General features: G+C 41.9%; 1 long non-coding RNA gene across 1 annotated transcript; it reads left to right on the top strand.

Annotated features, from left to right (window-relative positions):
- The first annotated feature begins 36,177 nt into the window (after positions 1 to 36,177).
- Positions 36,178 to 36,787, top strand: LOC133647921 (uncharacterized). The gene is made up of 3 exons (XR_009825805.1): positions 36,178 to 36,301; positions 36,395 to 36,619; positions 36,720 to 36,787. It is a non-coding gene; the product is annotated as an uncharacterized LOC133647921 (long non-coding RNA).
- Positions 36,788 to 72,089: the final 35,302 nt, after the last annotated feature.

Here is a 72,089-nt window from a genome sequence, read left to right as displayed (position 1 = left end):
GATTGTCAATCAACATATTCTTGTCTCAAGGTTGCCACACATTGGAATAATATAAAATAATTTCCATCCATCCATTTTCTACCGCTTATTAAAAAAGATATTTGGCTTTCTGCACACAGCTTTTTTCTACATCATGCTTTTAAACTGAAGAAATAACCACAAACAATTGTACAGTACTTATAATAAAATGTAATCATACTATATAATAAAAATGTGTGTAAACATTTAACACGATAAAAACTTTTATTTCTCAATAGTGTAGAATTTTTAACCATTGTCCTGTAATTGGAAGGTAAATAATGTTGTTATCCTAAGTAAATAAACAAGCAACAAGTGAAATGGAGTAATTTCTGGAAGGAATAATTTAACTTTATTAAATATGGAACATCTTAAAGTGCCTTTTTTTCCTCAGTTGGAAAAAGTAGTATGGACGTTGTTGCCATATCGTGATCACGCTTGTTCGTCCGTGTCTATGTGCAGTTACATTATCGCATTAATTAAGGCCTCGATGTAACGTAACCCAAAACACAAATAATATCAAGATAATACTTTATTGGGATATACTAAACATTAAAAGTATATCAAACAAACGTTTTACAAAGTGATCACTGGAAACTTGTGCGTTCTTCGACTCTGCTCCGTTGAACTAGAGTGCTATATTCAAGAGCCACTTTTTTCGTCGTCGTTTGGTCAAATCTTCTTGATTCCCTCTTGAGGAACTCTGATGAAACTTTTATCCTTTTCACGATGTGAACGAACTGCATAAAACAACGCAAGCAGAGGTAGAGATATGAATTGATAACTGTTAAGAATTCTCCATGTTATCTACGTTTCAGATACTTTATTTTGAAGCATTTCTTGACAGTGTCACTTCCGCTTCCTTCCTGTACGTGTCACTTCCGCTTCCCTTTTGACGTGTGTTAATGTGTGGTAACTTGTTTCTCTGCTACGTTTAATCGGTGCTCTAGTCTTTGACGATGTGAGTATGTTGATGATTATATAAGACTCATTTAGTTTGTTAATAGACATCACTGTGTTTGTGTAACATTTAGTGGTGTTTTAATAATATTATTGGTGCTGTGTTGTCAGAATGCTACGAGCTAACATCTCCCTGTTAAGGATGGCAGAGGTGTGGACTCGAGTCACATGACTTGGACTCGAGTCAGACTCGAGTCATGAATTTGATGACTTTAGACTCGACTTGACAAAATGTAAAGAGACTTGCAACTCGACTTAGACTTTAACATCAATGACTTGTGACTTCACTTGGACTTGAGCCTTTTGACTTGACATGACTTGCTACTTTCCCCAAAACCCAAAGCTTAAAAAGTTATTTGGGAGCGCTCCGTATCTTTCATTTTATACGTGTCTGTCTGTCTATCAGCGTGTGTGCTGCCTGTCAGCTGGTGTGCTGTCAGTACAACAGCCAATCAAATTAGTTATACGTTGTTTTCATCACACAGCATTCATCCAATCAAATTGCAGGACAACCACCGAACAAGAGTTGTCAAACAATGCGGCAGAGAGAAACAATTATGCCAAAGTTGGTTCCGTTCGGGTATAAAAACTACGACTTGGTCAACAAAAAACGAATTGCGTACGCAAATCACGCGGTTCGAATATTACAGACGGAGACGCAACAACTTCCAACTTCGTTCGACATTTGAAGTTGCCCAAAGAAGGGTAAGTTTTGAATGTAAGATAACGTTTATTGGCTAAGTAACATGACTTTTACTTGCTGTGTAGTTAAATCAGTGAGGCTGTAAACTCACTGCTAACGTTATAACCATAGACATGTTTTAAGGGTACGCAGCATTGAGCGCTACTGCCTACTGGCGCAGACGAGACGCGGGGCCGCCATCTTGGAGTGGTGATCCGCTCCACTCAGTGCAATTCATTTGTCAGGAGCAATGAACTGTCAGCGCATTTAATTCATTTTACCTCACTGAATACCACTGATTTTCACGCGCTTTTTTGTCATACGTGTAGCTATGATAACGGACACATGTTTTGGCAAGTTTTATTATTCATAGTTTGCTTAACAGTAATATAATATTCTTATACGCTATAAGTGACCAGACGTCCGAGATCAAAACTGGGAATATAATCCCAGAGAAGGGGGAAAAAACGGTAAGCTATTTTTAAATTGAAGAAACAATATGATTAGGTTATATATACATGCGTATATCCTACATAAACAATGTATGAATACATTAGATATCTATATATCCTAGGGACCTATAGACTGTATCTCTGTTGCTGCAGCAGCAGAGAGTTTATTCGGTCTTGACACTTTGTATTGATATTTTGTATTACATTCTTCCCTTAAATGATAATGTTTACAGTGATTGTTATGTATGTATTTTTTATGTATGTCGCTTTGGATAAAAGCGTCTGCCAAATACTTAAACATATATAAACACCTGAAAGTCTTTATATCAGCTAAAACCACCAATTTGTTTCACTACATTCAGAATAAAACCAAATGCTGTTTTACCCAACAATGTTAGTATTTGAATATTGTTACTTGAAGACTTATTCCTGGTTACAATTATACTGTTAAGAAAGTATTGTCTTATATTTTGCCTAAAATGAGAATGCATCATAATCAGTGGCGGCTGGTGAATTTTGTTTTAGGTGGGGCTGAAAGTTTGTAAACCAAACCCCTGTAGGGGCGTCATCCTCCCCCAGAAGATTTATTTGTGATTTTCACATACAAATATTGAAGATCTTTGCTCCTTCTCAACTAATATTATTTTCATAAAATACAACCAATAGTATGTTAATGTTTGTTTTTGCAAATGTGTTTATTCTGTAAAGGAATGAGTTAAATGTTTAAAATTGTTTAAACTATTTAAATTACTGTTAATAGTGCTGTTATGAATTGCAATGTCAGCACTATTTTTTTTCTTGCAATTTCAAATGCACTTGTTTTAATAAATAAATACAGTGTTTTAAAAGCATACACAATCTGTGTAAAAATATTAGTCCGTGGTTAAAAGGACTTGAAAGGACTCGAAACTCAAAATGCAGGACTTGTGACTTGACTTGAGACTTTCCAGTCTTGACTTTGGACTTGACTGTCTTGACTCGGGACTTGACTCGAGACTTGAGGGCAAAGACTTGAGACTTACTTGTGACTTGCAAAGCAATGACTTGGTCCCACCTCTGAAGGATGGCATTGCTGCTGCTAATGTGGCTAGCTCACATGTCATTGTGAAAATGCAATATAAATTATGTCTCTAGTACTTTACTTTGAGCATACCTATAAGCATAATATATATATTGTTGTTTAGTTAAATGACATAAATGTTAATGGGTGTTTGCTTGTGGTTTACAGATACTAAATGAACCTAATCTAAACCATCATGCACCATTAAAGTTGGAAGAGTCCAAATGATGACTGGGTGTTGTCTGACTGGAACCCCAACGTGGTCAATATCCGAAAAAAACAGTTGTAGAGTTTAATACTCAACAATACAAAAATTCTGGTTCTAATTGTACTTTCAATTCTACTTAACGATTCGATCCCTTATTGGTTCTCTTATCAATTCTTAGTTGAAAAAAAAGAAAACAAAATGGTGGATTAGCATCAATTCTCTTCTAGTTTAGAGGTAACATCACAGGGCGACTTGTCCAGGGTGTACCCCACCTTCCGCCCGAATGCAGCTGAGATAGACTCCAGCACCCTCTGCGACCCCAAAAGGGACAAGCGGTAGAAAATGGATGGATGGATGACCTTACATGACAGGCGAACGTCCCAAAGATCAACTGGTAGATATCTATCGGGGGTTTAGCGACCCCTGGCTTCGTGCTTATGAATTAAAAATCTCAGAAATAGGGTTTCAAAAACAGTAAGCCATAATCATCAAATGTATAATACATAAAGGATTGTATATCAGTTTCACATTTTACACGATATCACATTTTGTTTTTAGTTTCACATGTATAATGGGAAGGACTGAGTAAAAATCTGTTTTCAGGAAAGCATGCAACTTTTTTCTCTGACTACAATTGAACATTCACCTACCGAAAAAGGCAGCATCTACTGTAGCAAACCTGTGCAAGCTTTTGACCACAAACTTCACTGCTCTGTGACATTCATCTAGCAACCGATGTGACCTAGAGCGAGTACTTACAGGAGTGCCCACCTCGGAGCAAGCCAACATCTGTCTCTTGTAAAGCTCATCTAAATGAGAAGGCATTAATTTCAATTTAACAGGTGATAGCGCTTACATTATAGAAAGTATTAGTTAGTACCTGTTGTATTTACGCTGGATGACGTGCGAGCATTACTGCTGGACATGAATAATTTCTTGTAAAATGTATCCAAACTTTGAAGTGCTTTTGCAACCTGGGTGCAATGTTGCTTTTTGACGTCACTATGCAGGTTACCTAATGACGTCATTCCAACCTGCGGGAAATCGTTTGAAAAAATGGCAAGGGATTCCAAGGAATTGAAAACACTGAGAACAAGTTCTAAACAAGAACGGGTTTTCGATTCCCATCCTAAATCATATGGCATTTTTCTTTGATGAAAAGCAAAATGGTGCCCAGAACGCTTTGACATCAGACGTTCGCTTGACCACCAATTCGAGTCTTGCATTATTAATGAGCTGGATGTGACTTCGGGTGAATGCAAATAATACATGTCACGTCATACCCCGACTTTGAAAGAAGCAGTATAGCACAGAACCTTGGCATTATCTTAATTTAAGATTCAAGATTCAAGATTGTTTATTGCCATATGCACAGTTAAAACAGACAGTTTGCCGTACAATGAAAATCTTACTTTGCTAGTCCACCCTTCATCAAGTCTTAATATTCCATTCCATTCCGCTCCTCAGTACTACATGTACCTCATCCTATTTGTTCAGGTATTTGCTTTAGTCTCAAATACTACATTTTGTCCAAGGAGAAAGTAACCATGCAATATCTGAAAACAAAATCAAAACACAGAAAGAGAGAGAAAATTAAAGACCACAGGGTGACAGAGGCAATGTGAGAGCAATGGGGTGATGCAAATCATCACTGCAGAAAGCAAGCAAAGCAGTTTAATGAAGCTGAAAATCTCCACAAAATGTAAATGATGGCAAGGGGAAGGTGCTTCCCCTGGAGTCTGGCAGAGGATATTTCCATGCAGTTGATAGGCCGCAAGGGTATTAACAGTATTGCAGGGAACAATTTGAATAGTGTTTCCAAAAAGCCTAATTTATGTGCACACTTGCACACACTAGCATAATTGACAGTACCATAATTCACACATACGTCACATTATTCAATGCAGTTGTGTTACCCTCCTGGCAAAAGTGCACATCTTATTAGAATTATTTTTTCAGTCGGAAACTCGCAATGAGTTTTACATTAGCCAGAACTGGGAATGGTTGAAATAATTTAATGGAAAATAATTTTACACAACCCCCAACTCCTAAATGATTGCTCCTCCTTGAGGATTGTGATGGATGTGTTTCTTGCACCACTAGGATATCAAAGTCCAACCTGCCTCTCTGTTCTACAGGAAGGAGGCACCCAACCCTGATACCATTGTATCTCTTTTGTTGGATTCAATAAATTATTGGCTGCAGGTTCTGGATTGTATACTATTTCTCAAGAGGAGGGAATGTTTAGGCACCTCATGGTTCAATTATGATTCAGGTGCCACTTTTGTATTATAACTCAATTATTTATGCATCTTTAATTATTAACATTAATATGTTGTACATCATTGGTTAATATTATTTGTTTATTATATCTAATTAATAATATGCCATAATATAAGGAGGAGAATTCAAGAGGGACAGCTCGGTCTATCCAAACGGCACCATGGCAAACCTGTTTGCTGGCACTGGAGCGCAAGGAAACATAAAGGTAGTGCGAACTAAGGTGATGAGAGTATTTCCTACTAAATTCGCACTTGACCTTGATGTAGTGACACTGTCCAACTATGTCAGAGATAAACTTGGCCGCTATGTGACTTGAGATCGAATTGACACTGCGTGCAACAGATTCAGCTCACTCAAAGTGAGCGCTGAATGCAATGAAGTTGCAGAAATGTACAATCCTGGTATATGGCCGGAGGGCTCTGTGGTAAGGCTATGTTATGACCCACAGAAGGCGTCGGCACAGGGACAAACACTGGGAGTAAGATGCTGACAGGGGTGGCAGCCGTCTGAGCCGTTTAATTATGCGGTTGGTCTCATACAGCTGCCGTGGCGTGCACCTTGGCAACAACTTGTTGCAAAAATGTGACATTTTATGCTCACAACAGATGTTTTTACCTAAACAGGAGTTGGTTAAATTGAATTCTTTTCATGACAACTATGGAGTCCATGACTGACCGACTATGAGAATAGTTAGAGGAAGGATTGCAGGTGGTGTGACTATATTTTGGCATAAAAAGTTGAACTCCTTCATGAATGTCATCAGGACAAAAGTAGACTGGTGTATTGCTCGGCAGGTTGATAGTAACAACAAATGTTTTATTATCTTGAATGTGTGCATGCCATATGAATTACCAACAAAATGAGAATGAATATTTGAATGAATTACCTTTCATAAATTATTTTGTTAGTGACCACCATTCTACCTGTGTCTATGTGGTTGGTGACTTGAACGCTGACCTCAGAGATAGGTGTGCTAGGTTTTTCAAAAACATTTGACAATTTTGTGATGATAACAATCTTGTACTATCCAGCAAATTGCTTTTACCTTGTAGAAGTTACTCCTATATAAGTAAGGGCTGGCATTCTACATCGTGGCTAGGCCACTGCATTAGCACTGCTAATGCTCATGCCACTGTGCAATCAATGGAGATAATGTATTCAGTATGTCACTGTCAGATCAGGTACCTTTTATTATGACTCTTGATGTGGACCATCTCCCTGAGATGGCTAATAAAAGAGCAGGCACTCGCAAGGCTAAACTGGAGTGGCATGAACTTAGAAATGAGGACATTGTTATATATTATGGGAGAACAGATTTCCTTTCAGCTGATGTACACTATGTGTTAAGATGTAAACTGCAATGAAGTCTCTCAACGTAAAGACCTGTGTGGTATGTATGTTTGTATTGTGGCAGCTGTACTGGAGGCCAGTAGACCATACTACACATACACTCATTAGGCAAGCAATATTATGCCAGGCTGGAATAGGTATGTTGCTGCACATCAGGCGGAGGCTAATAAAACCGAGGTTCTGGCAGATCGTCCCAGGCAGGGGCCTGTCCTGGATTTTAAAAAAATGAACCAATGCTTAGTATAAATATGGTATTCGTTCTGCCTGTAAAAACTATCAATCAATCAATCAAAGATTATTTATATAGCCCTTAGTTAGTTAATAATGTAAGAGTCCAGACCATAGTGAGGCCAGCAGGGGATCCTCTTGCATGTAGACCAGTCAGCTGCGCAGAAACATCACCAACTGATGCACAGAGGAGTGGTGCAGACTTGGAACAGCTAGCGCATCCTCCGTTGAAACTGATCCGTGGCCACCTACAAACCTTTCCACGTAGGACAGGGGAACCGAGCGGAAAAGAGAGAGGGCAGAACAACTGGTCTAAAAAGGGGTCTATTTAAAGGCTAGAGTATACAAATTAGTTTTAAGATGGGACCTAAATGCTTCTACTGAGGTAGCATCTCTAACTGTTACCAGTAGGGCATTCCAGAGTACTGGAGCCTGAATAGAAAACGCCCTAAAACCTGCAGACTTTTTTTGGGTTTTGGGAATCACTAATAAGCAGGAGTTCTTTGAACGCAGATTTCTTGCCGGGACATATGGTACAATACAATCAGCAAGATAGGATGGAGATAGACCATTTAGTATTTTATACATAAGTAGTAAAACCTAAAAGTCGCATCTTAAGTGCACAGGAAGCCAGTGCAGGTGAGCCAGTATAGGCGTAATATGAACTTTCTTGTTCTTGTCAAAAGTCTAGCAGCCGCATTTTGTACTAACTGTAATCTTCTAATGCTAGACATAGGGGAACCTGAAAATAATACGTTACAGTAATCGAGACGAGACGTAACAAACGCATGAATAATGATCTCAGCATCGGTGGTGGACAAAATGGGACAAATATTAGCGATATTATGGAGATGAAAGAAGGCCGTTTTAGTAACACTCTTAATGTGTGACTCAAACGAGAGAGTTGGGTCAAAAATAATACCCGGATTCTTTCTCTCTAATAACTAAAGTTCCATGGATGAATTATGTAAACCCACTACACTGGTAGTTTTTAGCGCTTCCATAGCGAGCTATAAATTGGAACTTTACACTACTTTATATTAGAAATGGCAACAGCAGAGGGTGAATGCTCTATAACCAGAAGATAGTGAAAAAGAAGAAGCTTATCAACTACGGAATCGGCACGGACTACAATGGCGGACATGCGCAAATTTTCAGGACTTATGCAGATCTCAAATACACATCAGTAGGTACCAGAAGGTAAGAAAAGTTGGTTTTGCATAATATTGTGAAACGAAACGCTAGATAATATTTTGCGGTCCTTATACACACACCATAGTAATACTTGTATCTCTGTCTACGCTAGCCGTAATGGGCTGATAATTCATCAAGCGGTGCGGCTTCAAAGTCATATTAAAACATTTTGACAGATTTTTGAGTACCGTCCATCCATCCATTTTCTACCACTTATTCCCTTCGGGGTCGCGGGGGGCACTGGAGCCTATCTCAGCTACAATCGGGCGGAAGGCGGGGTACACCCTGGACAAGTCGCCACCTCATCGCAGGGCCGTATGCAATGTTATTTATTTTCAATGGAACATTTAAAGTTTTGGTGTTGTCTACTGGCGTCATATTGCAGTCTACACGTATCTCTTATGTGTGACTACCATCTACTGGTCACACTTATCATTACACCATGTACCAAATAAAAAAATTTCGAGGTCGGTAAGCACAACCAGAATTATTCCGTACATTAGGCGCACAGGGTTATATTTAACTCCCTACCAACTCAATGTTTCATTAAGTAACTTGCTTTATTAATTATTTATTTATTTTATCTTATTTATTATTTATTAACTTATTTCGGTAGCAATCCCAGAAATGGGGCATCAAATTAGATGTGTTCGACCCTTTAGCTGCAACATTTTTTGGCAGGCTTTGCGGACAGATGAGCTGCCAAATCTGACATTTCTGACAAGTTGTGCCATTGTAAAGCTAATGTTGCATGTCTCTTGATAGGTACATTGAAGCGGGTGCAATAATGGTGTACCCTCGTTTTCGTGCAGATTGCATTAAAATTAACGTTGCAGCATAATGTCCATTTTAGCGAGTGAAGACTGGAATACTAAGCCTTTGCGATTAAGTAACAGTGACAGTTTAAATTGCGTTTATTAGTAAAACTGGTGCATCCCTACTGTAGGGCCAAACTCCATACTCCGAACCCATTGAAGTAGGTATGTGGTTTTATAATATAAAATAAAATACATAATTTTAGTTTTGTGTAACTTTGTATTTTTTCTTATATATTTTATAACTTATATGAAATAAGGATTATTGTAGATTTCTGATGTGGTATGTGAGCCACGCCGACCACAACCTTATCTAGCTAAAAGAAGAGCCGGTCCTCAGATTCTCTTCCCATGTCTTGATGAATCCGTTCTGATAAGCCGTATCGGGCAAATTGGTTGAAGTTTTTATCCGCCTCTGTTATTGCATATTTGTTTTTTTGTCACACATGCCTGGACGAAGCATGCAAAATGAATCATTAACACTTAAACATACTCATATCCTTTCTTGCAGATCTCAAGAGGTAAAAAGTCGACACAAGCCTGAAGGGATATGTGGTTATGATGAAGGTTAAGGAGGCTCTGGTGATTTTGCTTGGCTGTTTCCTCTTCAGACATGTATGATAAAACGTTGAACATCAATTTCCCTTTGAATCCCAGGGTTCTTTCTGCTTCCAAATGTCCCATTCCTTTGTTCACAGAATAATGATGTTTATTGGTGAGGAGGAGCTGTTCTCTGCCACTTGACCTTTTGAAGAGGACTCCATCATCATTGACATGCAGTCCATCCCACTGTCTCAGTAGGATGTTTACACCAGCTGGTTCAGGTTTTAGAGTGCAGTCTTTTGGAAGGTGGTTTCTGATTTTATACTCAAGGACACGACGAAGTAGATCATATTTCTCCCGTTTCACTGTGATGTCATCTAGTGAGAGACTTTCCTGCAGACTATAATGTGGTATCTTGTTCTAAATCGAGTGCATTGTGGCAGATTACAGTTGTCACCACCCCATCACGCCGTAGGCCACCAAACCACAGCCTACGGAGCCAGGAAGGCAATGAAGAACCCGCCAGGTCTCCTCCACCCCAACCCACCTGTCCATGTGATGTGGGAGTGTTTGGGCCCCCAGAGTGTCTACCGTGTAGTTAAAATTTGGAGGTCAGCCATCACAAAGTACTTAAAGTAAGTATTATTTGCAGACAACACGACAGTGCTTTGTTCAGGAGAGAACATACAGAAGCTAAAATAAAAAATAACGGATGAAATGAACAAATAGAAGAGATGGTTTGACAAAAACAGACGATCTTTGAATTTCAGTGAAATTAAAATAATGCAGAAGAAAAAGTCAAACACAAATACAAATAGACGACGTAAATATTGACAGGGTGAAAAAAATCTAATTTTTGAGTTTAATAATAGAGGACAAAATGAACTGAAAATCTCATATAAAAAATACAACAAAGTGGCAAGAAATATTTCTATAATGAACAAAGTAAAACATGTTCTAGACCAAAAATCACTTCATATTCTCTACTGCTTGCGAGTGTTACCATATCTGAGTTATTGTGCAGAAATATGGGGAAACACACTACAAATGTGCGGTTCATTCACTAACTGTATTGCAAAAAAGATCAATTAGAAATATTCATAATGTTGGATATAGAGAACATACAAACACTTAATTTATTGGATCACAAATATTGAAATTCAACGATTTGGTGCTTTTGCAAACAGCTACAATTATGTACAAAGCAAATTATAACCTGCTACCAAAGAATGCACAACAATTCTTCTCAACAAAATAGGAGAAATATAAACGCAGAGAAAAATCGAATCTAAAACATTTGTATGCACGTACAACACTTAAAACCTTTAGCATACCAGTATGTGAAATTAAATTATCGAATGGATTAAGCAAAGAAATAAAACAATATACTAATATGATCCGTTTTTATGAGGCTATTCCCTCGGCTATTCTATATAAATGATTCCCGGGCTCGGCCACCGCTGCTGCTCACTGCTCCCTTCACCTTCCAGGGGGTGAACACAGGGATGGGTCAAATGCAGAGGACACATTTCACCACATCTAGTGTGTGTGTGACAATAATTGGTACTTTAACTTTAACTATTCAAACAACAAGTGTTTGCAAAGTACAAGGTAGAATAATTACGATAAATGTTTTGAGCGTATTGAATATCATATATTGTTCATCTCATTGAGTGAATCATAACTGACCTAACTATGAAGAGAACTGTTATATTTTTAAATAGTTGATGTAAATTGTGCAACAAATTGACAACAAGAAGTAAACATATATGTTAGTAATTTCTATCAAGTGTAGATTGTGGATGGATGGATGAAAAAGGGGTTGGATGTAATAAGCTTTGCCCCTTTCTACTTTATGTAAGGAATATTGGAAAGAGAAATTAAAAATAAGTGATTTCCATCCATCTTCAACCGCTTATCCGGAATCGGGTCGTGGGGACAACAGCTCCAGCAGAGACCCCCAGACTTCCCTCTCCAGAGCAACATTAGCAACTTCCTTCTGGGGGACCACGAAGCGTTCCCAGGCCAGAGAGGAGATGTTATCCCCCCATCTGGTCCTTGGCCTGCCCCGGGGTCTCCTCACAATGGGACTTGCAACGAGGAACTCCCTAGGGAGACGCTTGTGAGGCATCCGCACGAGATGCCCGAACCACCTAAGCTGGCTCCTTTCCAAGCGAAGGAGCAGCGGCTCTACTCTGAGTCTCTCTTGGGTGACTGAACTTCTTACCCTATCTCTAAGGGAGATGCTAGCCACCCTTCTAAGGAAACTCATTTCGGCCGCTTGTAACCGCAATCTTATTCTTTCGGTCATGACCCACACTTCATGACCATAGGTGAGAGTAGGAATGTAGATAGCTCGGTAGACCGAGAGCTTTGCCTTCTGGCTCAGCTCTTGTTTCGTCACAACAGTGCGGCAGAGAGACTGCAATACTGCCCCAGTTGCTCCGTTTCTCCAGCTGATTTTCTTCTCTACCTTTCCCTCACTCGTGAGCAAGACCCCGAGATACTTAAACTCCTCCACCTGGAACAGAGTTTCGTTCTCTACCTGCACTGTACAAACCGTCGGTTTCCTGCCTTGAACCATGGCCTTAGATTTGGAGAAGCTGATCCTCATTCCAGCCGCTGAACACTCCGCTGCAAACCGATCCAGTGACAGCTGAAGGTCATGAACCGATGGTGGCATCAGGACCACATCATCTGCAAACAGCAGTGACGCAACCTTTAGCCCCCCGAGACGTATGCCCTCTCCACCATGGTCACGATTCCGTCTAGAAATCCGTCCATGAAAATCACAAACAGGATAGGTGACAGAGCGCAGCCCTGGCGGAGACCAACCCCCACTGGAAAGAGATTCGACCTACATCCAAGCACCCGGACACAACTCTCGCTTTGGTTGTACAGAGATTGGATGGCCCTCAGCAGGGTCCCCCTCACCCTGTACTCCCTCAGCACCTCCCACAGGATCTCTCGGGGGACCAATTCATACGCCTTCTCCAAATCCACAAAGCACATGTAGACTGGATAGGCATACTCCCAGGCCTTCTCCAGGATTCCCGCAAAAGTAAAGAGCTGGTCAGTTGTTCCTCGACCAGGACGGAATCCACATTGCTCCTCTTGAATCTGAGGTTCGACTATCGTCCGGACCATCTTTTCCAGTACCTTGACGTAAACTTTCCCAGGGAGGCTGAGTAGTGTGATACCCCTGTAATTAGCACACACCCTTTGGTCCCCCTTTTTGAATAGGGGAACCACCACTCCAGTCTGCCACTCCCTCTGCACTGTCCCAGACTTCCACGCAATGTTGAAAAGGCGTATCAACCAAGACAGCCCATCAACACTCAAAGCCTTCAGCATTTCTGGACGAATCTCGTCAACCCTCGGAGCCTTGCCACTGTGTAGTTGCCTAACTACCTCAGTGACTTCACTCCGAGAGATCGACGCCCATCCCCCATCATCCTCAGGCTCCACTCCTCAGCAGAGACCAATCCTTGCTGTACACAGCTTGGATGGTTTCCTGCTTCCCCCTCCTGAGGTGCCGTATGGTCTTCCAGACCAGCTTTGGTGCCGCCCGATAGTCCTTCTCCATGGATTCCCCAACTGCTCCCACACCCTCTGCTTAGCCTCGTCCACAACCACGGCCGCTGCCCTTCGGGCCTGTCGGTACCTTGCAACTGCCTCCGGAGTCCCCTGGTATAACATACCCCGGTAGGACTCCTTCTTCAGTCGGACGGCTTCCCTGACCACCGCTGTCCCCCAGGGTGTTCGAGGGTTGCCGCTCCTTGAGGCACCTAAGACCTTCTGGCCACAGCTCGCAGCTGCAGCTTTAGAAATAGAGGCTTTGAACATTGCCCATTCCTGTTCAATGTCCCCAACCTCTACGGGGATGGCAGAGAAGTCCTGCCGGAGGTGGTCCTTTGTCCCTCAGGACAAAGGACTCCTCCAAACGTTCCCAGTTCACACGCACTACACGTTTGGGTTTGCCAGGTTTGTCCAGAGGTTTCCCCCGCCATCTGACTCAACTCACCACCAGATGGTGATCAGTTGACAGTTCAGCCCCACTCTTCACCCGAGTGTCCAAAACATTCGGCCTCGGATCAGCTGATACGATTACAAAATCAATCATTGATCTTTGGCCTAGGGTGCTCTGGTACCAGGTACACCTATGAACATCCTTATGCTTGAACATGGTGTTTGTTATTGCAAGTCCATGACTAGCACAGAAGTCCAATAACAATCCACCACTCAGGTTCAGATCAGGGAGACCGTTCCTCCCAATCACGCCAGTCCAGGTATCCCTGTCATTGCCCACGTGCGTGTTGAAGTCCCCCAGCAAGACTATGGAATCCCCTGCCGGCGGCCCATACAGGACCCCATGCAAGGTATCCAAGAAGGCCGAATACTCTGAACTCTTGTTTGGTACGTACGCACAAACAACAGTCAAGAGTTTTACCCCTTCTAACCCTAAGGTGAAGGGAGGCGACCCTCTAGTCCACTGGGGTGAACTCCAACGTACAGGCACTTGTCCAGGAGTGTGGTTTCAGAGCCCTTGCTATGCGTAGAGGTAAGCCCCACCAGATCCAACCGGTAGAGCTCCACCCCCCGCACCAGCTCAGGCTCCTTTCCCACCAGCGTAGAGATGTTCCACGTCCCAAAAGTCAGTCTCTGCTGCCCCGAATTGGTCTGTCTGGAGCCTCTGCTTTCACTGCCATCCAATTGGCAGCGCACCCGACCCCACTGGTTCCGACCATGGGTGGTGGGCCCAGGTGGCAGAGAAGATGTTGTGTATACGTAGCTTCTTCGGGCTGTGCCCGGCCGGGCTCCGTGGCTCGCTGACGAGCCCTGCCTCTGGGCCTAGCTCCGGAGGAGGGCCCCGGGCTTCCTCCGGGCCGGGTAATGCATCCTCTTCTAGTTTGGTTCATTGGGGTATCGTAACCCTGGTGGGGGTGGTGGTGGGGGGGGGAATTCGGGTGCTACACCTTGCCCAAGGGTGACTCGGAACTATGTAAGGCAGGGGCGTTCAACTCCCTGAGGCTTTATACAAGCCCACATACCACCAATAACTGACTTATCATGTTAAAATTGTTTACATGATCGAAAAAAAACTTTCTTAAGCAAAGGAATAAACCAACCAACCACTCCAGATGCCTGCCAGTTCAGCTGATTACTGCACACTCATCTGCTGCCACGGCTCGTCTAATACTTTGAGTAACATAGTGTTTAGATACATTAAATGTGCAATTTAAACTGCTATTAAAACAATTAAGTCTTGATCGTCTGACTTTTATGTTACACGTCCCTTCAAGGACGAGCTTCATATTATGTTACGTTGCCGGTAGCCATTGTTTAAAGGAAAGGGACGCGTAACATAAACGACATATGCACTGGACTTACTTGTTCAATTAACAATTACATTAATTAATTTATTTTGCAACCTATATATATTGTAATCAACATTCCCTCTAAGCTGCGTGCCTGCGCAATTGCGCACCGCTCAAGCGTCCTCAGCGCACTGCAAATTAATGCCGCGCAGGAAATCAAAAATCCCATCTGAACTTTAAACAAAATAAACACATTACAATTTATTCTGTATGATTTCGCAATGCAACTCTGTGAGTGACAGGTGACAACAAGAGTGGCCCCAATGAATAAAACAATCTTTGTCAACACAGTTCAATTATCGTCTGTCGAGACACTTTACGGACAGGAATTCCATCAATCACTTTATTGAGCAAAACTGTTTGTAACCACACTAAAAACTGGTAATTTTCTGCCATACAAACCAACGTTGTCATCCATCGTTTCAACAGAAGCCGCTCGCTCGCTCACCTGCACCAACACACGCACTCATGGCACTTAGCCAGTGTTGCGTTTATGGCCACAAAAAAAGTCGGACAACCACAACACCACACAATGTGTAAATGCCAGGTTGTAATACTGACTCCACAATCAGGTGTGTGCTTATTTTACTGCCATTTATTAAGAATGTTAATCTAAGGATATTATTCATGAAATATTGTCACTAGATTTCACAAATGCTAATAAAAAGATGTATTTTACAGACAGAAAGTTACAAGGACTAAATGTAATCTCTGAAAGGGGTAACATTTCTTTTAAAGGCAGGACCCGCAGCCAGACATTACAATACTAGCACATAGGTCATGAAAAACATGTTTTTTTGTTATTGTCATTGTAAGGGGGCAAAATCACTTATATCAGAAAATTATTTTAATAAAACATTTAAATTCTTATGATGTCAGGTTTGGGACAGGTGTGACACTGGTGTGGCCACAGTGTGCATGTCTGATGTTGCTCACATGTGCTCCACTGAATGCTCAGGGAGTTTGTGCGTTTGCTCACACACATGAAAAATTAGAGGGAACATTGATTGTAATCAATATGTTTTTGACAGTATTAGCGAGGAGTGAGAGAGCGAGCGCTTTCGGCTACACCTCTAGGGTTTTAACTAATGGGCTCTGCTCGGCTGTCCAACTGGAATCTACAAAAAATTGACATAATCAACAAATGACAACACGGGCTGGGCAAAACATGCAGTAAACATAACACTTTGGTAAAGTAATGTCAATATTGGATATGCCGTTTGATGTTCAAAAGAATATTAAGACGAACTGCTCTCATAAGAGGAAAATTCACATTAGTACAGTAGAAATCCAGCTAATGAACTTAAAACGGGTTTTAATACGATTTACTGTACACCGTTGAAATCCTGGGAAACATTAATATTATCACTGTGGATTTGGAGTTGCATGAGAAAGCAAAAGAATGAGCCAAGCCAGAGCTGTGCCAGTGTTCAAAGGCTGCATCACCAGCGATGTTCTTTCTGTGTCATAATTGTCCCTGCAGTTGCTACTGGAGATGAGTGTCTGCTGGTCGCAGCCCACAGATTCTAATTATTGGTCTCTCTGGTGATGAATGCAGCGGCACAATGTGAGGCTCAGTGTCAAGACTCTGAACCTTGTAAGAGTACTGATGACATTACACTGTAATCAAGCATTTATTGTTTATTTACATTTTATTTGTCATACTCCACACATGTAATAATACCCTTTGCCTTAATATAGGGAAAATGTTGCCCGGCGTACAATAATAATGTGTTTTTTTACTTAATGGGTATCAATTATAATCGCAATCTTTTAATGAATGATTGCAAAGAGTGCACTGGTATATTTGAAATACAAAAAGTAGAAAAAAATGTAATAAAAATACCCACATGGAATAAAACAAAGGAAACAATGCCAGGACAACATTAAATCACAGTTGAAAACCTAGCTGCCAAAAATGGAAAAAGAATATGTTGAATATAGAAACACTTTTCAGAAAAATGTACTAATATTGCATTCATAAAAACATCCTGCGATTACCTGTTCATGACTGCCATTGCTCATTACTTTCACATAATTTAATGTACCATTTTATTTGGTTTCATGTGATATTGTGTCAAGTTGTTTTTGACAAGAGTGGGCAATACTGAGTCACTACATGCCTCATCTTGTCGAAATGTCATGAATCATGATTATTGAACAATTTTGTGAATTTCGTTATTGTTAGTTGAATACAATTATGAGAACACAAGAAAAATATTTCGTGCACATACATGTGTTTATAGGTACCTACGGCAATATAAAACAATGTGATATAACGCAAAACCCTTTTTACTTTTACTCATAATTGCCAACCCTCCCGGATTTTCCGGGAGACTCCCGGAATTCAGCGCCTCTCCTGAAAACCTCCCGGAAGAAATGTTCTCCCGAAATTCAGCCGCAGCTGGAGGCCACGCCCTCTCCAGCTCCATGCGGACCTGAGTGGGGACAGCGGCGACAGTCTGTTTTCACGTCCGCTTGCCCATGATATAAACAGCGTGCCTGCCCAATCACGTTATAACTGTAGAATGATCGAGGGCGAATTCTTGGTTTCTTATGTGGGTTTATTATTAGGCAGTTTCATTAACGTCCTCCCAGCGCGGTAACAACACACAAGAACAGCAGTCACGTTTTCGTCTACTGTAAAGCAGTTTGTCTGCCGTAAACAGCAATGTGGTGACACTCTTAAACAGGACAATACTGCCATCCACTGAAATTCAAGTATTTATTTTACTTATATGTATAATAAAATAAATAAGTATATATATATATATATATATAATATATGAAGTACTCGAGTTGGTGAATTCTAGCTGTAAATATACTCCTCCCCTCTTGACCACGCCCCCGACCACGCCCCCGACCACGCCCCACTTCACACCCCGGAATCGGAGGTCTCAAGGTTGGCAAGTATGCTTTTACTTGGGCAATTTTGTGAAGAAAAACACTACTTCTACTCTGTTACTTTGAGTTTTTTCCAATAGCTACATTCATTTACATAATTATATTTATTTATAATCGATTCATTATTGCTTGCAGAGTTTGCTTCATTTGGCATGTTGGAGTGAGTTCTAGCAGGCAATGTCACATGACTCCATTTTGCCAATCAATTGCACTGCGGATGTATAGTATAACTTTTTTTTAATATATTGAAGTGAAGCTGAATTTTAACTTGGTTAGGGTTTATTTCAATTTATTCATATAGATGTGTTATTGTGTTTACTTACGTTAACATTTTCAGTTAAAACATTGTCAGGCTATTAGCTCGGGAACCAAAAGCAGTTTAAATATGAGGCCAAAAAATCGAATCAAGTCACAAGTGCAGAAATGCTGAGTGGGAAATCCCTAAGTACTATTATATAATATTATCATTAACAACAAAAACATTAAAATTGCAATTAAACATTTTAAAACTTAACACTTGCTGCAGTTCCACTTGAAAAAGGGATTTTTAAGAGCCTTATGTGCAAAGCCCAACGTAGTACGTCATCTTTTGAATAAGTTGTTCTCTGCAACAGAAAACAAAGGTAAACATGGAAGAACTGGCAACATAAGCTGGCCTCCAAACTCCCTCTGTGATAACATAATGAGGTCGGCAGTCGTTGATCTAAGCTCCGGCCATCATGAAAGGAAAACCATCGGAAAAAAAAGGAAAAAAAGCCCCGTGACGCCTCAAGCCAGAACAGATCTTATGTCTGGCACATAGATCACGTACTGCAGCGTATCCTATAATGAGGTTGACTGAATAATTGAACTGAGCAGTAAAAAAGAAAGAAAACACAAAACATTAAAGATAGAAAATCCTAATGAAATATGTAGGAAGCATCTGGATGTTTTTTGGAGGGTAACGGCTGTTATCTTACTTGCTGTTATCCATCACCACCATGTCACCATGTTCCCAGAGATCTGATCTGACATCAGGTTAAGAGTGACACAGCAGCATAAAACTTTTTGGTTGTGCTTAGTAATCTTACTGACTTTCATCTGGTTTTACTTTGCTGCCTGCTCTTCGCTTTTGTTATTATTTTTTGCTCCATTTAAACTTTAGTGGTTTGTCGCTGATTTATGTTCCTCTACTTTCTACTGCTTACATCATTAGCCTTTAATGCAGATACGTCTTTCTCTGAAAGTAAGCTTCTTGTGGCAGCCCCATAGGTCTTACAGTTCCTTAACCTCCTAAACCCTGGTACATTTATCTGAAAAAACTGTATGTGTATATATATATATATATATATATATATATATATATATATATATATATATATATATATATAAATAAATAAATGATAAATGGGTTGTACTTGTATAGCGCTTTTCTACCTTCAAGGTACTCAAAGCGCTTTGACAGTATTTCCACATTTACCCATTCACACACACATTCACACACTGATGGCGGGAGCTGCCATGCAAGGCGCTAACCAGCAGCCATCAGAGGCAAAGGGTGAAGTGTCTTGCCCAAGGACACAACGAACGTGACTAGGATGGTAGAAGGTGGGAATTGAACCCCAGTAACCAGCAACACTCCGATTGCTGGCACAGCCACTCTACCAACTTCGCCACATATATATATATATATATATACACAGTATATATATACAGTATATATATATAGGCAGCACGGTGGAGAGAGGGGTTAGTGCATCTGCCTCACAATACGAAGGTCTTGAGTAGTCCTGAGTTCAATCCCGGGCTAGGGATCTTTCTGTGTAAAGTTTGCATGTTCTCGCCGTGACTGTGTGGGTTCCCTCCGGGTACTCCGGCTTCCTCCCACCTCCAAAAACATGCACCTGGGGATAGGTTGATTGGCAACACTAAATTGGCCCTAGTGTGTGAATGTGAGTGTGAATGCTGTCTGTCTATCTGTGTTGGCCAGGTGATGAGGTGGCGACTTGTCCAGGGTGTACCCCGCCATCCGCCCGAATGCAGCTGAGATAGGCTCCAGTGACCCCAAAAGGGACAAGCAGTAGAAAATGGATGGATGGATATATATATATATATATATATATATATATATATATATATATATATATATATATATATATATATATATATATATATATATATATATATATATATATATATATATATACATATATATATATATATATATATATATATATGTATATATACATATATGGTAACACTTTAGTATGGGGAACATATTCACCATTAATTAGTTGCTTATTAACATGCAAATTAGTAACATATTGGCTCTTAATTAGTCATTATTAAGTACTTATTAATGCCTTATTCTGCAAGCAACCCTAACCCTCTAACCCTAACCCTAACCAAATAACTCTAAATTAAGACGTTGTTACTTACAATATGTTCCCCTAGTGTCCAAATAACTCTTAATTAAGTATTTGTTACTTAGAATATGTTCCCCATACTAAAGTGTTACCATACATGGATGGGTTTGGGCTTTGTCCACGTGAGAACATTTATTAAAACATATCCACATGTGTCATATCAATAAATGAAAGCCCAGATGGGAATGGATCACTTGGGTGAAAACGATGTAATGGAACAAATAGCACCTCTTTTTGATTTGTATCAGGAGTTTTATCACCTGGAGACATGTGAAAGAGCGCATGTGTGTGTGAAAGAAAGTGTTTGCACACGTGGAAGTGAAAAAATCTAACTTGACCAATTAAACCATGCAAACATTTCCTGTGGCACCAAGTGACAGAGACACTGAAAAGATGCACCTTGGAAATGTGTGCAATAGAACGTGCCTTGACAGAGGACCTTTTACTCTTATGCAAAACAAGCTGAGTATCATTGACACAAGATTGAGAGGGGACACACTCCAAACATGACCTTTGACATTGACATCTCATTAAAAGTTGGATGGAAAAGTTTTGTGTAAGGAATTATTTGTTGTCTTGGTGGGGATAATTATCCCTACATCAGCATGCTTTTGCCTGAGATTCCTGCTATACATAATGTTTGAGAACAGATTCATTTTAGTGATTTTTATAGAGGTTTCCAGCATGCTAAAGTTTAAGTAATTACAGTATAAGACAGGATAATTAAAGGCCTACTGAAATGAATTTTTTTTATTTAAACGGGGATAGCAGATCTATTCTATGTGTCATACTTGATCATTTCGCGATATTGCCATATTTTTGCTGAAAGGATTTAGTATAGAACAACGACGATAAAGATCGCAACTTTTGGTATCTGATAAAAAAAGGCTTGCCCCTACCGGAAGTAGCGTGACGTAGTCAGTTGAACATATACGCAAAGTTCCCTATTGTTTACAATGATGGCCGCATGAAGTGAGAGAGATTCGGACCGAGAAAGCGACGATTTCCCCATTAATTTGAGCGAGGATGAAATATTTTTAAATGAGGAAAGTGCAAGTGAAGGACTAGTGGGGAGTGGAAGATGCTGTGAGAGCCGGGGGTGACCTGATATTCAGCTGAAAATGACTACAACAGTAAATAAACACAAGACATATATATACTCTATTAGCCACAACACAACCAGGCTTATATTTAATATGCCACAAATTAATCCCGCATAAAAACACCTAGGTGTTTGTTATGCTAGATCCCGTATATATAACCCGCCAATACAATTCAAACACCTGCATAACACACACACTCACTCAGCCCAAACAACCGTTCACCTAACCCAAAGTTCATAAAGCTTATATATTTAATCAAAGTTACGTACATGACACGCACGTACGGGCAAGCAATCAAATGTTTGGAAGCGCGCGGGTGGGACCTGATATTCAGCTGGGAATGACTACAACAATAAATAAACACAAGACATATATATACTCTATTAGCCACAACACAACCAGGCTTATATTTAATATGCCACAAATTAATCCTAATGCTAGCTCCTAGCTCCTAGCTACTAGCTCGAGCTAGTTATAGCAAGCGATCAAATGTTTGGAAGCGCAGCTGTGTACTCACGTTATCGCAACTGTGTATCCAAATCAAAGTCCTCCTGGTAAGAGTCTTTGTTGTCCGAGTTCTTCCATCTTGACTGCATCTTTCGGGAATGTAAACAAAGAAGCGCCGGCTGTGTACGTGTTGTTGCTGACTTCCCTCGCAAAATAGACACTTCGCACCGACAACTTTCTTCTTTGCTTGCTCAGCTTCTTTCTCCATAATGCAATGAACAAATTGCAACAGATTCACAAACACAGATGTCCAGAATACTGTGGAATAATGAGATGAAAACAGAGCTATTTCGTATTGACTTCAATGGTGTCCGAATACTTCCGTTTCAATGATTGACGTCACGCTCATACGTCAACCCTCAGAGGCGTTTCGAACCGGAAGTTTAGCGGGAAATTTAAAATTGCACTTTATAAGTTAACCCGGCCGTATTGGCATGTGTTGCAATGTTAAGATTTCATCATTGATATATAAACTATCAGACTGCGTGGTCGGTAGTAGTGGCTTTCAGTAGGCCTTTAACTTATAATGTTGTAAGTAAATAGACCAGTAGATACTGCAGATGGACTGATTATTAGATGAATCTGAATCTTGTTTTATCTACATTTATGTCTTAATTGCCAGCTTTAGAGAATGTGTTGAAAAACACAGAACTTAACCTATGTCAATTTTTGTGTTTGTGTGTGTGTTTCGACGTGTGTCTTAGTGTGTGTGTGTTTTGATGATTGACTTGTCAACAAGCGAGTGGCACATTCTTGCCCCGGATTTCCACTGGTTGCAGACTTTTTCAGTTTTTAGTCAAGTCAATGTGTTAGTCTGCGATGAGGTGGCGACTTGTCCAGGGTGTACCCCGCCTTCCGCCCGATTGTAGCTGAGATAGGCTCCAGCGCCCTCGTGACCCCGAAGGGAATAAGCGGTAGAAATGGATGGATGGATGGCAATGTGTTAGTTTTTACCGCCTGGGGAACAGTGCCATTCCGCATCCCTGCGCTAAATGTACGCATAGCTTCTTATTTAGTTCAATTTAGCTTAAATATGCTTGTGTTGGACAGGAAGTCATGCACAAAAACAAAAACAAAAATAATTATCCAGGTGTACTTTTAGAATGAAATACTATGATTTTTTTTTAAGGCAGATCATATTTTACACTTTGAAAAATCCTAAAGGGCGGGGACGGATAAGAAGTCAACTTGTCAAAGGACAAATGAATGAGGCCATGGCGATTCTGGAGGTACACAATTAAATAATCATATCCAGATATAACCAGGCATCTATATGGGGATAATGTGGCCTGTGTAAAATACCAGCTAATACTTGGGGCGGGTAAGCAAGTGAGTGGTTTGTATATACCTGTACAGTACAGGCCAAAAGTTTGGACACATCTTCTTTTTTTTCACACCTTCTCATTCAATGTGTTTTCTTTATTTTCATGACTATTTACATTGTAGATTGTCACTGAAGGCATCAAAACTATGAATAAACACATGTGGAGTTATGTACTTAACAAAAAAAAGGTGAAATAACTGAAACCATATTTTATATTTGCCATCCATCTTCTTCCGCTTATCCGAGGTCGGGTCGCGGGGGCAGCAGCCTAAGCAGGGAAGCCCAGACTTCCCTCTCCCCAGCCACTTCGTCTAGCTCTTCCCGGGGGATCCCGAGGCGTTCCCAGGCGTTTCTTCAAAATAGCCACCCTTTGCTCTGATTACTGCTTTGCACACTCTTGGCATTCTCTCGATGAGCTTCAAGAGGACCTTACATGGTTTTCACTTCACAGGTGTGCTTGAAGCTCATCAAGAGAATACCAAGAGTGTGCAAAGCAGTAATCAGAGCAAAGGGTGGCTATTTTAAAGAAACTAGAATATGAAACATGTTTTCATTTTTTTGTTAATGACATAACTCCACATGTGTTCATTCATAGTTTTGATTCCTTCAGTGACAATCTACAATGTAAATAGTCATGAAAATAAAGAAAACACATTGAATGAGGAGAAGGCGTGTCCAAACCTTTGGCCTGTACTGTATACGCTAGTCAGGGATGATTTTACTGTTGTGTTGTTGCTTGCTAGAAAAAAAAATATTCAAGCAGCACTAAGTAACTTTTTATCCTTCATAAAGTATTTTCATGCCTTTTGAGATGACACCTCTGTCATGGCCTGAGGGGGTCTGTGTCGCTTTCACTAGCACTAAACAACTTTAAGGAGGGTGGCACACAAAAAAGTACAAATGTGCTGACTTGCTTTCCGGTGTTCTGGCGAGTAATGCTCCCCATTGGAATTCACAATCCCCCTGTATATGTGCATGCGTATGAATCCAATGAATGCGGAAGCGAGCCCTGCTTACAACGTGCATCGACCGGACCTTTTACGTGAGTACAATCTACACTATACACGATCAAATGTACAATTTATTATATCCCAGTTTCATGCAAAAATGTCGAAAATGTACTCCTATGTTGTTAGTTAGATGCATAGCATGTCAAACTTTAATCGAAGATTAACGTGAAAATTTCGCAAAACTACCTTTGTAGCGTTAGTTACCTAAATCCATTATTTTGTAGCATGGGGAGCATTCATGTAAAGATGTCGAAAATGTACCTAATATAACTTGAGTTAGATGCATGTCGAACATCTATTTATATTGCGTTATCTACTTAAACATTGTTAGATAGCTGCATGGCAAAGTGAAATCCACTCTGTAATAATTTTGCTTGTAAGCTTGCACTATATTGGTACTGTATGCGTATTTAAAAACATAAGTGCGTTATACACAAATATATTTTTCCCATCTTCACTGCAGTTTTTGTGTGTAACTTTATGAAAGTCACAAAACAATCCTGTTATTTAGATAGTATTTTAATGACTACATCAAAATGTATTTAAGCTACATATGCTTTATTTCTTTCTAGCGCCAGATTGCCTTGTACTTTGTGACAAGCTCTCCAGCAATTACTTCAAACTCCACCTTTCCTTGACCATCGCCCACCTGTGACCCGCAAACCTTCCGTTTTTTATTTGTTTCCCTTCAACGGTAAAGAATCTGGGTATTATCTTCGACCCAACTCTCTCGTTTGAGTCACACATTAAGAGTGTTACTAAAACGGCCTTCTTTCATCTCCGTAACATCGCTAAAATTCGTTCCATTTTGTCCACTAGCGACGCTGAGATCATTATTCATGCGTTTGTTACGTCTTGTCTCGATTACTGTAACATATTCTTTTTGGGTCCCCCTATGTCTAGCATTAAAAGATTACAGTTGGTACAAAAGGCGGCTGCTAGACTTTTGACAAGAACAAGAAAGTTAGATCATATTACGCCTATACTGGCTCACCTGCACTGGCTTCCTGTGCACTTAAGATGTGACTTTAAGGTTTTACTACTTAGGTATAAAATAATACACGGTCTAGCTCCAGCCTATCTTGCCGATTGTATTGTACCATATGTCCCGACAAGAAATCTGCGTTCAAAGAACTCCTGCTTATTAGTGATTCCCAGCGCCCAAAAAAAGTCTGCGGGCTATAGAGCGTTTTCTATTCGAGCTCCAGTACTATGGAATGCCCTCCCGGTAACAGTTAGAGATGCCACCTCAGTAGAAGCATTTAAGTCCATCTTAAAACTCATTTGTATACTCTAGCCTTTAAATAGACCCCCTTTTTAGACCAGTTGATCTGCCGTTTCTTTTCTTTTCTCCTCTGCTCCCCTCTCCCTTGTGGAGGGGGAGTTGCACAGGTCCGGTGGCCATGGATGAAGTACTGGCTGTCCAGAGTCGGGACCCGGGGTGGACCGCTAGCCTGTGCATCGGTTGGTTCCCGCTCGGGACGGTTTCCTGCTGGCCCCACTATGGACTGGACTTTCGCTGATGTGTTGGATCCACTGTGGACTGGACTTTCACAATATTATGTCAGACCCACTCGACATCCATTGCTTTCGGTCTCCCCTAGAGGGGGGGGGGGGGTTACCCACATATGCGGTCCTCTCCAAGGTTTCTCATAGTCATTGAAATCGACGTCCCACTGGGGTGAGTTTTTCCTTGCCCGTATGTGGGCTCTGTACCGAGGATGTCGTTGTGGCTTGTGCAGCCTTTTGAGACACTTGTGATTTAGGGCTATATAAATAAACATTGATTGATTGATTGATACATTGACTTTCACCCATCCCCTGGTTTTATCTCACCCACTGACTGCTACTTCCTGTTCTGACACTTGACCTCGCCTCAGTCAACCTTCTCCTGGTTGTGTCTGCTCTGAATATTGTTGACATGGATTGTAAATGGGACCACGTTTTTAAATACCTCTGTGACAGCAAATGTCCAGAGGATTTTGCCAAGCCTCAGAAGTGTAAATTGAGAAGATATTGTAAAAACTTTCCAATCAAGGGTAAGTATTTGATGTTCCAGCTATTTTACAATATGTTATATTATTTATGAATATTGTCTGTAGATGGGGAGCTTTTCTTTGGTCAACGAAAGGTTATCAAGGAAAGAGAGGAGGCCTGGAAGCTCTTTCTGGAGTTCCACTCCACGCCAATCGGTGGACATTCAGGAAGAATCAAAACACAACATGCCATGTGCTTAAGATTTTACTGGTTTGGCATGTGTGTGGATATTGACAAATGAGTATGTGTTTTGAAGTTATCAAAATAATAAAACTTCAGAAGATACACATGATGCTATACTGTAAATTATTTTTTCTTTTGAGACGTGAGTAAGATCCAACCCATCTACTGCACAAGCTTGTAGCAAACTCCCAAGACCTTGGTCGCCAACGCCTACCCTCCCGGCGCCCGTTCTCCCACCATCCAGCAACTCTTGGTGGACTCAAATTCAACACACTTGAGGCATGGAGAACCATCTGGCAGAAGACCCCTGACCCCCTCAACTCTCAGTCAACCCAAATACCAGCCTACCACTGGGCACTGACCTTCTTCGCAAGAACTGGTCAACACTAAACCGGATACGGATGGGTGTTGGCCGATTTAACACCAACATTCACCGCTGGGGTCTACGCCCATCAGCAGCCTGCCCATGCGTAGCCGAGGAACAGACCACCCACCACATCATCCATGAGTGCCCCACCTTTACCCCAGCCAATGACCTGAACCTTGCTAATCTGAGCCCTGACACAGTGAGCTGGCTGCAGTGGCTGATCAACATCGCCAAGCTGTTTCATACAAAAGAAGAAGATTTTGTCTTAAAGGTTGCAGAATGTGACAAGTGTCAACGCCAAGGCAAGCCTCTGGCTGCTGCATTGCCTCTTCAAAATATAAGGGTACATTTCTGCCTTGATATCAAATCGCTTAAGACAAATTAGTAGCTAAACCATTTCATCGCAGGTGTTGGCTGTCTGGGAACTGTTGGGTATCGATCTGACAGGACCCTTGCCCAAAATTCTTGATGGGTAACAATATATTCTGACAGCTACGGACTATTTTTTTTAAAGTGGGTTGAAGCTTTCCCATTAAAAACAAAAGTGTGCATTAGAAATTGCACAACAGATTTGCTCAATTATCTACAGACATAGCTGCCCAAAACGTATATTGTCAGATCAGGGGCGAGAATTTGTCAATGAGGTACGTGGTATTTTAAATTCCTTTATTATTACTTGTATATATGTACACTACTTCAGCAATTATTGTCATGTGTTTAGCTTAACTGTTTGCCCTCCTGGGTATCGAGCGCAGTGCTATTGCTGCCTATCACTCACAGACATAGGTGGATTAATGACCGGGCCTACCGGGCCCAGGCCCAGGGGGCCAGAGGCCCCAAGGGGCCAGGCCAACTTGGCCCCGCGGCCGCGACCCAAGCAAAACTACTTTTGCAAAAATAATAATCTTAAGCCCCAAGGGGCCAGGCCAACTTGGCCCCGCGGCCATGATCCATAGAGGGTAAGAGGCCCCAAGGGGCCAGGTCAACTTGGCCCCGCGGCCGCGACCCACAGAGGGCCAGAGGCCCCAAGGGGCCAGGCCAACATGGCCCCGCGGCCATGATCCATAGACGGTCAGAGGCCCCAAGGGGCCAGGCCAACTTGGCCCCGCGGCCACGATCCATAGAGGGTCAGAGGCCCCAGGGGGCCAGGTCAACTTGGCCCCGCGGCCACGATCCATAGACGGTCAGAGGCCCCAAGGGGCCAGGCCAACTTGGCCCCGCGGCCACGACCCACAGAAGGCCAGAGGCCCCAAAGGGCCAGGCCAACTTGGCCCCGCGGCCGCGAGCCACAGAAGGCCAGAGGCCCCAAGGGGCCAGGTCAACTTGGCCCCGCGGCCACGATCCATAGAGGGTAAGAGGCCCCAAGGGGCCAGGTCAACTTGGCCCCGCGGCCGCGACCCACAGAGGGCCTGAGGTCCTAAGGGGTCAGGCCAACTTGGCCCCGCGGCCATGATCCATAGAGGGCCAGAGGCCCCGAGGGGTCAGGCCAACTTGGCCCCGATCCATAGAGGGTCAGAGGCCCCAAGGGGCCAGGCCAACTTGGCCCCGCGGCCACGACCCACAGAGGCCCCAAGGGGCCAGGCAAAATTTGCCCCGCGGCCATGATCCACAGAGGGCCAGAGGCTCTCAATCATTATTATCAAAGCTAATTCTCAAATTGGATGGATCACACAACCTCACTCACATATTCTTTATCAATTATTAAAGGTTGTTTCTGAATTTTGATCACAGAACTTAATGCAAATATTCTTGATTGATTGACAAAGCTCATTCTCAAATTTTGATTACACAACCTTACTCTGACAAATTATCATTATCAAAAAGCTCTATCTCGAATTTGGATCACAGAATCTCACTCAAGTATTCTTAGCTGTGCCCCTCCCCCATCAAGTCTTTCATAAACCGGTCTGTTCTTTTAGAATCTCCTCATTTGGTATTTTGAACTCGTGAGAGACTGCTCAAAATTTGGTTTCCTTTCCCTCAGTTCAGACTCAGAGATAATTTGAAATCATTCAACAAGAAGTTTAACGCGCGCACACACACACACACACACACTTGAGTTGAGCATTACTTGGAAATTCTTATATTTTCCATTTTGCTGTTATTATCAGCATCTTCCCATTTTGTCCTTTTCTTTCGAGAAAGTTTACAGTCTGACATTTGTCACTGCTGTCAGTTAATAACTTTTTGGTCTTTGACCCATTTTGTCATTTTCTCGATTCGATCGTCACTGACCACTCTCTCCTGTCTGGCAGACATCGTTGCTGCCATCATAGCTAGCAAGCTGCCTTCAGCGGGTCATCCCTATGTTCCCCGTCCCTATGTTACCCGGGTCCTATGTTCCCCTCTACCGGGGAACTAAGGACCCTTTTTAAAAAAAAGGGTTCTATGTTCCCCGCTGCGGGGAACGTACAACACTTTTTCCAGAAAAGGGTTCTATGTTCCCCGCTGCTTCCAATGCGCGACTAAGTAAGACGCACGCAGACACGCATGACAGAGACGCGTTTAAGTTGTCGAAGGAAGGAAGTTCGCGTTTGAGTTGCTCTATCTGCTGCCGCACGCCCTGTGACAGGTTAGGTTTAGGGATGGTTTTGGTCAGGGCACAATTTCGCCAAAAAAGTGCTCCACAACGCCCTGTGACAGGTTAGGTTTAGGGATAGTTTTGGTCAGGGCACAATTTCGCCAAAAAAAAGTGCTCCACAACGCCCTGTGACAGGTTAGGTTTAGGGATGGTTTTGGTCAGGGCACAATTTCGCAATTTCGCCAGATACAATGCAGGGAACATAGGACCCTTTTTTAGAAAAAGGGTCCTAAGTTCCCCGGTCGCATACAAAGACCCAGGAACAACCGGGGAACATAGGACCCGGGGAACATAGGACCCGGGGAACATAGGCACGCTCCCGCCTGCAGATAGCAACATTTTGGTGTCCTTTGGGAAAATATTTAGAAAGAAGACAAAAGTACACACAGTTGTACAACTATTATCTTTATGATCTTTTTTTTGTTAGTTTCTCTGTTACTGTGTGTGGCCAATTAAGCGACTTTTGGCCATACCTGGCTGGTGACATTTAGCGACTTTCTGGTTGATGTTAAGATTAATAATAGCAACAGTTCTCTTCATCTTAATGCAATTTATTGTGTCTGTCTCTCCACATTTTGCCATTAGGTACTTTGAGCTCTTGTTGGTCAGTCACTCTAAGGTACATTGTTGCTGCCATCATAGCTAGCAAGCTGCCTGCAGATAGCGACATTTTGGTGTCCTTTGAGAAATATTAAGAAAGAAGACAAAAGTACAAGACATTGTACGATTACTATCTTTTTAAAATTATTTGTTTCACTGTGTGATTGACCGACTTTGCCGCTAGATTTCGCGTCTTTTGGCCATACCTGGCTAGCGACTAAAAACATCATTTAGCGACTTTTTGGTTGTGAAGATAAGTGGTAAAAGCAGATCTTCCTGTTGGTCTTCCCACATTTTGCCATTTGGTACTTTGCACTCTTCTTGGTCACTCCAAGGCATTTGTCCCTGCCTTCAGCTAGTCACTTGGCTCTTTTGGAATATATTTCACTGTAATTGGCTCTCTCTCTCTCTTTCTCCTCAGTACAAATCAGCCTGTTCCCTTGCCATTCATCACTGACCACTCTGCTCTCCTGTCTGTCAGACATTATTGCTGCTTGCAGATAGCTTGGGGTCCTTAGAGAAAATATCAGAAGAGAAAAGTACACAATTATCTTAATTATCTTTTTTATTCAGTCAGTCCTTCAGTGAGTCCCAGTGTGTTGGCGATTAAGCAACGTTGGCATTCAATTAGCGACTTTTGGCCATACATGGCTGGCGACTCAAAAAACTAGAAAAAAAGTACAAAAAGTTGTACAATTAATATCTTTATTATCCTTAATTCCCCTGAATCCTAGAGTGTGTTGCAATTAAGCAACTTTGCTGCTAGGTTTAGCGACTCTTGTTTTGGGCATACCTGGCTAGCGACTACAAACATTATTCAGCAACTTTTTGGCTGTTAAGATTAACGTTAATAAATTAAATCCTAATACAATTTATTGTGTTGGTCTCGCCATCTTGCTATTAGGTACTTTGAATTCTTGTTGGTCTCTGCTAAGGTATCTGGCTGTTGTCTTTGCCTTCAGTTAGTCACTTGGCTCTGGAATATATTTAACTGTACTTGGCTCTCTCTTTCTCCTCAGTACAAATCAGTCTGTTCCCTTGCCATTTAGACATTTTCTTGATTGGATCATCACTGACCACTCTGCTCTCCTGCTGTCTATCAGACATTGTTGCTCCCATCATAGCTAGCAAGCTGCCTTGGTGTCCTTTGTGAAAATATTTAGATAGAAGACTAAAGTGCACAAAGGTGTACAATTATTATCTTTTCAAAATATTTGTTTCACTGTCAGTGTGATTGACCGACTTTGCCGCTAGATTTCGCGTCTTTTGGCCATACCTGGCTAGCGACTGAAAACATCATTTAGCAACTTTTTGGTTGTGAAGATAAGAGGTAAAAGCAGATCTGCCTGTTGGTCTTTCCACATTTTGCCATTTGGTACTTTGCACTCTTGTTGGTCACTCCAAGGCATTTGTCCCTGCCTTCAGCTAGTCACTTGGCTCTTTTGGAATATATTTCACTGTAATTGGCTCTCTCTCTCTTTCTCCTCAGTACAAATCAGTCTGTTCCCTTGCCATTTAGACATTTTCTTGATTCGATCATCACTGACCACTCTGCTCTCCTGCTGTCTATCAGACGAATCAGTTGATTCTCTGCTCTCAATTGTCTATGCTAGTAAGCTGTTATTCTCTGCTTTGGAGTGTTGATGCTGGGTTGCTAGTTTTCTAAATCACCTCACACACTTGAAGGAAGCAGCACCGATCATAAACACACAAACAAACTCACACACACACACACACACACACACACACATAGTTGGTTTATCTGTTGTGATAGGCAAAGAGCCAATGTGCAAAGAAAGAAGGGAAATATGGATCATAAACGTTTAAGTGGAGGAGCTAGAAAAAAAATTCAGCAAGAAAAGAAAAAAAAGGAATCAGTTTTACTTGAGAGTGTTCCAAATATCTCCAGCTTCTTCAGTACAAAGACATCTGCTGAAAGCAATTCTATAAATGCTACTGCAAATTCAGCTAAGGTTAGCAATGCACCTGAGCTAGCATGTAGCTCCCAAGATCCTGAGACCACTACAAGTGTAGACACTGAACCAAATGCTTCTGATGCTTATGATTCAACCAATTCAGCAGTAGCCAGTTGCTCGGATGAATGTGAGGTCACTGCACCTCTGGACAGCATAGAAAATGAGCTGAATCTTTCTTCAACACCATCTACAGTGACAACTCTACCTAGTGATCCCGCTAAATGGGCTGAGACCCTCACTGAGTCAATGAAGGAAGTTCTTATTCAAAGAGGTGCAAAATCATTTCACAACCGTCACAGCCATTATCCAGCTTCTGTGAGGAACAGTGGGCTAGGAGGCAAAACCCGATGCCTAAACAATGAACATTTTACTTCACACTTGCCCAATGGACAACGAGTACAAAGAGAGTGGCTGATGTACTCTCCCTCTACTGGTAATGTTTACTGCTTTGCATGCAAACTGTTTTCCCCAAAAACGCATTCTTTTGTGACAGGCTATTGTGATTGGAAACACTCAGAAAGATTTGGTGAACATGAGCGAAGTGCTGAGCACATAACCTGCATGCAAGCAGTCTTGAACCGCGCCAAAGGTGCCACAGTTGATGCAGACCTGTTCAAACAGTTTCAGGCAGAGAGCAGCTATTGGAGGCAGGTGTTACAAAGAGTTGTTGCAGTCATTAAATTCCTTGCAGAAAGGGGCCTTGCATTTAGGGGTAAAAATGAATCGTTAGGGTCTCCTCTCAATGGGAACTACCTTGGTATTCTGGAGGTCCTGGCTGAATTTGATCCCTTTCTAAAGGATCACATCAGAAAGTTTGGGCAGATGGGTCGAGGTAATACCTCATATCTGTCCTCCACCATTTGTGAGGAATTCATTGAATTGATGGGTGCAAAAACCAAACAGGCTATAGCAGATGAACTGCAAGCAAGCAAATACTACTCTATCATTGTGGATTCAACCCCAGATTTATCTCATGTGGACCAATTGACATTCATATTCCGTTTTGTTAGCAAAGAGGGCAGTGTTGTTGAACGCTTTGTGGGTTTTGAGCCCATTACTAGCCATACAGGTGAAAGTTTGGCTAACTGTGTCATGTCTGTGTTGGAAAATCTAGGGTTAGAGCTGTCAAATTGCAGGGGGCAGGCTTATGATAATGCCAGCAACATGTCAGGGAGGTATAATGGGTTGCAGGCTCACTTAAAGAAAAGCAACCCATTAATACACTATATTCCATGTGCAGCTCACTCTTTGAATTTGGTGGGAGTCAACAGCATTGACAGATGTGGAAATGAAGTCTCTAAGTATTTTGACTTGATTCAGTCTATTTACAACTTCACAACTGCATCCACACACCGATGGGACAGGGTATTTGGCAATTCCAACATAGATCTCACACTTAAAGCTTTATCCAACACGCGTTGGAGTTGCCGTGCAGAATCTACCAAAGCACTGTGGCAGAACTACAGTAAAATAAAAGCAGCACTACAGGTTATTTCCACTGATGACACAGAGAAACGAGACACACGAACTGAAGCTGACAGTCTAGTGCGGAAGCTGGATTCACTTGAGATGGCCTTCATGGCAGGCTTTTGGGACACTGTTCTGTCCAGATTTCAGGCCACAAGTCTGCAACTTCAAAAAGCAGACATGGACCTTGGTACAGCAGTTAGATTGCTGGAATCTCTGCGCACCTTTGTTCTCTCCCAAAGAGATCTATTTGATCATTTTGAGCAGAAAGCCTTAAACATGTTGGGTGGCACCCCATCTTACAGGGCTGAACGGACGAGGAAACGTAAAAAGTTTGCTGATGAATCAGCATCCCCAGATGTTGTGCTTGAGGGAAGGCAACTGTTTCAAATAGAGACATTTATTGCCTCTATTGATCAACTGAGTTCAAGCCTTAATCACCGTCTGGAGGCCTACAAACATCTGAACAATTTGTTCAGTGTCCTTTTCTCTTTGGATACAGAGTCCAATGCTTCAGTCCTTCACAAGGCCAAGATTCTCACTGAATCATACCCATCTGACCTCAATGAAAGTCTTGGACAGGAGCTTATACAGTTCAAATCTTTTATACAGCTCAACAACACTGATGAGGAGAGGACCCCTTCAGGACTGCTCAAAACAATAATACATTTTGGACTACAGCCTACGTTTCCTAATACATACATTGCGCTACAGATTTTTCTCACTCTACCGGTCAGTAACTGTGAGGGAGAACGCTCATTCTCTCTTTTGTCAAGAGTAAAAAATGAGCTGCGCACAAGAATGACTCAGAAAAGATTAAATGCGTTATCTCTAATGGCAATTGAGAGTGAGCTGACAAGAGAGTTGGACTTCAATGATGTGGTGGATGATTTTGCAAAATTGAAAGCACGAAAGAAACCCCTTGCTTAAAGGTGCACTGTGTAAGATTTTTAGGTTATTTCCAGAATTCACCCATTCACTAATGTTAGGCTACCTGTTTTCATGAATACTTACCACCACCATAAAATTCTAAGTATCCATTATGACTTGGAGAATTGCACTTTTGCCATTTCTGGGAAGTGTCACCTGGATTGTGAAGATAGGATTGACTTTAGGCAGAAGCTTGGTGCTTTCTCTGGCAAACTGAACCTCAAGCTTCATTCTCTGCAGCTTTGCATTCTTGTGCAGACTTTCATCCACAAGGAACTTTTCAACTTCCCCACTATTGTGAAGGGGCCATCAAAAGATTTCAGTGTGTCCAGCATGTCTAGTCTCTTACTCTCCTTTCTTTGAGCCATCTCTTGTTTCTCATCTGCCCTACTCTCGAATTTTGCCTTCATGAATTTACTCCAGTTGAGTTCAACCTCCCTTTTTGCTTGTGCTGCTGCCTTGAAACCTCTGAAGCTCCTGGCTCTTCTGTAAAATTATTGACCTATTGACTGCGTTCAGTGTGCCCAACTTCTTCGGTTTGTAGTCCACCTTGCCACATTGTCTCTCCATCCCAATGTTGTGCACAGGGGTGCCATCAATGTTACTAGCCTGTTCACTGACAGGGTCCATTGGGAAGGTCTCCTCATCCATCCTCTGCCTGGCCAGGACAGTCTTCAGATGGGGCAGCATGAGATCTGTCAGCTGCTTCACTTCATCCAAGTATTCGGCAGCCACGTCTGACACTGAGTTCAGGACATGTCCAGTGCCTGTCCAGCCACTATAGCATTCTTGGAAATGGGCTATCTTGACCTGCATGCAGCCCTTGTACCATGAACAGGCCTACACCTTTCTTTGTGGTGCTCTCCGATGCATGTTATCATTTTACCTTTCTCCTTCTCCTCAAGCTTAACCACAAATAGATACAGACTTTGAGCCTCAATTTGCTGCACAGCTGCCGTTATGCCAATGTGTTTTCCTAAGATATTATTTTATTTTTAATGATAGAAGGGAGGAAAAGGGGGCAAAAATCATGTCCGATTTAGTTTTTTGGGTGGGTTGGGGGGTTTATTTCATGATAGCTACCAACTTCCAATACATAATATCTCTCAAATGACCCAATGCACCATCACTGAAGTGGGCGTAATCATTTTCAAAAATGTTTATTTTTAGGCCATTTATCCCCTCCCCCTGTGTCTGTGTGAAACCTGTGCTTGTCAGTGTCTGTGTGGTATACCTAATAGTGTGTGTGCAGTATGTGCACTCTTCTGTACAGTACAGTGTGCATGTCTGTTCACAGTATACAGTATTTCTTGCATAGTGCGTGCGTGTGTGTGCGCCCACACGCGCGGGGGGTTGAGGGGCCAAGACCATGTCAGGCCCAGGGGGCCAAAATTTCTTAATCCGCCCCTGCTCACAGACCAATGGTCTCGACGAAAAGACCAACCATAATATAAAGTTTTTCAGTAACAAACATTTTTGCAATCTACTGTATTTCTCACACTGAAGAGATTTTTGCGCAGAAATGTTTTACTTTCTGTTTAACGATGAACCCATCTTTGTCTTTCAGGGCGTTAACAAAATTGGTCAATGAGAACCAAAATGACTGGGACACCAACTTGGAGGCTGGGACACTTTCTCCTAGGTCAAAAGTATACGCATCAACAAAGCACATGCCCATCAGTATGATGTATGGAAGGGAGGCTGTTTTCCCATCAGACGTTTCTGTGGATGTGCCGGTAAATTTCCGTATATTTTCAGCACATTTGCATGGAATTTTGGAGTAGACAAAGAATGGAAAAATGTTTTATATAACTTGTCTTTCTGGACAGCTATCCATCCACTCCCTAACGAAGATGATTTTGAGATGTTTATGGAAAAGAGAAAGGAGCACATGGATAACGTGCACGCCAGTGCCCAGAGCAACATCTCTCAGGCACACGAAAAACAGAGGCTTACGTATGAGAGGAAAATCTTTAAAAAGTACATAGGAGTATCCTATAGTGTTGGACAAGAGCTGATTCTATTCAACATGAGGAAGCGGGGGAGAAAAGGAGGTGAGTTAGCATTTTGCATTTCTATTGTTTAAACATGAAAATGTACAATTTGGTAAGAGAAATTGTACAATTTGATGAAATTATCATTGTATTCTTACAGGACGGATTGAGCCAGACTTCATTGGGCCTTACAAAATAGGGGAAATAAACGGCAAAACTGTCTCATTAGTCAATTCAGCAGGGGACATTCTTAAAACAAAATATAGTATGGATCACCTAAAACAGGGTTGTCAAACATACAGATCCGGCCCGCCAGTGGCTCAAGTCTGGCCCTGGGGGCTCGGCGGGCCGGACTGGGTCGGTACTACCGAGTATTTGCATTAAATCAAACGGTACCCTGAATCTGTACTTGAACACATCCTTGCAACATTATCCGAGTGGAAGAGTGAGCGATTTCCTAAGTTGACTACAATGCAGCACTGCTCGCAAAGAGCGTGATGACGTAGTTTGTTAACATCCGTCAATCATTGACTGCGACGTTCGAGCGTCATTACGTCAATGTGCTGTGTTGTCGGCAGTTAGCTCCGGTGTGGCTAGCAACAGCGCTAAGCAGTTTCAATTCATCTGACGTTCTCTCTGTGTTGCTGTTACTTTATCGGCATTGTTGTCCAGTCCAACATAGTTATATGAACTGTTGGCATGTCTTCGGCGTTATTCATTCCCGTGCCCGGAAAAGAATGATGCTGTTAAACGGAACGTTAAATGCCCCCCCCCCCACCCGTACTGTGAGGGGGAGAAAATCAAAATATTGTGTCCCTATAAGCGGCAAGCATTTGCCAATATTAGCTTATCGAGAAATACTGTGGCAGACAGGATTTCCGAACTCTCTGCAGATTTAGACCTCCAACTGAAACGGAAAGTGGAATAATTTCTGGCGTTTTCTGTTGCAATTGATGAGAGCACTGACATTACGGATGTGGCTCAATTGGCCATATTCATTCGTGGAGTTGATGAGACTTTAACTCTCACAGAGGAGTTTCTGGAACTGGTGCCCATGACAGACACCACAACGGCTGAGGACATTTTTCGTGCCGTCGTTGGACCACTGGACAGAGTCAGGGCGGACAGGTCCTGCGCAGTAATCCTGGCTACAGATAGTGCGCCGTCAATGGTCGGGAAAAAGGCAGGTGTTGTGACAAAGTTCAGAGAAAAAGTACAAGCCACAACTGGAGGGGGTGAGTTTTGGACCTTTCATTGCATTTTGCACCAAGAGGCGTTATATATGTTGCAAGTCACTAAAAATTAATCACGTCATGGAGGTGGTTATCCGAACTGTAAATTTTATCCGAGCCAGAGGTCTCAATCATCGTCAGCTGGACAGCCTTCTTGCTGATTGTAACAAATTTCATGGATTGCCATACCACACGGAAGTAAGGTGGTTAAGCAAAGGTGCTGTATTAAAGCGCTTCTTTGATCTACGGGTGGAAATCAAACATTTCATGGAGAAAAAAGGACCTGGCATTTATGGTTGACATTACAGAGCACTTGAACAATCTGAATAAAATGTTACAAGGACACAGAAAAATTGTCACACAGTATTGTGACAGCATACGTGCTTTCCAGCTAAAGCTCACGTTATGGGAGACGCAGATGGTAAGTGGTGACCCTGCTCATTTTCCCTGTCTAAAAGATGTGTGCGCAACAAGCGTTAATCCTGACCTAAGACAGTACAAGGACAAGATTGTGCGGCTGCTAGGGGAGTTTGAGAAGTGATTTCAGGTTTTTGGCAAACTCGAGACAGAATGAACAGTTTTTCACTCACCCTTCACAATCAGAGCTTCTGATGTGCCCGTTGATATGCAGCTTGAAATAATTGATTTGCAGTGGGATGTAGGATTGAAGGACAAATTTTACTCCGTTGGCTTGGACACATTTTATAAGTATGTCTTGCCAGGCTATCCTAAATTAACAGCACTGGTAACAAAAATGTTGTGCTTGTTTGGGACTACCTACCTCTGTGAGCAATTTTTTTCAGTTATGAATATCAATAAAACAAAGCTGCGATCAAAGCTCACGCATAAACACTTAAATGAGATTCTATAGTTGGCTGCTACACAGGACATGATGCCTAAAATAGATGCACTTGTGCAGGCAAAAACATGCCAAGTTTCACGGATAAATGCATAGTGAGACTACTGAACCCTGTGGAGTGCTGCATTCAACTTTGCACTTAAAAATAGCTGTGAAATCAATATTTGTTGTAATAGTTGCAGGGAAATTCAGTGTTAGTCTGCAACAGAATAACTACCGGTGTTTCTGCTTCTCTGGAAGGACAAAATAAACCGTTTGTGCCTCGCTTTACTACATCACCCCTTATCATGTGATTGTGCGCGGATTCACTAGAAAATCATAAAAAGTCCTTCTGTAACCCTTCTTTTGCAATATAATATTAGAGCACACATAAGCATGGTCAGTCGCTTTCAATTTACCAGGACCAGAAGATTTTATGGTTTTTAGGAACTAGTATTATTGAACATCAGAAAGTATTTTTTTTATTTACTTACAACATGTATTAGATAATTTGACAATATTAATACAGGTCAATTGTAAATTTGAAAGGAATGACTGATAAAAAAAAAAGCTGGCAAACATACATAATACCCTCCTTGCAAATTTGGTTGTTGGGGCCCTTTTCGTTTGTTTGATCAGTGGTCTTTTTTCAGTTTTTTAGTCTATCCTGTTTGTGTAGGAAATGTGGGGGGGGTCCTTCTCCCACGCAGCAGGATGATTCTGCTTGGCTCGCCACCCAGCTCCTGCTGGGAATGTCCAAATCTGGGTATCTTAGCTTTCCTCACAAGTCCAGTAGGGAAATTATGGTGGCGTGTCTTCCGGAACCCCCCCAAGAAACTGACCTATAAGTAGGTCAGGCAATATTTCGTATTACCAAAAGTGTAGTTGTATAACAAACATATCTCCAATCTCAAATGTGCACTCAAGCATGTGTCTTAAGCTGAAGTGTTCACTTACAGTTGAAAACCATTCCTGTTTTTAAGTGATTTCGTAGTATATACAAACATTTAATGAATTGCATTCACATTAACTCCCATTTTTAATACTCAATCAGGGCTGCCAAGTTTCAGAAAATGACAAGAGTGAGACTTATGTGGAATGATGCGTTTTTGGTCTTTTTAACACTGATTTGGCCTGTTTTAATGTTGACTTATACTTAAGACTGATGTGCTCACCTCCAGCAGCTCTCCCTGCACTGTGGCCTCCTAACGCTAGTCTTAATTAACCAGAAATCAGAAATTATCCTCTTCATCTGTGTTCTCTATTTGGATCTTTTCTACTACTTAGTCCTCACTGTGTTAGGTACGACTAGGGGGAAGGAGACGGCACGACACAGGAAGTCTTGCTCAATGGGTTTTATTGAGCTTTTGATGTATACTTGGAGTGTGTATGCTACTATGTGTGTGCATGCGGGATTATGTGTAGAAACTAACCAGATAGTATTGACCAGGGGTTGTTGGAAGTATGTGTTGGTTGTGGAGGCAAACAAGTCCAAAAGGGCTGGGCAAAAGCAGTCCGCGATCCAAGCGAGGTCCGTGGGGCTGGAGAGAGACTTCCTGAGGTCCGGGTACAAAAGCGGGGTAGTCGAGGATCGAGGAAGGCAGTCAGGGTCCAGGGGGAGATCCAGAGAAGTGAGGCGCACGGCTCACTTCTAAGGTAACGGAGACAACTGCGGGAACAGGTATACGACAGGGACAAGTCAGAACAAGGAGCGAGGAAACAAGGAGAGCAGACACAGGAACGGAGCCAGAGTCGCTAAGATTATTGTAAACAGAGGCTACGTTCCGGCGCAGGGTAGTCTGCAGAGTGAGCCTTTATGCTGCGGTTACTCATGAAGTCCAGGTGCGCAGATTGCAGATTGCCTCTGGCTGTGGAGGCGCGTGTCCTGCGGTGCTCACCGCGGAGCCTCTAGGTGCTCCCGCCATGGAGGGAGAAGCAGAATGCGCGTGCGCCGTAACACACTGTCCTCAATCTCTTCTGATCCCTCTTCATCTTCCATTGTTGCCAACTCTTCAGTAAGGAAAGTAGCTATTAACTGTTATAAAAGTTGATAGATGACATATTTGGCTCATTGGCATAATTGATTACACTGGATGCTGTAGAAGAGAGGGATAACATAGTGGGAGACATCAAAAGTGAGTTGAAAAATGCAAATTATGATTATAATTGTAAATTCATTTTCTTATGAGAATGTGAGTCTGAATGTTGTCTGTCTATCTGTGTTGGCCCTGTGATGAGGTGGCGACTTGTCCAGGGTGCACCCCACCTTGCGCCCATTTGCAGCTAGGATATGCTCCAGAGGACCAAGCAGTAGAAAATGGATGGATGGATGTTTATTCTTAGTTTAGTTGTATTTTTCTTTGTTCTACAATGTTAAATGTTAGAGTATCAAATGTAATCAAAAGACTGAAGTATTGTGATTTTCAGAAACGAACCAAATCTATGACTGGCTCATTAACATGAATGATAGGTTTGTTTTTATTTCAAGCGTGACGGTGGTGAAACATTTACATTGATCTCACTCCGTAAAGCAAGGCAGAACCAGTGGCAGCTTTTTACAGAGTGGATGTGTGTTTCCTCTCTGCTCTGATGAGAATGGAACTTTATTGTCATTGCACAACATACAAGAGTGATACGCGCTATCATGTCTTCAAAACATCCACAAAGTTGCTAGTTGCTTTTGAGTAAGAACGTCACTAAGAGGAGTTGGAAAGATACTAGATGGTGCCAGCCAGTACCTGCAACATGGGCGCAGGTTTGCGGTTGAGAGGTGTCGGATTGGTGGCATACTGACATTCTAAAAATATTGACATTTACACTTTGCAAGAGATTTAGCAATCACATTTAGATTTAGATTCAAAACTTAGGTTTTGATTTAACATTTAGTTTTAGATTTAAAATGTATTAGATTGAACATACATATTTATATTTAAGATTTAACATTTCGATATAATATATATAGATTCAACATTTAATTTATACTTAATTGTGATGAAAATTAGCTAAATCCAAGAAAAGTGAGTTAAATCTAACAAATAGTGTGACTGAACTTTTACATTCGGCACCTCATATGCTATGACGTCACGCCTTTGTCACAGTCTCTGTCTGTGTCTGTTTGTCTCTGTGTTTGTCTTTGGGAGAGTGGGCGTGTTTTGGGCATAGGCGTGGCTCCAGCTCTCAGCCTGGCACAGCTGATCCCAGCAACCTAATCACTCACCTGCCTGCCATCAACTCATCACCTGCAGCCTTCAAATGTTTGGACTTCACTCGGCGCGATCGCCAGATCGTTCACCTTTCTACATGTGGTAACGCTTCTCGGCCGTTTGTTCTTGTATTCTAGCACTTTTGGATATCTTGCGAATCTGCCTTTTTTGTGTTTTTTGGCTCCTCATTCTACCCCTGTTTTTTCCCTCTGCCTTCAGTTCCCTACCTGCCGTGTGTGCCTGCTCAGCCTGCTAGCCTCAGCCTGCTAGCCACAGCCTGCTAGCCTCAGCCTGCTAGCCTCAGCCTGCTAGCCTCAGCGTGCTTGCCACAGCCTGCTAGCCTCTGTGTGCTCTCCTGGACTGCCAAGCCAAGGACTACGAGCTCCCTCCTTTCCCTCTGTTTTTATTAATTATAACCCTTGAACTTTACTTCTGCCTGTCTTTTCTGCATTTGGGTCCACCAGTTTTACCAACCGTGACAGAGCGATCTGGCCTTTTTCAATGGACCCAGCAGATTTTGACCGTGTGAGAGAGGCCCTTGCCAATCAAGGACAGCGTTTGGGAAACCATGACCAACTACTGCAGAAACGTATTGACCAGATGTCACGCGTTTCCACCCAGCTCACCACTCTCATCAATCAACAAGCTCAACCACAACCCGAACCACCTGCACCCCCTGTTGTCCCTGCTGCAGAGCCACACATCCCACCGCCTGAGAAGTACTCTGGCAATCCTAGCATTTGTCGTGAATTTTTAACTCAGATCCAGCTTGCTTTTGATGCTCAGCCCTCTCGCTTTGGCCGTGAGGCAGCCAAAATCGCTTACGTGGCTAACCTGCTACAGGGGCCCCATTTGAGCTATTTCAATGCCCTTCGTGAGCAAGGATCCCCTGCAGTCCAGTCCTTTACTGCTCTATCTGCAGAACTGAAGCGGGTCTACGACCACCCCATACGAGGGCAGCAAGCAGGTCAGCAGTTGTTGCGACTTCGTCAAGGGAAAAGCTCAGTAAGAGAATTTGCCTGTGAATTCCGGTCTCTAGCGGTGGAGTCTGGCTGGAATGACAAGGCCCTTCTCACTGCTTTCCAGAATGGGCTTAGTCGGGTCATTGGAAGGGAGATTGCTCTGAGGAATGAGCAGCTGTCCCTAGACGAAGCTATTACTGCAGCTATCAACATCTCTGACCAGTGGCAAGCTGACCCCGTTCCTTGCAGGTCATCGGAACCCCCCAGCTTTAGATCCAGGCCGGCCGAGCCCAACTTGCCAATGTGCACAGCCTCAACCTCCAGTTCCCCTGTTGAGGAGCCCATGCAGGTGGGCCTGGCTAACCTTACACCTGAAGAGCGCCTCCGCAGAAGGAGGGCAGGAGTGTGTCTCTATTGTGGTCAACCTGGCCATTTCCTTGCCACTTGTTCTATGCGACCCAAAAGAGTAGGCTCACCAGTAACAGTGGGGGTTCTGGTGAGCCCAGCTGTCTCCTCCCCAAGTCCCTATGCCGAATGCAGTTTTCTGCTACTCTCCGTTGGCAATCCCAGTCCTTGTCTCTCCTTGCTCTGGTGGACTCGGGGGCGGATGAAAACTTTTTGGACGCAGACGTTGCTTCCCAAGTGGGCATTACCATCGAGCCACTTCCCTCACCCTTGCAAGCCAATTCCCTGACTGGTCGACTCCTTGCCCGTGTCACTCACCGATCCGAACCTGTGCACCTCCTTGTCTCCGGTAATCATCTTGAACAAATCCAATTCCACATAATCTCTTCTCCTTATGCTCCTGTAGTCCTTGGTCAGCCCTGGTTAAGGCTTCACAATCCTCACACTGACTGGGCTGCAGTCAAAGTGGTGAGCTGGAGCTCCTACTGTCTCTCCACCTGCCTGCGGTCTGCCCGCTCCCCTGCTGAGGACACAGTCTCTCCAGTTGTCGCAGAGCCCCCAGATTTGTCCAAGGTTCCCTCTGTCTACCATGACTTAGAAGAGGCCTTCAGCAAGCAACACGCACTGTACCTCCCTCCGCACCGCCCTTATGACTGTGCCATTGACCTGCTTTCAGGAGCTCCCCTGCCTTCCAGTCAGTTATACAACCTGTCCCGCCCTGAGAGAGAGGCGATGGAAAAGTACATCCATGACTCATTGGCTGCAGGCATTATTCGACCCTCATCTTCCCCACTCGGTGCAGGTTTTTTCTTTGTGGGAAAGAAAGATGGCACTCTACGTCCCTGTATAGATTTTCGAGGGCTGAATAATATCACCATTAAAAACAAATACCCACTGCCTTTGCTGGCATCTGCCTTTGAACCCCTCCAAGGAGCGACTGTGTTTTCCAAGTTAGAACTTCGCAATGCCTACCATTTGATTCGAATCCGAGCTGGTGATGAATGGAAAACAGCCTTTAAGACTCCCCTTGGTCATTTCGAATACTTGGTTATGCCTTTTGGCTTGACTAATGCCCCATCAGTTTTTCAAGCTCTGGTGAACAATGTCCTTCGAGACCTGATTAACCGCTCCGTCTTTGTGTACCTGGATGATATCCTGATTTTCTCCCGCAACTCGGAGGAACATGTGGTTTATGTCAGACAAGTGCTCCAGCGCCTTCTTGAGAACAAGCTCTACATTAAAGCAGAAAAATGTGAGTTCCATGTTCAGTCCACAAGGTTCCTCGGGTTCATCGTTGAGAGTGGTCAAGTGAAGGCAGACCCCGAAAAGGTGCGAGCTGTGGTAGACTGGCCTCAACCAACCTCAGTTAAACGTCTCCAGGGCTTTCTTGGCTTTGCAAACTTTTATCGCCGGTTCATCCAGAACTGCAGTCAAGTGGTCGCACCCCTCACAAGACTCACATCTCCGTCGGTCCCATTCACTTGGACAGCAGAGGCTGACGCGGCTTTCAAGGAGCTTAAGAGACGTTTTACCACAGCTCCTGTCCTGATTCATCCTGACTCCTCACGCCAGTTCATCTTGGAAGTCGATGCCTCAGAGTCTGGAGTGGGGGCTGTACTATCCCAGCGTTCTGCCAAGGACAAGAAGCTCCATCCTTGCGCGTTCTTCTCATATCGGCTAGAACCTGCTGAGCGCAATTATGATGTAGGTAACAGCTGGCTGTCAAACTCGCTCTGGAAGAATGGAGGCACTGGCTTGAGGGAGCAGAACACCCATTCATCATCTGGACAGACCATAAAAACCTGACCTACATTCAGTCTGCCAAGCGTCCCAATTCCCGTCAGGCCCGGTGGACTTTGTTTTTTGGTCTATTCCGCTTCACACTGACTTACCGTCCAGGATCCCGCAACGTCAAGCCGGATGCTGTGTCACCTCAGTTCACTTCGGAGGGTCCCACCAGTCCTGAGCCTATCCTTCCGGCGTCTTGTGTGGTGGCCGCAGTGACTTGGGAGATTGAGTCGGTGGTCCGAAGGGCTCAGCAAGACCAACCAGACCTGGGTAATGGTCCTGATAACCGCCTCTTTGTGCCTGACGCTGTACGCTCACAGGTTCTTCTGTGGGCACACACTTCCCTGTTTGCCTGCCACCCAGGAGTTGGCCGCACCATGACTCTCCTCAAGCGACACTTTTGGTGGCCTACCATGAATGCTGATACCCGGGCCTTCGTGTCTGCCTGTACTGTTTGTGCCCGTGGAAAATCCTCTAATCGACCACCTGCTGGCCTACTCCATCCCTTGCCAGTCCCAAGCCGCCCCTTGTCTCATATTTCACTGGACTTTGTCACTGGCCTCCCGCCTTTTCAGGGAAATTCTCTTATCCTCACTATAGTGGACAGATTTTCCAAATCAGTGCATTTTGTGGCTCTACCCAAACTCCCCACGTCCCTGGAAACAGCCAACCTCATGGTCCAGCATGTGTTCCGTCTTCATGGAATTCCTTCAGATGTGGTCTTGGATAGAGGGCCTAAGTTTATTTCGGAGGTTTGGAAGGCGTTCTGTCGGGCCATTGGAGCCACTGTGAGTCTGACTTCGGGCTATCACCCTCAGTCAAATGGGCAAACGGAACGGGCAAATCAAGACCTAGAAGCGGCCCTCCGATGTGTCGTTGCTAAGAACCCCTCCTCCTGGAGCACCCACCAGGTATGGGTTGAGTATGCCCACAACTCATTACTCTGTGCGGCCACAGGAGTGTCACCATTTGAGGTATCTTTAGGTTACCTACCTCCGTTGTTTCCTGCTGAGGAGGATGACATCTCCATACCTTCAGTCCAGGCTCAGATGCGGCGTTACCGCAAGGTGTGGAAAGATGCTCGTGCTGCCCTCCTCAGCTCTGTGGACCGAAATCGTCGGTATGCTGACCTACACCGAAGTCCGGCACCTGTATACCAGCCAGGTCAGCAGGTGTGGCTTTCCTCTAGAGACCTTCCCTTGAAGGTGGACTCAAAGAAACTTGCCCTTATGAAATCATTTCAATCATCAATCCAACAGTAGTTAAGCTCAAAGTACCTGCACGCTGGAGGGTCCATCCCACCTTCCATGTCTCCCAACTGAAGCCTGTTTCGACCAGCCCACTGTCTCCCCCTAAAACGCCCCCCCACCCCCCCGTGTCATCGACGACCACCCAGCCTACACAGTCCGGCGGCTTCTGGATGTGCGCCGTCGGGGTAGAGGTCTGCAGTACCTGGTGGACTGGGAGGGGTATGGACCTGAGGAGCATTGCTGGGTGCCGCGCAGCTTCATCCTGGACCCTTCCCTCATCTTGGCCTTTCACTGCAGTCACCCGGGCAAGCCTGGGGGATCGCCTGGAGGCGTTCCTTGAGGGGGGGGGGGGGGGGGGGGGGGGCACTTTCACAGTCTCTGTCTGTGTCTGTTTGTCTCTGTGTTTGTCTTTGGGAGAGTGGGCGTGTTTTGGGCGTAGGTGTGGCTCCAGCTCTCAGCCTGGCACAGCTGATCCCAGCAACCTAATCACTCACCTGCCTGCCATCAACTCATCACCTGCAGCCTTCAAATGTTTGGACTTCACTCGGCGCGATCGCCAGATCGTTCACCTTTCTACATGTGGTAACGCTTCTCACCCGTTTGTTCTTGTATTCTAGCACTTTTGGATATCTTGCGAATCTGCCCTTTTTGTGTTTTTTGGCTCCTCATTCTACCCCCGTTTTTTCCCTCTGCCTTCAGTTCCCTACCTGCCATGTGTGGCTGCTCAGCCTGCTAGCCTCAGCCTGCTAGCCACAGCCTGCTAGCCTCAGCCTGCTAGCCACAGCCTGCTAGCCTCAGCCTGCTAGCCACAGCCTGCTAGCCACAGCCTGCTATCCACAGCCTGCTAGCCTCAGCCTGCTAGCCTCAGCCTGCTTTCCACAGCCTGCTAGCCTCTGTGTGCTCTCCTGGACTGCCAAGCCAAGGACTACGAGCTCCCTCCTTTCCCTCTGGTTTTATTAATTATAACCCTTGAACTTTACTTCTGCTTGTCTTTTCTGCATTTGGGTCCACCAGTTTTACCAACCGTGACTGAGAGACTGCATTAAATATTTACCTATTAAAAAGGAAATTTCAAATGTATTGGTTTATAAACCTGGCAAATGTACATGTCAAAAATGTAAGAAACAAATGTTTGAAAAGAAGATGTACATTTTATACTGTGCTAGTGGAATTTTCCCAATGTTGGATAAATAAGTGTGGAGAGGGGCGTGGTCGCGCGTTCCCTGCGGACGGGGTGTGTGCGGGGGCCGGGCATGAAGCAGCAGACAGGTGAGTGGATGGCTCAGCTGGAACGAGTTATCTAATCACCTGTTCCTTTATTAGCAGCGTCAGAGACCATGAGAGGAAAGAGCCGGGAAGCACGGAAGGAAGGACACTGGAGGAGAGGGCTGAAAAGCCAACAAGAGACATTATATGTGAGACGAGCTGAAAAGCCAAGGAGAGACATTGTGTGTGCGAAGAGCTGAAAAGCTCAAGAGAGACTTGTGTAAGGAAATTAAAACAATTGTAAAACCCACATCCAGTGAGTGTTGTGCCTTCCCCGGTGGTCCAAGAGGAACCCGAGACAGAGACATCTCACAATAAGGTTTACAGTAGGGTAAGGATTCATATGGCCCTATTCCTGGCTGGATCACCCATGAGAAGAAGGTGGGGGTTTATTCATTTTGCAATGTATTCTACAAAAAAATATGGAAAGCGCCTTTCTACATAGCGGTCAAAGTTGGAATTGCCATCTGGCAGCTTAAGTGGCTAGTGCAACCCCAATTCGTCACGTTTCATGTGTCAGATAAACTGCAATGAATGGGACCATTTGAATCCTTTTCCTACTGAATCTTAGCTTTTCATAAGTTATATGTTCTGATTGAAGATCAAAATCCATGTATTGTGTGAATTTTGGAATATTTCTCCCAGTATGATGGGTGGTTTAAGCATAGAAATCATAGACAGGTTTGATTGCTTTTGCAGCAGAGGTTACATGTAATGCCTTTTATTTTGAAGGCCAAGGTGTCCTAAAATTTGACCAGACGTTAAAATCAAATTACAGTGATTACTGCAGGAACCATTCAAGTGAGGACTCTAAGTTTTGTAAGATGACAGTACAGTGTTGTGAAAAGTCACTATAAGCCAGTATTGTTCAACCTTTTTTGAGCCAAGGCACATTTTTTTCACCAAAAAAATACAGAGGCACACCACCACCAGAAAAGGTTAAAAAATGAAACTCCACCAGCATTCTGTCTTTGTTTACTTTGTAGCCAGTTCAGTTTTACTTTTGTTTTGCATAGCCATCCTATGCTTCAGTGCCTTTTACTAGCGGGACTTGCCTTTTGTTAATTTTTGGTTTAAGCGTTACATACTTTTTTATCTGCACGCCGTCTACCGCTGTGCTCTGCATATTGGGATCACGACAAACCATCCTCTACGCGTTCTGACTTCTACAAAGCAATGAACTACCTGCTGCCACCTACTGATATGGAGTATTACATGGTTACCCTGCTAAGCTCTACACAGCACAGGCATTAGACAATGGCACATTATTAAGTTAAAGTTAAAGTACCAATGATTGACACACACACACACACACTAGGTGCGGCAAAATTATTCTCTGCATTTGACCCATCACCTTTGATCACCCCCTGGGAGGTGAGGGGAGCAGTGGGCAGCAGCGGTAGTTATAATTATTGATTTGCAAAAATAATGTTTTGGACCAATTAGGTGAAGTTGCATAATTTCCCACGGCACACTAGTGTGCCACTGCACAGTGGTTGAAAAACACTGCTATAAGCAGTGGTGAAACATGCACAACAGCAGAAACATGTCAATTTCACTAATATTCATGTATTTATGGACATGAAGGGGTCTCTTCACCTGCTGCAATGACATTCTACCTAAATCTTGATGAGAGCCTGTAGGAGGAGGAGGTAGAGGGCACATGCCCTGACCTTCTTTCTTCCTATGCATTAAGATAAAGAGGTGTTTGTGTCAGCAGTCCTTTCCTAACTGAAACTGGATCTTTCTTCTGTAGGACTATTGCGATTTTTATGCTATTGTGGTCTCTTTCATTTGTTAGTTTTTTCATGACTATGGTATTTCCGCACCTGGGTATTGGATTTCTGCTTTGAAAGAATTTTCATGAGATGTTATATTCTCTACTTACCTCCTAATCGTAATAATAGGATAACTCATCTTGTCTTCTTCTGTTTTATATATTTTGACACCATCACCATTTCATTGCTTCACTGGTTGGGGTTGGCAGTTCCTCCAACAGTCTATTTATGACTGGATTGTAACCGCTTGACCGAGAGGCACCTCCGGGTAAACTTTTAATAGCTCCCATTCATTTACCACCAGGTGCACAGATGTCATAGTACTATAAAGGTTAAGAGCCTGAGTAATATACAAGCTAGATATCATCAAAAAATAACTGAACGTGATGGAGTAGATCCACACACTCTTAAGAAGAAAGGCTTTTCACAAGATTTAAAAGATTTTACTAACATCACTGAAGTGGACATTTTCAAACTATCTGCTCACCCTGCACTCACAAGGAGTTTAAAAAATACCAAAGTATGGAAGCCCATCCTTTCTGTACATATGTTTAGGACCACAAATTAGGCATTAAAACATGAAAGACAATGTTAACTATTTGATGGATGTCTGTAATTCTGCTTTAATTGTGTAAAGTTAATGTCCCAAAACCGATCATGAGAATATTTGCCTTTTTTTTAACTGATCTTTACCGTAGCTGTGTCTCAGTGTTAACATGGTTAAAGGTTGTACTCACGTGAAAGAATCATTCCAAAGTGATGCATAATCAGAGAGACACAATTACATTTCCTTATTCCTTTTTACACACATGCAAGTGGCGTGAAACTTTTTTGCCTCTTCGGTACCAATTGGGTCGGAGGCCAAACAACAATTTTAAACTTACAGCATCATCATGAGTGAGGAGTTTATAATAATGGATTCGATTTATGTAGCGCTTTTCTAGACACTCAAAGCGCTTCACAGAGAAGTGAGAACCCATAATTCATTCACACCTGGTGGTGGTAAGCTACATTCATAACCACAGCTGACCTGGGGTAGACTGACGGAAGCGTGGCTGCCAGTTTGCGCCTACGGCCCCTCCGACCACCACCCATCATTCATCCACCAGTGTGAGCGGCGCTGGGGGCAAGGGTGAAGTGTCATGCCCAAGGACACAATGGCAGCGATTTGAATGTCAAGAGGCGGGGAGCGAACCTGCAACCCTCAGGTTTCTGGCACGGCCGCTCTACCCACTACGCCATGCCGCCCCAGTTTAGTTCCATACCACCGTAAGTAAGATAGTGGAGATCATCATATTCGATAGTTAGCCTTGTGGACATACCAATTACTAACTTTACCAACAGGCGACACAGCTGCCCGGCGTGGAATCTGTTAGAGAGGGCACCAAATTAATAAAAAACATATAAAGAAATATAAATGTATAATCAAACACAGTGTGTACAGCACACCTATTAAAGGAGTTTACTTTTTAAATAAAATCCAGGTGAGTTTTTTTTTTGTAAAAGACTGTATTGTCCGACAAATTTACCATTAGGCAAACAAAGGCAGTTACTTGGGGCCCCCAAACATCACATAAATACAATTTATAAAGATGCTTTGTATTTAAAACACTTATTTATTTATTTTTGTCTTAATTTGTGAGCCTAAAATAAACCAAAATGCTCAAACAATCATGAATGTTTTGACAGCTCTCCCTCCCTTCTCACGCTATGGACTAGGGATGTAACGGTAACGGTAAATGGTATAATTGTCACGGCGCACGCGTAATTGCGCATGTCATCGGCGGCAAGCTCTGCTGGCACCTCCGCTAGAAGCGCGTCGGGACACGCCTCTGCTCGTTCTGCATGCATCGCGACCATGCGCCTGCAAGGCTGCAGGCAATCTACAATCCGAAAACCTGGGACTAATGAAGACAGACAGCATAAAGACCAGCGGACCCGAAGATCCAGTGCCGGAACGTAGTTCACTCCCGTAGCAAGCATTCCGTCTCTGGCTTCCCTCCCTTGTACTTGATCTCTCTCTGTGCCGTCCCTGTTCCCGTGTCTTATGTCCTTTGTGTTTCCCGCAGTACTTCTCCTGTCTTCCGTGATCGAGCTGTGTGCCTCGACTTCCCTCTGGATTCCGGACTGCCTCCCCCTATTCTCGACCCCTGCTTGGACACGGACCTCGTTGCTTCTCTCCAGCGCCCGACCGCTTGCCTGCCTATGGACTGCTGACGAAGGATTCATCCAACACGCACATACAACAAACTCTGGTAACATTCTCATGGTTAATTCTACACATCGTTTTGCACCTATCACTTAGAGTAGCATACACATCCCACAATCAATTCAATAAATCTATTGAACTGATTCCTGCTAAGGTGTCGTCTCCTTCCGTACATAACAATAATGATAAATCACGGTAAAATTCCGGACAGTTGGTAATATCTTAAAAAAAAAATTAACTACCAAAAACATTTTTATTTATTAATGCATTTTAGGCGACATTGCTCACTTCCTGGAAACGCAGCAGCGGCGCCGCCGAAGATGGCGCATGCGCTCTAGCGCTGTTTTTTCAATGGTGGAAAACAACACAAGGATTTTTCTCTCCTAGTCAATAGACACAATCTGAAGTCTGGAAGTTTGGATTCGTAAAGCATGCTAAGGGTAAAATAACTGAGGCTAGTCGGCCTATCACCAGAAATTGCAGGAAAAAAATCCCCGCAAAGGGAGGCAACACTACAAATATGTTGCGCCAAGTCTGGAAGCACAACCATACAGCGAGAGCAAGGTCAGTCGACTTGTAGCTGAATGCATGATGGAAAGTGTTTGAAAATAAACATGTCATTGTTGGTCTGTCAAACCTTCTTATAGTTCCATTTAATTGTTACCTAAAGTTACTTGTTATTGTGCGCTATCTGTGTGAGCAAGTATTGCACACATGACACATAATGTAGCAGAACAAAATGTACTTCTGTTTGTGTGTTTTGTGCTGTTAATGACCCCTTCTACTTGACACTACTGTTAAAACTAAATGCTACAAACAAATCCCAGCAGAAACACTGCAACGTGTTTTGTTTTTACAAGACTAACATTAAGGTTAGTGTGTCACTGTTTGTGTGTCAGTCAGATAATTCAACTTCTAATAAAAATAGTATTATATTTGCTGGTTAGAGTGTCCGCCCTGAGATCGGTAGGTTGGAGTTCAAATCCCAGCCGAGTCATACCAAAGACTATAAAAATGGGACCCATAACCTCCCTGCTTGGCACTCAGCAACAAAGGGTTGGAGTTGGGGGTTAAATCACCAAAATGTTTCCCGGGCGCGGCGCCGCTGCTGCCCACTGCTCCCCAAGGGGATGGGTCAAATGCAGAGGACAAATTTCACCACATCTAGTGTGTGTGTGACAATCATTGGTACTTTAATCTTTAATCTTAATCTTTTCCCATATTTACAGAGTGGGCGTGCAGCGGGCAATCTCGATGCCACATTTCCAGTATCATCATCTACCAACATCACACATACCTTACAGATGCAGCTGCTTATGCACCCTCGTCAAAAATGGCAAAAGCTCTCACTGCAGCGGTGTCATATTTCTTTGCCAATCTTTCAAATAGTTGAGAGGTGTTCTTTGATATGTGTAAGATGAGATCTCTCATATATGAACACTATTTTTGCATACTAGGACAAAAAGTGCAGTTACATCTTATGGCCATCATGTGCCATCATCCATTTTCTTTCATATTACCGTATTTTTCGGACTATAAGTCGCAGTTTTTTTCATATATTGGCTGGGGGTGCGACTTATATTCAGGAGCGACTTATGTGTGAAATTATTAACACACTACCGTAAAATATCAAATAATATTATTTAGCTCATTTACGTAAGAGACTAGACGTATAAGATTTCATCGGATTTAGCGATTAGGAGTGACAGATTGTTTGGTAAACGTATAGCATGTTCTATATGTTATAGTTATTTGAATGACTCTTACCATAATATCTTACGTTAACATACCAGGCACGTTCTCAGTTGGTTATTTATGCGTCATATAACGTACACTTATTCAGCCTGTTGTTCACTATTCTTTATTTATTTTAAATTGCCTTTCAAATGTCTATTCTTGGTGTTGGGTTTTATCAAATAAATTTCCCCCAAAAATGCGACGTATATATGTTTTTTTCCTTCTTTATTAAACATTTTCGGCCGGTGCGACTTACACTCCGAAAAATACGGTACTCTGTTTATAATATGCATATATACATATTTATATATATACACTACCGTTCAAAAGTTGGGGGTCACCCAAACAATTTTGTGGAATAGCCTTCATTTCTAAGAACAAGAATAGACTGTCGAGTTTCAGATGAAAGTTCTCTTTTTCTGGCCATTTTGAGCGTTTAATTGACCCCACAAATGTGATGCTCCAGAAACTCAATCTGCTCAAAGGAAGGTCAGTTTTGTAGCTTCTGTAACGAGCTAAACTGTTTTCAGATGTGTGAACATGATTGCACAAGGGTTTTCTAATCATCAATTGGCCTTCTGAGCCAATGAGTAAACACATTGTACCATTAGAACACTGGAGTGATAGTTGCTGGAAATGGGCCTCTATACACCTATGTAGATATTGCACCAAAAACCAGACATTTGCAGCTAGAATAGTCATTTACCACATTAGCAATGCATAGAGTGTATTTCTTTAAATTTAAGACTAGTTTAAAGTTATCTTCATTGAAAAGTAGTGCTTTTCCTTCAAAAATAAGGACATTTCAATGTGACCCCAAACTTTTGAACGGTAGTATATATATATATATATATATATATATATATATATATATATATATATATATATATATATATATATATATATATATATATATATATATATATATATATATATATATATAATAATGATAACCGTGATCATTTTGGTCACAATAACTGTGATAAGAAATGGTCATACTGTGACATCCCTACTATGGACTATTCCATGTTACTGCGTATGTGCAGACTTGATGACGGAAGACGTTCCAAAACACATATTGCAGCGGTTTTGAGAGTTTCACATAAAAATAAAGTGCAGGAAAAGAGAATGCAAGAAAAAAAAACGGTTTTAACCGAAGGTTTTTTTCCCCTAAGATATCAAGCTTTGACACCAAATGAGGTGTTGTACAACAGCACCAACCAGATGCAGCATTTCTACCTGCAGGGCTGTAGTGGTTGTGAGTGTTCAGTCTGTTCAAGAACACCCCAAACTCCTCCGTCGATTGGGTCCACACACCCCAGATGTCATCCAAGTAGCAGAAATATTGGAGAGGCTCTTTTGGGCAAGCGGCCAGGGCAGAGGTCTCCCATCCTGCCATGAAAATGTTCACGTAGGCCAGTGCAAACTTCTTCCCCATGGCCTTGCCTTAAATCTGGAGGTAGACACGCTTGTCAAATTCAAAATCGTTTCTCCTCAGATTAATTTCCAGGAGTTACAGGAGCTGCTTCTTGGGCCTGCTGAAATCTCAGTGCCTCCAGAAGATGTTTTTCACGGCTTGAATGCCCTCATCAATGTCAATGTTAGTATATAAGCTATCAATATCAATAGTAGATAAAATGGACTCTTGGGGAATATAAATGTTTTTTATCTTAACTATGAAATCATAAATATCTCTAAAATAACTGTTGTGTCTAACGTAGAGTGGTGTTAAATATTAATCAATAAATTCTGCCGTTCTGTGGGTCTCGCTGCCGCAGTCTGACACAATGGGCCTACCCGGAGGGATCTCGTGGGGCCTGCTCCACCTGAGTGGCTCCTTATGGATCTAAGGTCATTATGAATGTGTTACATTTGGGAAGCCACCCTTTGGCGGGCCAAAAAAAACTACTTAGCAGGCCATATTTATCTTGCGGGCCCCACTTTGAGGACCCCTGGTTTAGACATTTTAATCACTTACTAACATTTTAAGTTTGATAATCTATTGTCAAAGTTCTGGATCGGAACTCAAATTCGGATTGGATCTGAGGCCAAATTGCTCATCGGGACGTCCCTAATTTTCCCTCAATGTTCTCCTCTCATACAAAAGACTTGATGGACACGCTCCTTTGTATCTTTAGGAGTCTCCGGTGTTGTCTTTGGCAAGTGGTCCGGACGTTTATTTTTTGATTGTTTATTTTGCATCAGCTAAGATGATGTTATATTTTGTTAGCCTTTTGTTCAGTTTTTTCATTAGAGCCTGGAGCACCTCCGACGGGTCGGACTATGAGACATGTTGCGGCTGGGCCCAGATTGCTTTATCTTTTATTCTACCGTGTCACAGCTGTCCGGCACTCAGTGATTACAACTTCTTGTGGGTTCTCCTTACCATGCAGCTAGTTTGTTCTTCTTATTGCGAATGGATACTTTGTATTTTGACTCTTACCTGAGCCTCCATGTTTGGCCTTCGCTCTGCTGTGCCCAGGTATGTTCTTTATTTGTTTTTCACCATTGAGCAAGACACAGGTATGGGTATGTTGCCCAATAAAAAAATATTCTTAAATACAATCTTTTTGTATAGACCTTCACGTTACCAATAAATGTAATTTCTTTGTAATAGATTGTGTCCGTGAACTGATGCGCATGTTCACAAAACCAGATGTCACATACAAAGCCCTGTTTCCAAAAGTAAACATGGCCCTGATTCATGTTGGTGTCAGTCCTGGAACATTAATGGCAGTTTGAAGTATTTTCTGCAAACAGGGTTAACATTTATTGTTTCATGTAAAAGATTCAGGAAAATAATAAAAATGTTACTTATGATAGTTTGTTAGGAACTTGTTGCTATATCTGTGCTAAGGAGCGTGTGGTTAAAGAGGAAGAGCAGTAATTCGTAAGTCTTATATTTTAAATCATTTGTAAAACATATTTCCATTGTTTATTGTTTTCTGCTCTTTCGTCTGACATTTGTCTGTTTCAGTGAAGAATTTTAAAAAAATTTTAACTTTCGATATATAGGTCGAATGAACGCAACTTAAACAGTCAGACTGCAGTCACATCGGCTTCATATCTAATTAAAATCCACATATGAAAGAAACCTGGGTCGGATTTAAAAATATCGGAATGGTATTGTTCACATTGACATGAAAAAATCTGATATATGTTACATATAGGCAAAATAAAATCAGCATTTGTAATGCAGTGTAAACATAGCCTTAGTTATAGGAACTTTATCAGGAGAGAACACATACACAAAGCCATATAGTATAGGACCCCTCAGAGCTTGTTCGTATAGAAACCCTCATCTAGGAGACTTGATTGGACAACGTTCAGAGAAAAACAACAAATACTTTTTGCCCATGCCTATTGAGTGCAAATAGAAAATGGATGGGGATGGATGGATGTACCTACCTTTTTACGAAGGCCTACACTCATATTTTAGGATTACTTCACTTCCCTCTGTAGTGACAACATGCTGCTTAATTGCCATGCAGCAGATTATCCTGCTAATTAGTTCAACACAAAGTGACTTTCACGACCCAGCGGGCACAGTACGTTGACAGCTAAATGGGAATTATTTAACCTGCCTGTATCTCTCTTCAGCAGCAAAGTTGTTGGCAGGCACGCTGATGGATTGGCGGTCATGCATTTACTCACAGATTTGCACTCTTAAATGATATTGTGAAACATTAGCATCGTGTTAAGTTATTATAATAACATAGTCGTGAACACAGAAATAGTAAGTAGCTTTTCAGTGCCTGAAGGAGGTGCCTTCCTTTTAGGGCATGTTGGGGTGATGCAGGGGGTCACTGGTCATAGTCACAGGCAAACTGAAGCCTACCCAGCTGATTTTGAGTGAGTGAACACCCTGGACTGGACTTAAAATTTTCAGCTGTTATTCATTAATACATTTTGGCCAGTTGGCCACCAGAAATGTATGATCCCCAAACCACTGCTACCATCCAACTACAGTCCTTGACAACGGCTTGTCAACCAATCACAGTTTAGAGCTTCATCAGTGACAAATTCTGCAATGAACACATTCCCAGGGGTGTATAAAAACTGAGCGCACCAAACTATTAGGTTAAGTACAACCTGACCTTCAACAACATGCACAAGCTTCCACCATCAACCAAAGTGCTGATCATCAAGAACCCAAGTCTGCTGCTGAGTTGGCAGACCTCTTTAATGTATCCAAATGTCAAGTAGAGAGAATAAGAAAACGATTTGAAGAAACTGGTGAGGTTCGTGACAAGCCCAGGTCAGGCAGGCCCTGTAACTTTTTGAGAGAACCATTTGTTACTTTGACTATCCTGGCACAGCACTTTTTAAGACATTCCTGCATCTACAAGGACAATTGTATCAAATGATATCAAGCAGTGGTCTGCTTGGCTGAATTAGTGCTAACACACCAGCATTAAAGAGAAGAACAAAAAACATGCAACATTTGTAAAGGCCCACAGCTTGCAGAAAGAATGAACATTGGAAAAGTGTCAATTGATGGATTTGTCTAATTAAAAATATATTGAAATGCTTCCCAAATACCTTAAATGCTGCAGAAGACATTTTAAAACCTGCATGGACCCATATCCACAGAAAAAACAGTCAAGCTTGTGGAGGAAAAATCCTGGTTTTGGGTTATATCCAGTATTGGTATGTGAGAGATTTAGAAAGTGGATTAAAACATCAACAGCTTGATGTATCAAAACGTTCTTGCTGCCGATAACCTTCCAAATCACAAGAAAGGACAATTTTGTAGGCACTCCTTCAAATACTTGCATTCCTTTGCATTGAAGTTCCTGAAAATAAAGGTGGTCAAAGTAAATGATAAATGATAAATGGGTTGTACTTGTATAGCGCTTTTCTACCTTCAAGGTACTCAAAGCGCTTTGACAGTATTTCCACATTTACCCATTCACACACATATTCACACACTGATGGCGGGAGCTGCCATGCAAGGCGCTACCAGCAGCCATCAGAGGCAAAGGGTGAAGTGTCTTGCCCAAGGACACAACGGACGTGACTAGGAAGGTAGAAGGTGGGAATTGAACCCCAGTAACCAGCAACACTCCGATTGCTGGCACAGCCACTCTACCAACTTCGCCACGCCGTACTTTAGAATTGCCCAGCTGAGTCAACAGACATGAACATTATTGAGCATGCCTGGTGTAAGATGGAAGATAAAACTTAAGAATTTTGGTGGTGAGATTTTTTTAGCTATTGCTGATTATTTGAATGATTGCCAAGACAGACTGATGTAGTCTTCAAAGCTCATAGGACAAGACTAATTGTTTTTTTACCAAGGAACCAGGACTTTATGACCTGATGTTATTGTAGCAGGATTGGGTTTTCAAAATTAAATATAATTTGTACATTACATTATGTTAGTGTGCGATATGACTTTTGTCCACGTATAACCAGACCTTTTTGTCCTAATTACATGATAAAACTCATTGAATGATACAAAACATGGTTGTATGTTTAGCATAATCTATAGCCTTTTGCCTTCCATACAAGCCATTTCTGATTTCAAATGAACAACTAAAAGTCAAGTTATTAGATGTTGTTTCTACAACTTGAATAAGCGAAAAGGGGACATTTGGGACTGTGCAATGTCCAATTAAATGTAAATGTATATGCATATATGCAGAGTTCAGACGCAAAAGCAGATATTGCCATTTTCCTTGTTTTGAGTAATTCAGTGTTTTTTGTGGAGCTTTTCATGAAACAGCCATTCTGCTGATTTTGGTTGCAATGGAATCAATGCTAACGACCAAAATGAAACTCTTAATTTGACAAATGCATATCATTTTGTAAAACATTTTGCAATGAAAGCAGTTAACTCCAAACAACTTTTTTTTTGCAAAAACAGACTAAAGCTATATGGTGCCAATCTGGTGAAAACAGATCAGTTTTTTCAGAGGAACGGTCATTCCATCACTGTAATGAAATAATTTCATCCATACAAACACCTTTTTCGGGTGACCCCTGGACAGAGGGGGGTCTGGCGAGATTTATATTGACCGCTGCATCATGACATTGCCATCTGCAGCACAAGTCAAATACAGCAGAGTAAACACCATTCAGTTCGTCATTCAAGAGAATAGTGGGTACACACGTATCCTGTATATTACGGACATAAGTAATAGACAGGCTTTTTCTGACCGCATTTGCTCAAGGACTCCTCAGATTTATCAGGACAGCGTCTCTTTTTGCTCCCCATAGGCAAGGGTACCACACAATGATTTCACCAAAGTTACTCATTATTGATGCTTTAATCTAGCTACAATTTCAACAAAGCCATGAAGTTGAAAAGGGGTAGTATTAAATAAGCTTTGCTTCTTCCGACTCCTTTACGGGCATTTTGTTAAGCCAAATGCAAAGATGTGACATATCATATTTAAACTGTGTACAAGTTTGGAATGAACGTCAACCAACCAAACAAAACAGATACGAAGTGATGTGGATGACATCATCAAACTTCGATGCACTGATTAGCCTGATGGATTTGTCCGTTTGTGCCACAAAGGAAGCAAAACGCTTGGCGGTTTCAACAGTGAAATGCAAAATATAAGTCCCATTCATCCATCGATTTTTTACCGCTTGTCCCATTTGCAGAAAATTTTACCTCCTGGTGTAAACTATTTAGTGGTACTTACAGCTCAAACACTCCGACTGGCGTTTGTGCCTGAACTCTTTATATACTTAATTTTGTTTAGTAATGATGCACAAAATAGTTATTTGACTCTGTCTCAGGGTCAAAGTCAGGTGAGCAATCAGTCTTGAGCTTTGCGTACATGACGATACAAATGTACGTTAAAAAGTTGTCTCACTGGGAGGAAAATATCAGGACAAAGGGGAGTCAAGAAAGCTACATTTAACTGACCATATGTAGAGAGCTACTGTTTGAGATACTTCGTCCTCAAGTAGAATAGAATGCGCAAGTCATTCTTTGGGCACTCTGTCCTGCTTGAGGAACGAAACACAATGGGGCACCCTGTTGCTATGGTAACGCCTGCTCTCATACATACACATAAACTACTCCCAAGCTTCGATGGTGGGAGGAAATACCAGGTATAGGATAAGGCGAGAGCAGACATGTGTGTACTTGCTCAGTCATACACACATACACTTAGATTAACTTTCGGTTTCAATGGATTAAAACCAAAGCAGCTCTGTTTGGGAGAGGTAGCAGAATGGACAAAATCAAGAGAGCAGTGGGACCATCTTCAGAGAGCACATTTTAATAAAATGCTCTTATTAAAGATTAAAAAGACTTCTGTTTGTGATAGATTGCTATTAATTATGAGTTAACTATGGACAAATTGCATTTAATCAAAATATCCTAATTGTAGCCTTAGTTTTAAAATATGTTTTATTGACATGAAGGTGTGGAATTGCGAACATGTGCTCAGGACGGTCAAGTGAAACAACACAAATAATTTACGTTTTCTTTTAAATATTTGCAAATCTATACCACAGCAAACCGAAAGCAATTAACAATTAATACTTTGAATCACTCCAAGCTCCTGTAGTAGCTCCAGGACTAAATCCAAGACAGCTTCAGTCGTGTAGTGTACTTATGTTCAAATCCTCGAAGATGCTGACCTCCCACTGAAGGCACCCTGAGGAATTGTGCGAACAAGTATCGCTGCCAGGCCACCTTCTACTTGTCGTGGTCCTGCACTACGAGTTACATGCCATCTGTGGATCTCTGGACTTCAGCCAAAAACAGATTGATAAGGAGATTGTCTCCTTAACCCTAGCAAATTAAGCTCTCTTGTTAGTCTGTGAAGCGACTCACTGTAGTGGCTGTATGAAATGTATCAGTAAGGTAACTGTTCTAATAGTATCTAATCACACTTTCTCTTTTCTATATGCCTGTTTAGTTAAAATATTATACAGCACAGGCTTTTACATTTTGAACAAAGAATCACCATTACATGTTCTGTAGACCACAAGGAAGTGTTTTCAATTTAGAAAAAAAAATAAAAAAATATGACTCCTTTAATGCGCCCTATAATCCGGTGCACCGTATATATGAGAAAAGATTGAAAATAGACCATTCATCGGCAGTGCGCTTTATAATCCGGTGTGCCCTTTGGTCCAGATAATACGGTATTTGTTTATGCCCGTGTCACTGTTCATCTATTTTTTTTGCCGTGTCCCCCTTGTTTACTTGTTTACAGTATATCCCTGTTGTCCTCAGCATCCTACCACAGCCAGATCCCCACTTTCCACCCACGCACCCGCAAGTCTTTAGAAAAACACACACCCATATACCAACTAAATCAAACACTGCACATGCTCATATTTAGATGTTACGCGTGTTACGCCCCTAAAACGTGTTTTTTTTATCATGCAGATTTTTTCCTGGGTTTTTCCACTAAGAAAAGTTACTTTGGAAAGCGAAAGGTACAAAGCCAAAACACCTGTGGCCAAGCTTCTAAAAAAGCTGGAGGCCTTACAGTTTCTATGTATACCTCTTGAATATTATTTCAGAGACAACCCCAGTTCACTCACTCCGTCATTCTTTGTTGATGAAACAATGGCGCATCATAAACGCAGCAATGGGTGGAGGTTATAGCGCTGATAACAGCCAAGTGGCTCTGTGTGACATCTGTAAAAAAAATCAGTTAGGAGTTGTGGCAACAGCACAAACCTTGTTAAACATCTGGGGTTGAATCACCACTCAAGCACTACCCAGGTACAGAAGGATGACATGTGGGACTATTGAAATTTATGGAATAAGTAACAAAATAGGTTGCTTCAAAATAACTACATGAGTTCAACTTTGGACTAAAAAATGTGTTATCACTAAGATATTCACATTTGACTGAATAGATGCTGAGATGACATACATACAGTGGCCGGCAAAAACATGTTGCACTTCTTCCCTCTGAAAAGAAGGATTTTGCAGAAATAGTAAAGTTAAATTATGACTGCAATACACATTTTGTGTGTCTTGGGAGTCTTTTACTCTGTTGTTTCAGCATGTGCCAAGAGCATTGAGTTACTTGTTGTAGACATATGAGGTCATATGACCAGTTCAAAAATGTGTTGAAGGAGGCTTTTTATCTTTTCCAAGACGTTAGCAACATTTAGTCAGGATCATGTTTTAGATACAATATAAATGTTTAGCACACTAAAGTTGGTGCCGTTTTAGTGTTCTGTTCTTGTATTTTCTTCTGAAGAAACACAGTAGTACTTTTTACGTCCAAAGATATTTTTGAACTTGGAAAAGTAAGTTAAGTAAACACTGTTTTTATTGTTGTTTTCAACAAATGAACTATACATAAGAGTTATGTGTTGGTGTTTGCACAATGCACACATTGTGCACACAGTGATTTAGAACATAGTTTAGTGTCATCAAATAAATGTCTTGGCCATCGGACTCAGATGGCCTATTAACATCAATGTTGGCCCTTAGGCCTGCTATATTCTGCTCAAAGATGTGGCATTCAATCTTCAGAACAACTACTCCAGAACTGTTTGCATTAGGCTCGCTGGCAAGACTAGAGTCAAGATCCATTTAGAAAATCAGATTTTCAAAATAAGTTATAAAATCAGAAAACAAAGTAACATTGTAGTTATCCCAACAGTTCTAAAATAGAAATGAGTAATTCACAATTTGGCATGTTTAAGTAGCTGTTGTTACAGTATTTCACAAAAGCAAGTACAGTCCTCACATATCAGCAATCATTTTATCTTACAGAGTAACTGCACTTTTTGGGGGGAATTTTGCCTACCGTTCACAATCATTATGACAGACATGACGACAGATGTATTTTATTTAATGCAAATTGGCCCTAGTGTTTGAATGTCAATCAGTGTTGGCGACTTGTCCAGCACTCCCTGCGACTCCGAGAGGGACAAGCGATAGAAAATGGATGGATGGATGGCATTCTAACTCGTAAATAAATGTATATATAGGTCCGCTTACAACAGAGCCAATGGGAGGTTCTGTATTTCGCCAATAAAACCCAATAAATAAACATCCCAAAACCGCCAACAATACTACATTTACATTTTGTGACTTGAATATTAACCAAGTATTAGTTATAATGTTATTATAAGCGCTAACGCAGACAAACTATTTATAGCGGCACTGTGCTCACAAGCTTGTGTGCCTATGATTACATCATTGAGTGGTAAGCTGCTTCCTCACTCGTGGAAGTTTATTTTGATCATAGATCATGCCTCTGCAAGGTCTGGAGCATCTACAGGATTCTGGAGTCCTAGTCTGGAGGCCCTTTTCCACCACAGGAAACTTTTCAGGAACTTTGCCATCTACCCAGGTAAATAAAGTTCCCCCTGTGTTTCCACCAAAAACTACGTGGGTAGATTTAGTTTAGGTGGTACTTTTGGAAGGTTCTTCGAGGGGTGGACGGTGCTGTCGACGGCTGATTGGTTGAACACAATTGGGGCGTTCCTGGAAATTAGTTTACGAACACAAAGCCGCCATTGCGGAGTGTGTGAGGATGACTTGTTTATGTCTTATTTCTTGTATATGTCTATTCCAACAAACTTGAAAATGTAGTGAAAAAAAACCCAAAAGTAACGTTTGACTTGCAGGAACTTTTGTGTGGCATCTGTGTGCTGAAGAACAATGATCAGTGGCACTATCTTGCTGTGTTTTAATTAGCCATAGTCTTTAAACTATATACAGTTTAATGTTTATTATTTTTTCAAACTTCATTTTGGTATGGGAAGCTAGGAGTAGTGGACAGATCCTTTTAAACGTATTTACAGAAGAATATCAAGCATTCAGCTGGGCTTCCAAGACGTGACCTCAGCTGCTTACAAGTTATATTTCGTTGGATACATGTGAAATAAAAGAGGCAGTGAATGTGTGGAACAAAGGTAAATCACATCAAATGTTCACTATTTACTTGATCTCATGCTGTAAAAAAAAAAGTCAGTGACACGCCATTTGTGTAGTTATTAGTCTCAAAATGAGTGAACAGAATGCTAATGGTAACAAGCTTGTCATGATCCGCTGCCCAGATCATGTTTGCTTAGTTTTTGACTTCCTCAATTCCTGTTTTGAGCACCCCTGGGTTTGTGTTTTTAGCTGCCATGACTGCAGCGTTTTTTCACCTGCCTCTGATTAGTGTTCAGGACGCTTACCTGCTCCTGGGCACTAATCAGAGAGCTACATATTCCCGTTTTTCACCACGCTCAGTCTGGTTTTCTTATTTGCTTCCATGCAACACGTTACGTAGATTACTTCTGGATTCCTGATCTACGCTTAGCCATTTGTTTTCTTGTTAGCTATTCCGTTAGATTCCCGCGTTTTCGGCACGCTGTATTTTTGTATTTCTTGAATGATTTGTGGACATTAAATCATTTTCTTACCAGCACACTGCATTCGGAGTTCCGTCTGCATCTTGGGAGAACGACCCACACATTACCATGCGGCCACGGCGTGATAAAGCTAACCCTAAATATAATGTGTTCGTGTTGTCGGCGTGAGATGAACACTGACATTATATATCGTTATTTACAGCTGAAGTGGACCATAAGGAATCGCCTGACTCTCACAAATTCATCATTTACTGGGGAGGCAACTTTCTGGCTGTTGGATAGAGCGGACAAAAGCCTGACTTTTTATAAACACTTCGGTTGACTTGGTTTTTAAATGTTATTGTTTTTTATATTATCGCTCTATATTTAATGTACTTACACTACAGTAAAATGATTATGACCTAATATTAGCGTTTTGATTATCATGGTATCAGTGTAGAGCAGACCTGGGCATTCTGCGGCTCGCGGGCCGCATCCGGCCCATTGTACGTCCCTGTCCGGCCCGCGTGAGGCCAATTATAAATTACAAAATACATTTAAAAAAGTATCTATGTCGAGTGTGCAATACAACGGTGCTGCTTTTGTTTTGAAAATCGTTATTTGTATTACTTCCGTGTGGACGTATGCGTGTGCGTGATTGTGAGTGAATGTGAACAGCTGCAATTACAAATTACAAAATAAAGTTGAAAAAACATCTATGTCGTGCGCGCAATACAACTGTGCTACTTTTATTTTGAAAAGTATTATTTATGGGCGTGTGTCCGTGTGTAACCTGCGAGTGAAGGTGCACATGCAGCGACAAGTGATGCACGGTTTACACCCGAGACGCTAAAAAGAGAAAAGTTGATGAAGAATGACGTGTTTCCAACAAGACATGGACTGCAAAGCAACGTACCCTCTAAGGTGCGTGCCTGCGCAATTGCGCACTGCTCAAGCGTCTGCTGCGCGCAGCAAATATATGCCGCGCACCAAATCAAATCCCATCTGAATTCTAAACAAAATAAACATATTTATTCTATGTAATTTTGCAATGCAACTTTGAGTGACAGTGACAACAAGCGGCCCTAACGGTGTTCGTCAACACCGTTCAATTATTGTAATGTCTATCGAGATGCTTCGAGGACAGGAATTATATCGATCACTTTATTGAGCAAAACTGTTTATATTCGGACATAACCACACCAAAAACATGAGTAAAACACTTCTATCTCGAAAAACTAGTCATTTTCTGCCTTACAAACCAGGCCAAAACTAACTTGTCATCTGTCACCAACACGCATAGCACTAAACCACTGGTGCGTTTATGGTCACACAAAAAGTCAGACAACTCAAACACCACACAAAGTTACACTATGACTCCTCAGTCATACGTGTGCTTATTTTACTGTCATGTATTATTAATGTTAATTTATTTATATTAGTCATGGAATGCTGTTACACACACTATGTTGAAGTATTACTATTATTATTTATTATTATTATTATTATTATTATTATTTATCTTAGGGTATACATCAAAAATAATATTGAGCAAAATTGAATTGAAATATTGTCGATGTGGCCCTCCAGCAGTGCTCGGGTTGCTCATGCGGCCCCCGGTAAAAAATAATTGCCCACCCCTGGTGTAGAGATATGCTTAACAACTACTCCATACGTCATCAGCCTAATTCGTATAAACTACCCTGAAGTGTGAAATGCGGTGGAAACACAAACCACACACTTCTACAGGGACCTTTTATTTCCAGGAACTAGAGGTAACAGGAATCTAAAGTTCCTGACCTTTTGGTGGAAAAGAGCCTTTTGTCCACAGTTGTTGTGGGCACAGATTTTGTTCTGTTCTGAGAGAGTTATTATCCAAACCCACCCTGAAAACATCATGCAGAAGTGGAAGAAAGACATGCTACGCACAGAGCAGTTGGCGGCTGTCAGAAGTATCTACTTGACCTTTATCCTCAAGGCTGTGAAGAAGCTCGTAGTAGAAGATTCAAAAGTGACAGCCACAATCTCGCCACAAACGCTCTATTCTGGTTAAAGAAAACATCACAATACAAAACAGTATTTTTGAATTTTTTGAAAAAGTGTAACTGCGGAAGACAACATCTGACCATTTTTTCAAATACATAGTATTGTAAAAAACATACACCAATGATTATGCGCACTCTTACCTGACACTCATTTGATATAGAAGGATTTTAACCTGAAAAAAGTTGAAACTGTTAAATTAAATAAAATTAAATAAAAGTTTTAGTATCAAAATATCTGAAAGTGAAAAATAAAAGTAAATAAGTCATTGAAAATAACTTTAAATGTGACTCAAAATTATATCTAACCTGAAAAAAAAATGTGTTCACTTCATTTTATTTGGAATACACTGATGTGTTTTTAAAGATACAACAACATATAACTTGAACTTTCGGTTCCAAAGTACATTTTTTCAAGTGCAAAACTTTTGACCCGGATTTAACACCATAGAATTGGGTGGCAATAATCACAACAGTGATGTTTCCTCACTGAGCACTTCAGTGGAATGAGGAAAGCTAGTTCTCCTACTTATGTAGGCGGATACAAAAGCAATCGATCACAGACCAAATTACTGCAGATCACAGATTCACACATTTGCATGCATAATTACACAATGAAATGCAATAAACAATAAAAGTATACTTTTTACACTTCACTTTTTTAATCCTGATAGACATTAACTCAACTATTTGTCAAAATGTCGCTCATGAATGGGTGATAATTTACTCTTGACTGAATGATACCTTCTCCTTCTTATTTGCCATATTTTTTGGACCATTGGGTGCACCGGATTATAAGGCGCATCGCCAATGAGTGGGTTTGTTCATGTCTATTTTCATACAAAAGGCACACTAAGGCGCATTAAGGGTCATATTATGATTTTTTTCCTACATTTAAAACACTAATATACAGAGGTGTGGACTCGAGTCACATGACTTGGACTCGAGTCAGACTCGAGTCATGAATTTGATGACTTTGGACTCGACTTGACAAAATGTAAAGAGACTTGCAACTCGACTTAGACTTTAACATCAATGACTTGTGACTTCACTTGGACTTGAGCCTTTTGACTTGACATGACTTGCTACTTTCCCCAAAACCCAAAGATTAAAAAGTTATTTGGGAGCGCGCCGCTCCGTATTTTTCCTTTTCTTCGTCTGTCTATCAGCGTGTTGTTCCTGTCAGCTGGTGTGCTCTCAGTACAACAGCCAATCAAATTAGATCTACGCTGTTTTCATCCCACAGCTCTCATCCAATCAAATTGCAGGACAACCAATGAAGAAGAATTGTCAAACAATGCGGCAGTGAGAAACAATTATGCCAAAGTTAATTTCGTTCGGGTATTAAAACTACGACTCGGTCAACAAAAAACGAATAGCCCTATGCAAATCATGCAGTTCGAATATTATAGACGGAGACGCAACAACTTCCAACTTCGTTCGACATTTGAAGTTGCACAAAGAAGGGTAAGTTTTGAATGTAAGCTAACGTTTATTGGCTAAGTAACGTGACTTTTATTTGCTGTGTAGTTAAATCAGTGAGGCTGTAAACTCACTGCTAACGTTATGAACATAGACATCTTATAAGGGTACGCAGCATCGCGCGCTACTGCCTACAGGCGCAGACGAGATGCTGGGCCGCCATCTTGGAGTGGTGATCCGCTTCACTAGTGCAATTCATTTGGCAGGAGCAATGAACTGTCAGCGCATTTAATTCATTTTACCTCACTGAATACCACTGATTTTCACGCGCTTTTTTGTTATATGTGTAGCTATGATAAAGGACACATGTTTTGGCGTGTTTTATTATTCATAGTTTGCTTAACAGTAATATAATATTCTTATACGCTATAAGTGACCAGACGTCCGAGATCAAAACTGGGAATATAATCCCAGTGAAAGGGGAAAAAAACGGTCAGCTATTTTTAAATTGAAGAAACAATATGATTAAGTTATATATACATGCGTATATCCTACATAAACAATGTATGAATACATTAGATATCTATATATCTTATAGACTGTATCTCTGTTGCTGCAGCAGCAGAGAGTTTATTCTGTCTTGACACTTTGTATTGATATTTTGTATTACATTCTTCCCTTAAATGATCATGTTTACAGTCATTGTTTTATATGTATTTTTTATGTATGTCACTTTGGATAAAAGCGTCTGCCAAATACTTCAACATAAACATATATAAACACCTGTAAGTCTTTATATCAGCTAAAACCACCAATCTGTTTCACTGGATTCAGAATAAAACCAAATTCTGTTTTACCCAACAATGTTAGTATTTTAATATTGTTACTTGAAGACTTATTCCTGGTTACAATTATACTGTTAAGAAAGTATTGTCTTATATTTTGCCTAAAATGAGAATGCATCATAATCAGTGGCGGCTGGTGAATTTTGTTTTAGGTGGGGCTGAAAGTTTGTAAACCAAACCCCTTTAGGGGCATCATCCTCCCCCAGAAGATTTCTTTGTGATTTTCACATACAAATATTAAAGATCTTTGCTCCTTCTCAACTCTGTGGTAATGTTATTTTCATAAAATACAACCAATAGTACATTAATGTTAAATCTTACTTGTGAAAAGTAATCACCCGATTTCTATTTTCAACAGTCCGCTCATTTGAGCAGGAAAACGCTGAACACCATCTTTGTTTTCTACCTGTCAACTGTCAGTTTAGGCTGCTCGCCGGCTCCTCATCACCACTTCATGGTTATAACGTCATTGCAAACACGGCAATATGTTGCGTCCACTGCTGTTCGCTACCTTATTCATACTTTTTGTCAAGTGATTTTTTTTAAGCAGGGTTGCATGAGGTACCTATACATAACGTTACGTTAGTCAATGTATCACACACAGTAACGTAACGTTAGACGGCGATCAGCAGCACCGCGTATTTTAGCCACCTACAAAAACACAAACATAGTCAAATAAAGGTCAGTTAAAATGCATACTATATTAAGAATATGTGAACATATTGCATAGGGCCCTGACATCTAAAAAGTACAACTCTGTTCATTGTTTTGTTCATGTTTTTGTTATGTTTTTCATATGTACGCACACATCAACACACATACAGTATGAGATGAGATCAATGAGATAAGGTAAGAACAGGATAGAAACTGCTGTGGAACTACCGGTAGTTACAATGCAATGTGCCAAGGAAATACAATGTTAACACTTTTGTGCAAATAAGTACAGTTGCACTTGTTTTTTCAAATGTGTTTATTCTGTAAAGGAATGAGTTAAATGTTTAAAATGACTGGATAATAGTGCTATTATGAAGTGCAATGTCAGCACTATTTTTTTTCCTGCAATTTCAAATGCACTTGTTTTAATAAATAAATACAGCGTTTTAAAAGCATACACAATCTGTGTAAATATATTAGTCTGTGGTTAAAAGGACTTGAAAGGACTCGAAATTCAAAATGCAGGACTTGGGACTTGACTTGAGACTTTCCAGTCTTGACTTTGGACTTGACTCGGGACTTGCCTGTCTTGACTCGGGACTTGACTCGAGACTTGAGGGCAAAGACTTGAGACTTACTTGTGACTTGCAAAGCAATGACTTGGTCCCACCTCTGCTAATATATGTAATGGTGTTTCTCTGGTCAAAATGTTGCATAAAATATGTTTTACAGACCATCTTCAGGCCACTCTTTAATTGTTTCTTCAGGATGCGCCGTTTTGTAGGCGAGTTTCATTTACATGGCTCCACTTTGATAACGCCTTCTCCCGGTCATCTTTGTTGTAGCGGCGTAGTGTGTAAGGACAGGAGTCGAAGGAGGAGTGTCAAAATATGGAGCTAACTGTTTTAATGACATTCAGACTTTGCTTAAACTAACAAATGGAGCAGCATCTCATCATCCGTGGATCACTAGTGCAACAACAACAACACCGGAAATGAAAAACCGTCCGACCGGAATTCTCTAAAAATAACTAAAGTGCCGTAGGTGAAATATGTAAACCCACCATACCAGTAGTTTTTAGCACTTTCAATAGCGAACAAGTGACACTTGTGACAAGTTACTTAAAACTGGATGCCACCAAAATGGCAACAGCAGAGGGTGAATGCCCCACAAAAAGAGGATAGAGAAAAAGGAGCTTATTGGCTATGGCGTCAGCGCGGGCTACAATGGTGGATGGGCGCAAATTTTCAGGACTGCAGATTCCAAATACACATCAGCAGGTACCAATAGTTGGTTTTGCATAATATTGTGAAAAAAACACCAGTTGATGTCTCCCAATTGGTGCCATTATGGGGTCCTTAAATACACTCCATACCAAAGACTATAAAAATGGGACCCGTTTCCCTCCCTGCTTGGCACTCAGCATCAAGGGTTGGAGTTGGGGGTTAAATCACCAAAATGATTCCCGGGCGCGGCGCCGCTGCTGCCCACTGCTCCCCAAGGGGATGGGTCAAATGCAGAGGACAAATTTCACCACATCTAGTGTGTTTGTGACAATCATTGGTACTTTAATCTTTAATCTTTTAATAATACTGTATGTTGAAACACAGTACGCCTGACTACTGTAGCTGTAATGCGCCGGCGGTGCGGCTTTGTAGATTACCAAAGGCGCACTAAAATATTTTGACAGATTTTGAAAGCCGTTTGTAAAATTCAATATTCTCAATGAAATAGGATCGAAGTTTTGGACTTGCTTGATAACGTCATCTTGCGGCGCACGCGTATCTCTTATGTGTGACTGCCGGTCACACTTATCATTACACTGTGTACCAAATTAAATTGCCTCAATGTCAGTAAGCACAACCTGAATTAAGTTAAAGTTAAAGTACCAATGATTGTCACACACACACTAGGTGTGGTGAAATTTGTCCTCTGCATTTGACCCATCCCCTTGATCACGCCCTGGGAGGTGAGGGGAGCAGTTAATCCGTACATTCGGCGCACCAGGTTCTAAATTAAAGATAAAGTACCAATGATTGTCACACACACACTTGGTGTGGCGAAATTATTCTCTGCATTTGACCCTTCACCCTTGATCACCCCCTGGGAGGTGAGGGGAGCAGTGAGCAGCAGCTGTGGCCACGCCCGGGAATATTTTTTGGTGATTCAACCCCCAATTCCAACCCTTGATGCTGAGTGCCCAGTAGGGAGGTAATGAGTCCCATTTTTATAGTCTTTGGTATGACTCGGCCGGGGTTTTGAACTCACAACCTACCGATCTCAGGGCAGACACTCTAACCACTAGGCCACTATAAAGTGCACTGTTGATTTTTGAGAAAATAAAAGTTTTTTTAGTGCGCCTTATAGTCTGAAAAATGTTTTATGTGACTCAATTTTAACCTGTCACTCATGCACACATACTGTACACACACACACGTACAAACTCCAAAAATAATAAAATACATTTATCACCAGTTGAAAACTCAGTATTAGTCATCGACCACTTTTTTTTAGCAAGTAGCTTAAACCTCTCTTGACATTTCAAACATTTTTTACAGTTAACAGTGACCATGCACTAACTTCTCCCTTTCTTACTAGGTCATCAATGGGCCGTTG

Source organism: Entelurus aequoreus, linkage group LG04 (genome assembly GCF_033978785.1).
Source record: "Entelurus aequoreus isolate RoL-2023_Sb linkage group LG04, RoL_Eaeq_v1.1, whole genome shotgun sequence".
NCBI classification, from domain to species: domain Eukaryota; kingdom Metazoa; phylum Chordata; class Actinopteri; order Syngnathiformes; family Syngnathidae; genus Entelurus; species Entelurus aequoreus.
Note: the sequence above shows the minus strand (reverse complement) of the source record. Positions and strands in the feature narration are given on the sequence as shown.